General features: G+C 39.9%; 1 protein-coding gene and 1 non-coding gene across 2 annotated transcripts; both read left to right on the forward strand.

Moving 5' to 3' along the window:
- The first annotated feature begins 16,292 nt into the window (after positions 1–16,292).
- On the forward strand, positions 16,293–53,961 carry TTK (TTK protein kinase). Its single transcript, XM_028159933.2, has 22 exons — positions 16,293–16,383; positions 17,496–17,642; positions 20,468–20,690; positions 21,044–21,150; positions 24,576–24,719; positions 25,697–25,811; positions 25,978–26,050; positions 26,145–26,239; positions 28,279–28,366; positions 30,427–30,547; positions 33,857–34,005; positions 36,421–36,554; positions 37,857–37,983; positions 39,829–39,921; positions 43,897–44,054; positions 44,184–44,335; positions 45,372–45,496; positions 46,848–46,928; positions 50,155–50,331; positions 51,087–51,171; positions 51,675–51,766; positions 53,597–53,961. Exons 2-22 carry the CDS (start codon positions 17,498–17,500, stop codon positions 53,681–53,683), a joined length of 2,571 nt encoding a protein of 856 aa, XP_028015734.2. The 5' UTR covers positions 16,293–16,383; positions 17,496–17,497; the 3' UTR covers positions 53,684–53,961.
- LOC129150664 (U6 spliceosomal RNA) lies at positions 24,796–24,902 on the forward strand. Its single transcript, XR_008557376.1, has one exon. It is a non-coding gene; the product is annotated as a U6 spliceosomal RNA (small nuclear RNA).
- Positions 53,962–72,089: the final 18,128 nt, after the last annotated feature.

A 72,089-nucleotide genomic window follows, 5' to 3' on the forward strand; every position in this document is an offset into this window, starting at 1 on the left:
TTTTGATCCAGAATAATACAAAAGATTTCCAAACAAAGGATGACATGAATTAGTGTTGGGCACAAAATTGTGAGATAATTTGACTGTAAATTTCTGGTGGTATGTATGTGTGAATGATCTAGGATAAATAAGAATAAGATTGAAGAAAAGCAACATATTTTTAACACATTTTATTAGATATTAACTAGCAGAATACTTATTTTACTGATAGGATTTTCCTTTGGCATTTTTTCTGCAACAGATAGTAGATTTTAAGAACAACTAGGAAGACAGTATGTTATAATGGAAAGCATTCCAGACCAGGAATGGGGAGGCCTCAGTTCTGTTTTTATCTCTGGCCCTAAACTGTGTGGGCATGGGCAAGTCATTAGTGTCTTTATGGCTCTCTTTATCTGATAAATGAAGATAATTCATTCTCTATCTACTTAACATAATTGTTGTGTGGGTCAAATGAGTCAATGGATATTAAAGTATATTTAAAGAATGGCATTTTTACCACTGAAATTGTTCACTACCAATACATTTATTCAAAGAGAGTAAGTTTTTCATTGGAAATTAAAAATAATTTTTAAGACTGTCGGGCCTCAGAGGGAGGGTAGGGGAGGGTGGGGATATAGGGGAGAGATCAACCAAAGGACTTGTGTGCATGCATTTGAGCCTAACCAGTGGTTAAGGACAACAGGGGGGTGGGGGCATGCGTGGGGAGGGGTGTGGGATGGGAATGGGGGGATGAGGACAAATATGTGATACCTTAATCAATAAAGAAATTAAAAAATAAAATTAAAAAAATAAAATAAAATAAAATTCATCTGAAAAAAAAAAAAAAAATAAAAGGGATGGCAAAGGCCAGGCAGTAGTAGTCCTCCCCCTAGAGGTGGACTCCCGCCTGGCCCCCCACTTACCCCCCCCCCAAAAAAAAATAATTTTTAAAGTTATTCTGATATATCTCTCATCATTAATAATTGAATTAAGTAACCATATGTAATATTCTAAATTTTACTTAGTATGTACAAAAAGGAAATAACCATTGCTAACTATTTCTTTCCATGGGGAAAAATTATAGTACTTTAGGTAGTCTATTGTTTATTCTCATGTTGAAAAAAGCCTCCCCTAACACCAAGATAAGTTAAAAGGATTGTACAGATTTAGCCACTACAAATGTAATTTAGATAACTTAGAATTTTTAATTGTTTTTATTATTCTTAAAAAGAATAATGAGCTATATTCTCTGATCTTTTAGATATTGCATTAACATTATACTGGGAAAGGAGAATATACATTTTTAAAAATATATTTTTATTTGTGCTTCAAATTTTAAGCCCAAGACACTGACTTAAGAATTCCACTCTAAGAAATGTTTTTCTAGGCTGAGCACCTGTTTCCCACAAAAGAGCATATACAGTACATGTTAATTACTTTCCATTTACCATCACTACAGTCCCACCAATACATAAGTGATACCCAGATCACCTAAAGCTGTGGTATTCTGAATGCTCTTAGTTATGCTCTAATTTCACTAAGTGCCTAAGATTTTCTAGGATAAACTCGTTTTCACTAGAATTATTTGGCTACTTTTGAAGATGAAGTCTATAAACTCTGAAATAATTTTCCTTTGGGGGGAATACTTGATCGGCATTAGCAATCAGCAACAGAGACTGTGCTGACCCTGGCTGGCACCACTGGGAGATCATAACAGGAGAGGAATCGTTTCACTTGCTTCGGGCAAAGCAGCTCAGTTCTGTGTCTCACACTGCAGACATTGCTGCTTAGTGTCTTCTTCTGGAGGGTTCATTTCAGCCTCAGAAGCCAAGGCTGTGACTGTCCCATTTATAGAAATTTCATCTCTAAGATCCTTACACTCAACATCTGAAGATGATGGTTTTCATGTGACTTTTTTCAAAGTCCACAGCCAAGACCTTTAATTCATTTCAGGGCTCCATTTGTTACTTTTAAGCTTCAACCTGCAGATCTTCTTTTATTTCTGCAGATGCTAAAGACAGGCAATTGCCAAAGGCCTGAGGCTGCTAGCCAAGCTGGACCTGGACAGAAGGCGCCATGTCTTCCAGCCATGTGGCTGGCCTCAGAAAGCTATAAATTTTCTTTAGAATTTTTATCTGTCCCCTCATGACAAATACTTCTCCCTGTATCATATTTCCAGTTAGTCATTTTATAGCAGGTAAGAGAAATATACAGTTCATGTAACAAGTGGGCAAAAGTTTCCATGGGGCTCTATGGCCAATTCAAACATCTCTGTTCTCACGAAGGCCGAGAGTCAGTGCCCTGCTTCAAGTGCTCATCCTTCACATCTACCATCAAGAGCTCACTGATGATGTCCTTGCCAGTGCCTTTGAAAAAGACACCTTTCAACCAAGACGTATATCCTAGGCCAGAACTTCTTCAGTTTTAATGTGCACAGAAGTCCCTGGGGATTTTGTTAAATTACAGATTCCAATTCCATCTGGCATGGGACCTAAGATTTTGCATTTCTAACAAGTTCCTGGTAATGCTGATGTTATTGGTGTGCAGACCACACTATGCATAGTAGGGTCCTACATATCCCGCTTCTCCCTCCACAAAGTGATTACCAGTAATTACAACACAAACCTGATTTAGCCAACCTATCAATTGGCACTAAATTAAAATCATTCTAACTAGTTTATTTTGTTCATTAGATTTCACATGTAAGTGAAATCATATGGTACTTGTCTTTCTCTGACTGGCTTCTTTAACTTACCCTAATATTCTCCAGGTCTATACATACTGTAACAAAAGGTAAGATTTCCTTCTTTTTTACAGTTGAGTAGTATTCCATTGTGTTAATGGAAGCTTTGTTATCCACTCATCTACTGATGGGCACTTGGGTTGCTTCCAAATCTTGACTATTGTAAATAGTGTTGCAATGAACATAGGGATGCATATATTCTTTCAAATTAGTATTTGGATTTCTTTGGATATATTCCCAGAAGTCTGAGGAGAGGTAGAAGGAGATAAAGAGAAAATAAATGGTGATGGAAGAAGACTTGACTTGGGATGGTGAACACACAATACAGTATACAGATGATGTATTATAGAGTTGTATACATGAAAACTGTCTAATTTTATTAACCAATGTCACCCAGATAAATTCAATAAATAAATAAATTGATTGATTAAAAATAAAAAATAAATCATTCTGGCTAAAAGACTCGATTCAGGTTTTTTAAATAGTATTTTAACTGTAACACTATATTGAACAGATTTTGTGCTTATCACTAATGAATACGCATATAATTGTATAACAGTCTGCAGTATGGCTGATCCTTTTCCTGAATTAAATTGAGGATTTCATTTTAAAAATGGCAGATGGTGGAAAACATTAACATACTAACTCTCTTAAAAACTGTCTGGACCACTTAGCATGAAGCAAAAATTAGGCTTGTTATGCTAAAATATTAATTTTGAGCCATAGTTTGCAAGCTGATAGCTCTTGAGCACAATTAAGTCTATTGATGTATTTTGTGTGGTATATACAGTTGGAGTTTTGTTGTTGTTTTGTTTTATAACATAGTATTTTAAAATTAGGATTCACCCATAAAACTAGTTTTAAAATATCAACCTCCCCCTGATTCTTGAGGACTCTCTGCACTTCCTGGACCTGAAAGTCTTGTGCTCTTGGCTCCCCTACAGTCACCCACATGGCATATCCACTAATTTCTATGATGTATTATAGAATTGTATACACAACAGACTAATAGACTACTGGACTGCAGCTAGCCACACAATAGACTAATGGACTGCAGCTAACCTGATGCTGTACCAGACGCTACTCCACCATGGAAAGGAAACTTTGGATGCTGGTTTTGTTTCTAGCTCTACTAAATCCCCAGCTTCACGTCTTCCAGGACCAGATAAAGGGAAATGGGACATTGGAAACAGAGATGTACGTAATTATGTGCAAATATAAAGCACTCACTCTCCCATGGGAGTATCAGAAAATTCTTTATCTCGAGATATTGATATCATAAGGACCCCACCCCCAGCATTCAGTGGGGGAAAGGGATACCCCACTTCCACCGGTAATACTCTGACTGGAAATAGGACCTACTACCCTTCCCACTTGTTACATGCAAAGGACAATGCTCCAACCAACTGAGCCACACCAGCCAGGGCTTAAAATAATTTTAATAATATATTTTATTTAATCCAATAGATTAAAACATTATTCTAACATGTAATTGAAAAACAATAATTCATGAGATCTTTTAAATTCTTTTTTTCATACTAAGTCTTTACAATTCAGTATGTACCTATACTTAGAGCCCTTTTCAGCTGGAGTAGCTACAATTCATGTGCCCAATAACTACATGTAGCTAAGGCTACCATATTAGACAGTGAGTATTCCTTGGTTGCCATGTAGACTGTTATAAATATCACATTAATTGGTGAGGGCCTTCAGAAACACAAGTAGAAACACAAAGAGAAGTAAGAAAGTGGGTGCTCCACACTACTGGGGATGATACCCAGGTCCCATCCCCAGTCAGGGTACATATGAAATGCAACCAATAAACTTTTCCCTCTCACATTGATGTTTCTCTCTCCTTCTCCCTCCTTCTCTCTCTAAAATCAATAAAAACATCCTTGGGTGAGGATTAAAAAATATTTTAACAATTTTTAAAGTATTTATTTTTTATTTTTTTAATGTAGAAAAACTTTTCAGGCAAAAAAGTTAAAAGTTATGTATGTGGCTTGCACTATTTCTATTAGGCAGTGCTAATCTAGACATAATATATATAAAGTGTGATACTATTCTTCATATTAGCAAAATTCAATGCTAAAATTGTGAATAGTTTTATTTTCATGAAAATGTCTAATATGATTTGGTTTTAAATTTAAATTCAAAGCCCAAATGGGCATGGCTCAGTGGATGAGCATTGACCTAATAACCAGGAGGTTTCAGTTAAATTCCTGTTCAGGGCACATGCCCAGGTTGCAAGCTTGATCCCCAGAGAGGGCCATGCAGGAGGCAGCCAATCAATGTTTCTCTCTCTCTCTCCCTCTCCCTTCCTCTCTGAAATCAATAAAAATATATATATTTTAAATTTTATATGCATTAATTAGAATTTGTTTTATGACTTAACTAGAGGCCCAGTGCACAAATTTCTGCACCAGTGGGGTCCCTCAGCTTGGCCTGCAGAATTGGGCCAAAACCAGCTCTCTGACATCCCCCGAGGGGTTCCAGATTGTGAGAGGGTGCAGGCCAGGCCGAGGGACCTCACCGGTGCAGAATCGGGGCCGGGGAGGGATGCAGGAAGTTGGTCAGCCTGTGAGGGGTTGTGGGAGGGTTCCAGAGCGTGTCTGGCCTGTATCACTCAGTCCCAATTGGCCAGACCCCAGCAGCAAGCTAACCTACCAGTCGGAGCATCTTTCCCCTGGTGGTCAGTGCCCGTCATAGTGACTGGTCGACTGGTCAACTGTCTGCCCCCTGGTGGTCAGTGCACATCATAGCAAGTGGTTGAGTGACCTTAGCATATCATTAGCATATTACACTTTGATTGGTTGAATGGACGACTGGACACTTAACATATTAGGCTTTTATTAAATAGTATTTTAATGTGTAATTTTGAATATTTTAAAAGAAAATACTTTTTGTAAAATTATATGTAAAATAATTTTAATTTTTATATTTATCTTAATTTTTATGAAAATATATTCAGATTTTGTACTCTTTGAATACAGTTGCAATTAATTTTTAGTTCTTTAGCTCTTTACAGTAGAGCACAAACTGTGTAGAAATCTTAATTAGAGCAATATAATAAGTGATCTTTTTCTAATAAAAGTAAGAAAAATAAATTCATGGAATGAATCAATTTATAAGAATATAAATTATATACTTTATATTATTACTCATCCAAACATTGTTGACCTATCAACAAAAATGCCTAAAATGTAGAGTAATAATTAAATTCACATGCCTTTTATATTTGCCAACTCTCAGTAACAAACAGCCTTAACTTTGTTATTATGGGAAAAGAAGACATTTTATTTTACACCTTGTTAGCCTGACCTATGACCTTTAAATATTTAGACCTATGGTATGTGGGCCTCTATTTATACTTTTGCTCTGGAGCTAACAAATGTTAGAGGTGGATATTTTCTGACTATGAAGGGCACCCAGAGTAATCAGAAAGTTCCAATGAAGCAGAGTTTTCTCCGTAGAACAGCATTACAGGTGGAACTTTCATGGCTTCTGGGGATCCCTCAAAGCTGATAACATTTATATCTCCTTCTCAAGGTCTATGCGACCCACTAGAGTCTCCAGACTAAACCATCTGCACATTTACTCCTGAACCTTCATGGAAAGGGATGGATCTAGGAATTGGGTAGGGAAGAGAATGAATCTGATAATGTCCTTGCATATATGTCTTTTTACTTCTGCCCTCTTCAGAGTTAAATAGCCCGGCTGAAAATTGCTGAGAAAGGTTTAAGCAAACTCAAAGCTTTTGCAATATATGCAATATAATAGCTGTGGTGCTAACTTCTGGTTGAAATTGGGTCAAAGGGTGGAGTAGGTGGAAGTGATGATTTCAAATGGTGCACTCAGGCATCTGCCAACTAAATTCTGATGGAGGACTAAGGCTCTTGGAGAACCCAAAGGAAAGTTGTTTATTAAGGTTGGTTCATATATTATTTTAACAGCACATAAAAAGGAACAAACACAAAAGCTATCAACCCAATATGGATAAATACTGCAAATTATACCTATTCATGAACAAGCTTTACTCAACCCCAGAAATCAATGGCTATTTTTGGTGACAGAAACTATAGAACTGTGAATGATCATTCTGTCAAAAATAAAAATCAACTGGAAAACAAAAGCCCAGAGTTCTGGTCTTGGTGTTGCTGTTTCTCAGACATATGACCCAATGCAAGTCACTAAACTGGTCTAACCTTTGCCTACAAAATGATGGGGAAAAGAAAGTTGCCAATTATTTCATAAACTGATATGAGGATCAAATGAGATCATTTAAGTGAAAGCACTTTAAAAATTGTAAAGTTACTGACAAATATAAAATGTTCTCATTTTTTTTTTACCCTTGATATTCTCTCAGGAAATTAGAGCTGATTGCTATTATTACTATTAATATGTTGATATTTGATGTGATTATATAGTAAGATATACAGGTGTGGACAAAAGTAGGGTTATAGTTGTAATAGAATAAATACAATAGTAATAATTCAGCGATAGAATCTATTTTGTGCACTCACAACTATAAACCTACTTTTGCCCATTCCCAGTCTTTTCCAAGTGATTACAATTCAGAATTTGAAGTCACCGACTAATAAATATTAACGTACTATACCAGAGAAACTGTTTTAACCTAATTAATTTCACTCACTAATATGAATGCTATATTTACCCCTTGAATTCCTATTTCTCTTTCACTCTCTTTTCATTTAAAAAAATCTGATGACTTATTTTCTATAGGACACCTATTATTGTCAAATTAACATTGCCATTTTACCAATGCCTGCTTTTCTTCCATCTGTCTCTCCTTCCTGCACTTATCTACAGTTTTTTCCTGTTGACTGTTTTTAGAGGAAAGGGATCTTGCTGCTCTTCTTCACCCATGAGGCATCTATGGGTTCCATTCTGACAGGACTAGTCTGGCTGCTGGACACTCCCTGTGCAACCTTGCTCTATCAGATGAAGCAGGGAGTGAATCTCTGACAGGTGCCACAGTCACTACCCTGGATGTCCATGGTGCAAGGGGAACTCTAACCAGACCTGTGTGCACAGGTGGTTGTGCAAGAGGCTGTGGGAGAGTGACTTTATGCCCAGATGAACACCTCACCCACATCTATGTGCTCTGAGTGAGTGAAACTTTAAGAAGCTTTAACATAAAGAACGATATGAAAATGTTAGGACATTGTTCCTATCACTAAAAGATGCACATTTAATACTATAAGAAGGAAATTTCATAACCTAAAATAATATACTAAAATATTGTTTTTAATTTTTTTTCTTAACTGAAGAAAGGTCTTGACTACTCTATATATTCACATAACAAGTTAATTCAGACCCCTCATGGGAGACATCATTAAAAGATCATTTCAGGTAAGATAGGTAGGTGAGTAGACAGATGATAGATAGAGACTTGAACCATTACATATCTTATATTTAATCTGCAGAAATTATTTCAGAATTTCTGAAAACTGCTTACTATGTTTATTATCACAGCTCTGTTACCAAGTTAACTGGTTTGTGTTTTAATTGTTATAAATGTTCACCACAAGTAAATGTTGATGGCTTTAAAAAAAAACTTATGTACTCTATGCAGGTGGCTAGACCCTTAGTATAGTATTTCCTTGCCTCAGAAACAAAAAAACAGCAAGACCCCTAAAGGAGCTGGCTTCTTTCTGGGGGCACTCAGAAGGCTGCACCTTCAGCACCGACGCTATCAGCCTTCCCGATGGTTCCAGGAGCCTGTCTGTGGAAGAAAGCAGGAGATTCCCTGGAAATACCCTGGCGATTCGGCAGTAACTAGTGTGAGTAAATGATTGATGACTGAGCCCTCCAAAGTCTTAGTGATACACAAGACACAAGGTACAGCCTTGAGTAGGCAGAATCCCAATTATTACTGAATTTCCCACACTCTCTAAGAATGGGGCATGGAGTTGGGTTTCAAGTGATTTATCCTATATAATAAAAGCCTAATATGCAAATCGACTGAACGGCAGAACGATTGGTCACTATGACGTGCACTGACCATCAGGGGGCAGGCCCTCAACGCAGGAGCTGCCCCCAGCCTGCAGGCCCCGACCCTCAGCAGGGGCCAGAGAACAGGTGGCACTAGGCCAGCCAAGTGGGGATGCCAGCAGTGGCCCTCTGACTGCCTCACCAGTCACCCGACAGATTAGCCCTGATCACTGGCCAGGCCTAGGGACCCTACTCATGCTCGAATTGCATGTACTGGGCCTCTAGTAGATTATAAGCAAATATGATGGTTCTTTTAATTTGTGAACTAAGCTTCTGCTATTCCTGTGTTATGGCTTTTAACATATACACTCACAAACTAAACAAGAAATTAGATAGAATTAATGATTACCCTAATTCTTGGTTTGAGCAAGAGTTGTTGCTGTGCTGATGATCTTAGAATAGTTAGGCTCACAGATGTATATAATAGCAACCTTCACTTTTTTCCTTGTCTTTTCATTGGGAAAATGGAGTAAGAAAATATAAAAACTAAACTTTATTTAGAAAAAGCACTACAATTCCATTATCTAAAATAGTATCTATTTTAATGCTATTTTTACCCTTCCAGTCTATGTATCTATATATTAACAAGTAATACCTTGGCCAGTGTTGCTCAGTTGGCTGAGCATGATCCCATGCACTGAGAGGTTGCTGGATTCCTGGTCAGGGCTCATACCTGGGCTGCAGGCTTGATTTCCAGTAGGGATTGTGCAGGAAGCAGCCGATCAATGATTCACTCTCCCTCTCCCTCTCCCTCTCCCTCTCCCTCTCCCTCTCCCTCTCCCTCTCCCTCTCCCTCTCCCTCTCCCTCTCCCTCCTTCTCTCTTTAAAATCAATAAAAACATGTTTTTAAAAACATGTAACTTGTGTCCCCAGTTTGAAGAATATTATGGAAGAATTTCAGCAGAAATATTGAAAGCCCAAATTCCTTCCTGCCCTTGGCAGAATGTCCTGTATGGTGATTGGCTTTTGTGTTCCCTGGGTGGCCTTTCCATTGTTTTTGTTTCCACCTTACGTCCTCTGTTACTACTGGCTGCCTTTATTGCTAGGGGTGTGGAGTGGCTTTGTGTGAGTTAGAGGTTTGTCATAGCTGAGTTCATTTGAAGATTTTGTTGTGCATCAGGATAGCAAAGTTTCAGCTTGAATCTGGGTTGCAATTCCTGCAGGTTCAGACCTGTCTAAGCATGTCTGGGAATTTGTGAAGCCAGCCTAATTTCCTGGGGCCTGAAGAACCTTGGGAAGGTACATGAGCTTTGTTTCCTGCTTGGGTTACTGGGCAATTGAGGTAAATTATGAGATACTCTGACAGAAGTCAAGCTGAAAGCGGGCTATAAAATCCCCTGAGAGAGAATTCATTTTAAGGGTGGAAGGAGGAAGATGCAATGAGCTCCCCAGTAACAAATCCTTAGTCATTAGAGAAGGAAAGAGGTTCTGAGTATAGCATTGTTCCCAGCCCAGTCCATACATCATTATCTACGTCCTAGGCCACGTGAGGCTATGAGCAAAAACTGAAAGAGCATTCACTGCACACTCCATAGAACATTAAGGCACAGACACATACTGCATTGCTTTTGACTTCTTAGATTGGAAGTTATAAAGGAGAGAGAGGTAAACTCAATTTGCCACAGACCACCAAGGTCTACAACTGTGAACTTTTAAGAACCATGCAGAGTGTGGTAAAGTTGTTTGTGCTTAGCAAAGGGTTTGTGGAAGAATGAGATGCTCGGAGAAACAGTGTCTGGGAGAGCAGTGGGGATCCTTGGAGGAGAAATGCGGTATCCACTGAGGCTAGACTTGTTTTTGATCACAAGTAAGAAACCCCCTGTAATTCTCAGAAAACTCCAAAGGGAAAACTCAGGCTAAGGGTCAGCATTATGCAGATGGAGATATCTTAGTAGTCTTTAGGTGACTGAATGCACCTATAGGCTGATGAGGTCTTGGGAAAACTTGCATACAGCTAGCATTTTCCTGGGCCCTTCAGGACTAGGTATAAGTTTATGTACTCACAGATGGGGGCAGTGCTGCTCTCCATGGTTTCATTTTCTGCAGTTTCAGTTACCTGCAGTCAACCAAGGCCCCAAAATATTAAATTTCCCTAATCATCTACCATTGACAAGCTCAACCATGGACACCATCTGCTCCTGACATTCAACCATTGACATCATCATGATTTAATAATCCAGGGTCACCCCAAGAAGATGATCCTCTTTATAATATACTGTCAGGGCAATAGTATCCTAAATCTAAGTCACAGTGCCTATGTCATCTCCTCACTTCTCATTACATAGGCATTATATCATCTTAAATCATTACAAGAAGAAAAAAGATGAGTACATTACAATAAGATATTTTGAGAGAGACCACATTCACATAACTTTTTATTACAATACTAGTGGCGCGGTGCACGAAATTCTTGCATGGGTGGTGGGGGGATGTCCGACTGCCAGCAGTCGGACATCCCTCTTGCAATCCGGGACTGCTGGCTCCTAATCGCTCAACTGCCTGCCTGCTTGATTTCCCCTAACCACTCTGCCTGCTGGCCTGATCAACCCCAACTGCCCTGCCTTTCCAGCCTGATCACCCTTAACTGCCCACCCCTGTTATATTTTATTTGTTATTGTTAATCTCTTAATGTGCCTAATTTGTAAATTAAACTATCATAGGTTTGTATGTATAGACAAAAATGTTGTGTATATATAGAATATAATATTATCCATGGATTCAGACAACCCATGGGGGTCTTGGAACTCTCTAGCCTGTTTTCATAGATTTTGTGTTCTATTCATTGCTATGTTATGTGTCAAAACTTCTCTTGATCATCAGAAAGAAACTGCCTATTTTCACAGCTCTCTCAGTACCTGTGATTTAGAATCTGGGACTGGACTTTAAAGCATTTGATCTAGATTTCCAGCAGATGCACTTAACTTCTGACAAATTTTCAATCTGGATCCATGTCTGAGGATACATTAAAAAAATATCCTACATCAGAGATGAAAGATCACTTACCTAGATGATCAAAAACTCTTAAGTCTGTTTTCATTGACCTCTGCCAAGTTAGGTCTTCCTTGTTCTGTATTTATTAGTGTTAGCATGGCATATCTTTTTACATTCTTTTACTTTTATCTTATTTGTCTTCATACTTAAAGTGGGTTTATTGCAGGCAGAAGATAGTTGATACTTGGGATTTTTTATCCTATCTAATAAAAGGGTAATATGCAAATTAACCATCACTCTGTCACAAAGATGGTGGTGCCCATAGGCACAAGATGGCGGCGACCAGTCCTCTCAGCCCCACCGGAGTCCCCAGTCCCTGGGGGGTGGCCACTGAGAACGGACAGTGTGAGTGGACTGGCCCAATGCTTGCTTCGTCGGCGTGGCGACGAGGCAAGTGTTCCGCGCCCGGCCGCAGATGGGCCTCTGGGCCACAGAGAGCCTCTGGGCAGCAGGTGCGAAGTGGCCAGGCCCCACAGAGAGCTACTGGTGCACGGATTCATGCACAGGGCTACTAATTAAATATAAAAATCTCTATCCTTTTAGGAGGTGTTTTTTGATCTTGTACAATTTATGTGATTATTTATATAGTTGGATTTAAATATATCATTTTCTATGTTTTCTGCTTTTCTCATCTGTTCTTTTTTCCTTGTTTGTGATTTTCTGCTTCATTTTGGAGTTATTGAACATTTTAATTTTTCCTATTTTCAATGATTAGCTATAACTTTTTTTGTTTTTTTTTGTTTTTGTTTTGTTTTTGGATTTTAGTGGCTGCTTTATTTTCTAGCCACATCATCCAAGATATAAAATGTGAGCCACGTATATAATTTGTAACTTTTCATATATATATATATATGTATATATATATGTATATATGTTTTTTTTTTATTGATTTCAGAGAGGGAGGCAGAAGGAGAGAGAGATAGAAACATCAATGATAAGAGAGAATCATTGATCAGCTGCAACTCGCACATGTGCCCTTGACTGGAATTGAACTGGGACCGTTCAGTCCACTGAGCCAAACCAGCTAGGGCATAACTTTTCTTATAGTCACATTAAAAAGAAGTTAAAAGGAGCAGGTGAAATTAATTTTGATATATTTTTTATTTAATCCAATATACCTGAATTATTATTTTAACCTGTAACAGTATTAAAATAATAAATTCTATGTTATTTTTCACATTGTCTTTGAAATCTGATGTGTATTTTACACCTACAGCACATTTCCTTTTAGACTAGTAATATTTCCAATGCTCAAGATCTACTTACAGCTATTAGCTATAATAACAAACAGTGTGTGTGTGTGTGTGTGTGTGTGTGTGTGTGTGTGTGTGTGGCGGGGGTAAAAGAATGTATTTTTAACTTAACACAAGTAATATACCACTTCCCATACAGTTGAAAAACCTTAAACAATAAACTTGCAATTTGATCCTCCAGGCTTCAGTGCCATTATTGTTATACTAGAGGCGTTCTGCACCCGGCTGGAATGACCTGACAGCTCAGTGGCAGAGGCAGCGTTCGGCCTGGGGACTGGCGAACAGGCAGAAGATGGCCCTGATCGCAGGAGGCTAGGCCCTAGGGATCCTACCCACATGCGGGTGCCGCTGCTGCTGCCACCGGGGCTTGAGGTGCTGACGGAAGCTGTGGGGTGTGCCTGCGACCGACCTACCCACCCCGGCATGAGCAGCCCGGAGCGGGCAGCGCATTCCATCAGCGGCCAGCCCAGTGCACATGCATGGAGGTGAAGTTGCCGGTGCCCGCTTTCCCACAGGCCTGAGCTCCTGAGCAGTGAGGGATGAGCTGGTGATCCCAACGGCCTGACAGCCAGCCTGGTCCTCCTGCCACCCACCCCAATTCCCCCATTCACCATTGCTGATCCATCGGAGCCTGCGGGCCAGGGGCAGGGACCAAGAGGTCAGCCGTTCAGCCCACTCACCAGTCCCCAGTTCTGCCCCGCCCCACTCACAGGCGGGGGTGGGGGAATGGGGGTTGGGGGGGTGGGGTGGGATGGTGACCTGTCATTTGCTCATCATGGACACTGGCTTTTTATATATATAGATGCTTTACTCCTGTATATGTTATAAATCTGACAATATACTGTTATTACTGTTTTTACTTTAGTTATATTTTAATGAGATTTTTTAAAATAAGAAAAATGTCTATTTTCCATTTCAGTGTTCTGTACTCTTTACGTAGGTTCAGAATTTTTCTGCCTGAAGAACTTGCCTTAATGTTTCTTGTAGTGCAAGTCTATTAGTAATTTTTTAAGTTTTTTGTATGTCTGAAAACATTCTTATTTTTCTTTCATAATGAAAGATATTTTCATAGGGTATTCAAGTCTAGGTTGATACATTTTTTCTTTCAGTATATAAAGCTATTTCTGCAAGGTCTCTGGGCTTACATTATTATTTTGTTATCCTTATCATGGTTCCTTTTTATGTAATGTGCCTTTTTTTCTCTGAGTGCTTTTAAAGATTTTCTCTTTATTACCAGTTTTGAGTAATTTAATTATGCACCTAGGTATAACTTTTATAAAGTTTCTTGTGTTTGGGATTTGTTGTATTTCTTCAATCTGTTGACCTATAGTTTTCACCAAAATAGGCCTCTTTTTTTTCTACAAATATATATTTCAGGTTTCCTTTCTTTCCTTTGAAAACTCTAATTACATACATTAATCAACTTTAAGTTTTCATATAGCTCATAGATATTTTGTTTATTTTAAAAATATGTATATACACTGAGTGGCCAGATTATTATGATCTCTGAATGCATAATAAACTGGCCACTCAGTGTATATCCTATATAATAAAAGGCTAATATGCAAATTGTCCCCTTGACCAGGAGTTTGACCAGCAGGCAGGCAGGCCGGCCAACTGCCCATGTCCCCTCCTCCTGGCCAGGCTGGCCGGACCCCACCCATGCACGAATTCATGCACCGGGCCTCTAAAATACACACACACACACACACACACACACACACACACACTGAGTGGCCAGATTATTATGCATTCAGAGATCATAATAATCTGGCCACTCAGTGTATTTTTATTGATTTCAGAGAGGAAAGGAGAGGGAGAGATAGAAACATCAATGATGAAAGAGCATCATTGATCTACTGCCTCCTGCATGTCCCCTGGGGATCAAGCCATCAAGGAGGCATGTGCCCTGACCAGGAATCTAACCCTGATCTCCTGGTTCATAGGTCGATGCTCAACCACTGAGCAACACTTGTTTACTTTTTGTGTGTCTTTTTACTTTGTGTTTCTTTTTGCACAGTTTTTATTGCTGTTTTCAAGTTTTTGATCTTTTATTCTCCATTGTCTAATCTGCTGTTAATCTTATCCAGCCTTTTTCAATGCAGGCATTGCCCTTTTTATCTCTACTTGTTAATTTTGGATCTTCTCATATACCCCACATCTATGAGCTATAGGAAAATTTAAAGTAGATTAATGTATGTAATTGGAATTTTCAAAGGAAAAGAAGGAGACCTAAAGAATATATTTGTAGAAAAAAGAATTGGTGGAACAGTAAATGCATTCTTACTAAAGGCAGTGTTATATGCAATGGTGCAAAGGTGGTGATTAACCAATCATTTTGCTCTGCTCAGGTAAAACTACATAGCCAGCAGGTATGTAAACATTCACTAAGTCAGGGAGGGCTTTCACGGTGGCTAGCCAGAGCTGGGAAGGCGATGATTTCTAATAGCTTTGGAGTTATCGAGGGACAGCTGCAGGTGGTTTCCAACACACACACAAAATAAAACAACTGCCCTACCAGAGCGCGTGTCATGATGCTGGTACAACAGACTTCTCGTTGCCTTAGGTGGCAAAGCCACTTAGCAGAGCCCCGCACAGGGGTACATTACTCGAAAAGTGACCTTCCTCTGATGATTCTTGAGCCCTTACGTGAGACAGGCTCGGAGGATGAGGGACTGATGAGCCATCGTGAAGGGCGAGTTCTGCGCACAATTCTGACCAAGGACAGGCCTTGGCTTGGAGGCAAGCATGGGATCACTTAAGGGCAGTGGGAGGGCACAAGAGGGAGCTCTGACACAAGGCACTGCGATTCTTGAGCTGGCAGCAGGACCGAAGGCAGCGCAGTGAACCATCCTTCCTAGCCGCATCCCCCCGAAGCCCGCAGGGAGGAGCGTTGAGGACAAAGGATGGGGTGGCGGTCAGGGAGACGGACTTACTCTCTGGGCACCTTTCAGGTCCATAGGCTGGGAGCAGGGTCCCCGCCCCAGTTTTCCTCTCCCCGGGGTAACTCCGCCCAGGAGTGGCTCCCGCCGGGACAAAAAAATTGGCTGGTTAAACTGGAAGGTGCAGGAAAGCCGGCCACCTGGCGTCTGCGCACAACCAGCAACCAAGAACCCCGCGCAGCCCCGGAGGAGTCCCCGCAAGGACCCTCCCTGGCCGGGACGCAAGGCTCGTAGAGGAAGGGGCGGTGCCGACGCACACGAACCAATCACGACAGACGCTTCCACGTGACCCCCATCGACCAATAGGCGGTTGTGGCATTAGCAGCGGGGAAATTCAAAAGTGTTTTTTTCGGAGTGGGATTCGGATTCCTTCTTTTCTCCCGGCCACGGCTTTCGGGCGGTGAGTTCGGCCTCGCGAATGCATCGGGGAGCGGCGGCGGCCTGTGCATAGGGCGGGTCGGTAAGTGCTGGGGCCGAGGCGGAGGCGGCCGAGCGGGGGAGACCGCGTAGGGCGCGGCTGGAGGAGCTGGAGGGGGACGGGAGGCCTTGCTGCCTCTGCCAGTCCGCCGGGTGTTGCCGGAGAATTTGTTGAGGATCCCGGAAGCCAGAGGTGGGTGTGGACCACGCTGGGGAGAGGGCCTGGCGGGGCGCTTGGGGAGAGTTTGGACACCCGAGATCGTCTCCCAAAAGACACCTCCTCTCTCGTGTTGTGTTTTAGCACGGGGAGAGGAGATGGTGGCCGTGTTCTAACAGTTACCTTTCGAACCGGACTTCAAGAGGTGATATCTAGGTGCCCAGTTAGTCGCCCCTTTTCCCTGTTAAACTCGAGGTCACTGGCGGCATTGATATCAATGGCCCTGGGTTAGTGGGTTGATGTTTGAGAATTACGAAGATGAGATCGACAGGAAGACAGCAGACACTTTGTTGACCAAACATGCAGATGAGCAAGTGCTCAGTATTGTATGAATACAGTAGACTCTTGATATGAGAGTAGTTAAATTAGCAAATCAGGATCCTGCCAGCAATGCACAAGAACAAGCCTGCTGATATCCCGTTTATCAATAAAGGGCTGTGATGTTAGAGTCCTTGCAGTGTACAGGTTTGCTCACATAAAGCAGGTGACTTAAAGAATGGTTATTCACATTACCAAAAGGATTCTTCGCATGTCTGTACGTCGCTACCAAAATCCAAACAAACAGTCCATCACATTTTCTTAAATGACAGAATTTGCAAATGGCCCAGAGAAAATAATTCTGGAAAAAGACTGAAAGGAAGGCATTCAGTATATAGAAGAAAAAATGTAACTTTTGTAAGGAGGGGCAGCAATTTCTGTTTTGTGCAGTGGAAGTTCTGTTAGGAAGAAAACAGTAACTAGCCTATAGGTAACCTTGCTGACAAATGTCAACTATATGCATTTTTATGCACATAGCTTCACAAATACTACCTCCATTGGTGTTAACATGTGTTCACGTAGTAATACTTTAGTCTTCTAGGTTCTAAAAGGCTAGTTGCAGTGTTTTCTTTAATGCTAGTTAATATAGGAATTATGACTAGTTCAATATTTTTCCTTAGAAATGGAGGCCGAGGATTTAAGTGGCAGAGAATTGACAATTGATTCAATAATCAACAAAGTGAGAGATTTTAAAAATAAATTTAAAAATGAAGACCTTACTGATGAGCTAAGCTTGAATAAAATCTCTTCCTCTTCCGATACCACAGGTGAGTTTATTTTTTTGAGTGCCCTTTAAGGTAAAGGAATAAAAAGTTACTACTGTATGTTCACATAATGTACTTTTCTCAGTAATTGATACTTACCAAATAGAGTACTGTACACACACTCTATATTTTATCCCTTTTGTCTGGAAATAGTCCCACAATATTCAAAAGAAAACAAAACTTATCCTTTTTTATAGTGTACCTAGAGGTAGTTTTCTTAACTCTCCAATTATTGTCAGCTGTTATTTCTGCTGATATACTTGCTATCAATTGATGTACTATTCTTGTTTTCATTCTTTTTTTGCTGAAAACAGGAAGTCTCACTGATCTTATGAAAATTATGTATAATTTAAAATCTAACACCCAGTTTTTGATTTGGAGAGTCTTCCTATTACTCCCTTGACCGTTTTTCCCCCCCTTTCTCCTGGCTTCCCTGCTATCTCTCCCATATGCAGGACCAGCTCTTTCTCTTACCCTCTGCCATAAATGAACACCACTCCCCAGATATCTGCTTATTCTTAACTCCTTTAGGTCTTTGTTCAAATGTCAACTCACCCGTTTAAAATAGTAACCTGCAGGGGTGGGAATCTGTCCTCTTTCTCTCATTCCTGTTATTATTTTTCTTCCTAGCACTCATCACCTTATATCTGACTTACTCATGTGTTTATTGTGTATCTCCACTAGAGTGTGAGCTCCCTGAGGACATGGTTTTTATCTGTTTTGTTATGTTTACACAGCTTAGAATGGTGCCTGGCACATAGTAGGCACTTAAATATTTACTGAATGATGAATGAGTGAAAGTGCCCAGATTTTAATACCCAAACTTTATGAAGCCTAATTTACTACATTCAGATTGTTGAGGTCATTTGAAAACTGACCTTTAGATAAGTTTGTCGTATCTATTCCAAATGTTATATGGATGAAGGATTGAAAATAAGAGGAAGTATCTGTAATTTCTTCATGATAGCAGATCATATTTACTTGAAACAACCTCAAAACCAATCGTTTTGATGGTAAGCAAATTCTTAGTAGAATACCACCATATTTTATTATGTGTATTTAAAAAGCGCTATCAGAGCTTGTACACCAAGTTAGATGAGTCCTTATTTAAAACCCTCAGCTTACTCAAACTTGTAAATACTTGACATATATTGGTAATTGGGATGTACAACATTAGATTAAGGATTGAGGAAGACTCAAAGATGCTTAAAACCATGGTTTCTAGATGAGAAGAACTTATTAAAGCACTATGCTGTATGTAATGTTTTTCGGCAGCAAATAAATACTAGCACAATAAATACAATGCTTCAAGTGTTGAATGAAGGTAGAATAGGATACTCAGAGGCATGAGGACTACATCTGCAAAGACACTGTTTTTTAGACATTTGTGCAAACTAATTTGTTAGGAAAGCAATGGGAGTCAAAACTGGAAAATGAAGTTAAGAGCAGACTATATTAAATTAAATATAAGCAAAATTATGAATGTGCTATGTTTTAATAGAAAGCAGAAAGTAATTTTGTTAGCAAAAGTAAAGATTTAGCCCTTGTCAAAGGTAACTGAAACCGATGGAAGGAAAGATAGTTTCCTAGAATTTAATCATGTTCACTAGTGATTAAAGTATCGTAAACGGGAGACTGACATTAATCCAAATTGTCTTTTTATTTATTTATTTTTTATAATTTATTGTTGAGAGTATTACATATGCCCCCCTATTTTTCCCCATTGACCCCCCTCCAATCAGCCCCCTTTCCCCCCCTCAGGCCTTCAACACCCTATTGTCTGTGTCCATGGGTTATACATATATGCATATAAGGTCTTTGGTTGATGACCTTCCACTTCTCACCTTCCCTCTGAGATTCCGTACTCTGTTCCATGCTTTCGTGTCTCTGGAGATAATGTTGGATTAAAACAGGTTACAATAGAAATGGGTTAATACAGTAGTCGGCAAACTCATTAGTCAACAGAGCCAAATATCAACAGTACAACGATTGAAATTTCTTTTGAGAGCCAAAATTTTTAAACTTCTTCTAACGCCACTTCTTTTTTTTTTTTTTTCATCTGTTGGAATTTTTTCTTTTCAATTTTTTTTATTAAGGTATTATATGTGGACATATCTTACCATTGCCAACCCCCACCCCACTCCCATATATGCCCTCACCCCCCCCCCCCCCAGAGTTTTGCATCCCTTGGTTATGCTTATATGCATGCATACAAGTCCTTTGATTGATCTCTTATCTCCCCCACCTCTCCCTAACTTTCCCCCTGTACTAACGCCACTTCTTCAAAATAGACTTGCCCAGGCTGTGGTATTTTGTGGAAGAGCCACATTCAAGGGACCAAAGAGCCGCATGTGGCTCTCGAGCCGCAGTTTGCCAACCACGGGGTTAATAAGTTTCTAAGTTTTTAATGAATAAGTCAGTAATGAATTTTCTAAGCAATTTGATACAGGTGGTGGTGAGAGAGCATTAGGTTATCTTTGAATAGTTAGGATATTAAAGTAGAATTATGCTATTACAGCATAAAATTTTCTTGGATTACATATGGTTTTTTTTTTTTAAAGCTACTGTACTTATAAATAATATTTATTTCCAATTTTTTCCCTTCAAAATTCCTAACTTTTTAGAGTACGGTATAACCTCATTAAAGATATCCATGCAGTAAATAAGTTGCTGATATTTACACAAATTGTTAAGGTTTTAAAAAGAATTTTAAGGAGTTTATGTACATTGATATTGAGAGTATAACTATGATTTGAAGGAAAAGTGCAATTTGGCATTTGTTTTTATATCTTTCTTTTGTTATGGCATATTTTGTTTCTGTTATTCAGATAATTCAGGAACTGTTAACCAAATTATGATGATGGCGAATAACCCAGAGGACTGGTTGAATTTGTTGCTCAAACTAGAGAAAAACAGTTGCCCCCTAAATGATGTCCTTTTAAATAAATTAATTGGTCGTTACAGTCAAGCAATTGAAGCACTTCCTCCAGATAAATATGGCCAAAATGAGAGTTTTGCTCGAATTCAAGTGAGATTTGCTGAATTGAAAGCGTAAGTATTAATATTTTAACTACATTTAGCCAACTACATTACACAGCTATATTACAAAAAAGTAAGATGAAAGCACGTCAGGATTACTTGTAAGAAAATTAATATTTTTGACTAGATTTTTTTGCTTATAATTAGCAAGTGAATAATGTAAACTGTCTTTACTATGTACATATGTCAACAAGTTTCCTATTCTTAACTGCCTAAAAAGATTTTTAAAAATAACCTACTAGTATTTAATTTTACACACAGGAAAAATAATACTCCATGGCTTTTGGAAAATAGAATGAAGAATCATCAAACTTAGGTAGCTGTGTCCTTTCTCTTAAAATTTTACTCTGAAATCTTTATTACAGTATTCAAGAGCCGGATGATGCACGTGACTACTTTCAGATGGCCAGAGCAAACTGCAAGAAATTTGCTTTTGTGCATATATCTTTTGCACAATATGAACTAGCACAAGGTAATTTGAAATATCTAGTCCAAATTTTAAGTAAAAGATAACTTCCTTTGTAACTCATCCTAATATTACATCCTATATATGAAGTAGGAATTTGAGGCAAAAGGTATGCAAGTTGGTCAGATGAGATTATGGGGGAAGAATCTCACCAAAATGGAAATGCAGAGAATATTTGTTACACTAGCTCTTCCACTTATAAGGAGTAATCCAGGGTAATAAGCATGAGCATTATCTTTGTGTTTATGTAGATTCAGGAAAAGTCTAAAGGAAAGTGGCTTCTTCACTGAGTATTTGTGGGATGAAGGATATAAGATACTTAAGCTAGAGCTTGGATAAGCTTTTCTTATGTTATGGTTTCATAGCACTGAAATATACCTCAAACTATAATTGCTGCATTAATTGGTAGTTCCCCTTTAGAAAAAAGAAATTGTAAACAGCTGTGGAAGCTTTTATTTTTTGCTCACCTGCTTCTTCACATTAATAGGACCAGGCCAATCTCTTCCTCAGACATTTTTAGCCTGGCCATTCAGTCTTCTTTCTTTCTCATTTTCTGGGGCCTCTGGATCTACCCTCAGTCTATCCTTTTAGCCACATGTTTCTATTTTCCCTCAGCCTTGTTTCTGCTCCATCCCTGATCCCATTTATTGCCAGATACACACATTATCACTATTTGTTTGGCTCAGCCAGAATCCCCATGATAGTGCACAAAGCAGAGCTCAATAACTGGAGAGTATTCTCTAGGGTTGAGGTTGGAGAAAAGCATTGTGCAAACTCCATGCTTGTTAAAGAAAGTTTGGTCAGGCCTTTAAAACCTGTATCTTTTCTTCATGCTACCTAAACAATTTTTGAGATATTATGGCCTGTCAATAGCAACTATAAATTTTACATCTTCAGAACACATTCTATGTAATAAAAGGCTAATATGCAAATCGACCGAACGGCAGCACGACTGGTCACTATGACACACACTGACCACCAGGAGCTGCCCCCTGGTGGTCAGTGTGCTCCCGCAGGGGGAGCGCCACTCAGCCAGAAGCTGGGCTCACAGCTGGCGAGCACAGTGGCGGTGGTGGGAGCCTTGCCCGCCTCCTCGGCAGTGCTAAGGACCCCTCGGAAGAACGTCCTACTGCCGACTTAGGCCCACTCCGGGCCTCTAGTAAATATTGAAAATCTCAGATTCTGATCCGTAAAAAAGAAATACACTTTACCTATACCACTGCAATATAGTAATAACCTCAAGGTCAAAATTGTGATTATTTTGAACAGGCTTGATGAATAGGCTTTCTGGAAATATACAACATCTCTGAAATCTTATGTGTAGTTTGGTGTGTATGTGTATGTTCATAGGAGTGGAGGACATTCTATAGTTTTTATCAGATTGTCATAGGGGTCTGTAAGCTCTCTATTTACCAATTATCTAAGCCTTTTTTGTTTCCTATCCTAAAATGTTCAGTATCTCAATGTGCCCATACATGAAATTCTGTCACTATCAATAAATGTAGACTTAACCACTATGAAATCTTACCTAATAATAGACAAACATGTAAATTGACCATACCTCCGCTACGCCCACAGCCAATCAGAGTGAGCATGCAAATTAACCCAACAAAAATGGCAGTTAATTTGCATACGTATCTGGGTCCCCGGAACATCCTCAGCACCCAGGTCACTCCGAGTTGGCCATCGGAGGGGCGGGGACCCCCTCCTCAAGCCTAAAGCCTCAGGCTGAGCCAGTGATCGGACGGGCGGTTCGGGGGGGCCCTGCTCAAGCCTAAAGCCTTGGGCGGAGGCTTTAGGCTTGGGCAGGGGCTGAGCCTGCGATCAGAGGGAATGGGAAAAAATCAATGGAAACATATTCTCAGGTGAGGATAAAAAAAGAAAGAAAGAAATGTCATATCCTATGAAAGACATATCTTGAAAATGCCTAAAGAAAGTTGTCATTTTTTCATGGTGAAGGGACTGGAGTCCGTGTTGATGAAAATACCTTTGTGTCTGTGGTGACTGGCAGTTGCTGCAGCAGCGGGGTGATGGGGCTGGCGCCTTCCCCTGATCAGCCCGGTCACCTCCCACAAAGGGAGGCTAGACTGTGGCTTGGGAGCTGGCCTAAGTCGTCAGTAGGACATCCCCTGAGGGCTCCCAGTATGTGAGAGGGGGCAGGCTGGGCTGAGGGACCCCCCTCCCCAGTGCACGAATTTTGTGCAACGAGCCCCTAGTATATGTATATTCTTAAAACTTGTAAAGTGTCTGAAGCTAGAGGCAATCTCTTAATCATATTAATACCCTAAGTGCCAAATTCATAGCATAGCTCAGTGGCTCCCATAAATGTTAAAAACACCCTATATAATAAAGAGGAAATATGCAAATTGACCATCACATCATCACAAAGATGGCAGCACCCATATCCACAAGATGGTGTTGCCCAGTCCCCTTAGCCCTGCCGGAGTCCCCCAGTCCTTTCAGCCTTGCTGGAGGGGTGGCAGGTGCGCGGTGCAGCCAGACCTGTCTGCAGTCCCCCAGCCTCCCGGGACCGGCCCGAGGCGCAGGCAAGCCTCGGATGGTGGCTGCCCAGCCACCCAGGGCCGCCTGAGGCTCAGGTAACCAGGGTCGGCCAAGGCTTGTGCTGCCAGCAGTGGCAGCAGCAGGGGTGTGTGATGGGGGCGTCACCTTCCCCTGAGAGCTCCTGGACTATGAGAGGGGACAGGCCGGGCTGAGGGACCCCCCTCCAGTGCATGAATTTTCATGCACCTGGGCCTCTAGTATTCTATAAGATATATAATGTATACATTGTAGTATTTATAAACACAATAGTAGACTAAATAGATTGGGTAATTTTTCAGTTGAAAAAAATTCCTTTGTTAATTTATCTGTAGTCAGAAAGGTAATTATGGTAGTTATTTTTGCATTGTTGGGGTGGTGTAGCTAGGTCTGATAGCTAAAGATTAGCTATCATTACTTTTTTTTTCCTCACAAGAGTCTTTGATGGAGAATTCCTTTAGCAAAAGATGTTAACCTTTTCTTAATGACTGAATGTCAAGAATGATCATTATTATACTGCATTGTAACAGATGGCTGCTCTTGGGACTATTATAATCTCTAGGGCTTAGTTTTCTCTTTGCCTAAATTCCCTGAGGGTCCTAAGGTGTCTCCACTTTATAACTGCTTTGTTATACTTCTTTTACTTCTGAAAATGGACAGTGGTGATACACTAATACATAATTACACCAGTCACATATTATACAAGTTAACCATTTGACATGAAGTGTTTATCAAAATTGAGGTTGCTTTTTTGCTTATGAAATAAAGCTCAAGAGACTTGAAATGAGTGTTTTTGCCTAAAGCTTTTTAATTGTTTTCAAGGTCCTGACAAATAAGAATCTGGAGAGTGAAGATGGCTGCACTAAAATAGCAATAATTTTTTACTTTCTTAGGTAATATAAAAAAAAGTAAACAACTTCTTCATAAAGCTGTAGAATGTGGGGCAGTGCCACTACAAATGCTGGAAATTGCCATTCAGAATTTAAACCTTGGAAAAAAGCAGCTGCTTCCAGAGGAGGAAAAGAAGAGTTTATCAGGTAAATGTATTAATGTGTGCTGATACTTTTCTGTGGTTGATTACCTGTGAAAAAGGATTAAGGTTAGTATTTTATAGTGCTCGCTTTGGCAACACATATACTAAAATTGGAACGATACAGAGAAGATTAGCATGGCCCCTGTGCAAGGATGACATGCAAATTCGTGAAGCATTCTATATTTAAAAAAAAAAAATGTTAGTATTTTATAGAAAAACTAGTGGCCTGGTGCACGAAATTCATGCAAGGGGGGTGGGGTGTCCCGCAGCCCGGCCTGCACCCTCTCCAATCTGGGACATCCCTTTCGCAATCCGGGACCGCTGACTCCTAACCGCTCACCTGCCTGCCTGCCTGATTGCCCCTAACCACTCTGCCTGCCGGCCTGCTCGCCTCCAACTGCCCACCCTGCCAGCCTGCTCACCCCGAACTGCCCCCCCTGCCGGCCTGATCGCCCCCCAACTGCCCTCCCCTCCTGGCCTGATCGCCCCTAACCACCTCTGCCTCGGCCCTGCCACCATGGCTTTGTCTGGAAGGACGTCCTGGAGGTCTCCCGGTCTAATTAGCATGTTACCCTTTTATTAGTATAGATATTGATGTAGAATGGCCACAATATAAGTTTGAATTTCAGATTTAAAGGAGGTAAGGCATTTAGAAGTAATGAAGTCTTTACTATTGTGTGGGATATTTTGTTGTTGATCACACTTTCACTGGTAACACATTAAAAACAACTCAATCTAAGCAGGAGAATCACTTTTTGTGTTTGGAAATAGGGCTTGTGTCTTTACCCTGGGGAAACAATTATGTGATTATGAAACAGTTATTAAATATAGTTAGACAATTATCTTTGAGAACATCTTCATATCTGCATATCTTAGGGACAGATCTATGAATTGACTTTAAATATTCTTACTTGTGAGATTACATTTTTGTGTATTCCATATGTCTTTACAAATTTAATCACAGTTTCAAACATTTTACAGCATTACCAGTATTAAGTGCGCAAGAATCATTCCCCAATTCACTTGGACATTTACAGAATAGAGACATCAGTTGTGATTCCAGAGGACAGACTACAAAAGCCAGGTTTTTGTACGGGTGAGGAAACTGAACCAGTAAATGCTCATCATACATTTATATTATTTATATGTTTACATACATATTTTCATGTAAAAGTGATAACAGTGTTTAGTAGTTAATGAAGATACATACTTTAATGTTATTTTTTTTTTTTACAAATTGGGGGTATTTTCTTTCTGTTTAGAGAGAACGTGCCCCCTCAAGATGCAGACATAGGTCACCAAAATCCCTTAAAACAAATAAACAAAGCTAAACGGGTGAGTTAGTTTTAATTTACTTTGATTAAGCTGGTAGTGGTAAGGTCTTTGTTTATTTCCTCGTTGGTCACTTAATGTTTCAAAACATTTTTAGTCATGTCCTTTTGGAAGAATCCCAGTTAATCTTCTAAATAGCCCGGATTGTCATGAGGAGACTAATGATTCAGTTGTACCAAGATTTACAAAAAGGTATGTTTGGGTGTAAGTTTTTGCTTTGTTTTCAAGATTGATGGCAAAATGGTCTTAAAGTCTTTTACTGAATAATAGTAATTATGATTAAAATTTTATTTAGTACTAAAGGTTACCAAATCTCTAAATGTCAGGGACAAAGAAATGAGTGAAGAATATGACTATTTTGCCTTTTCACTTATTAAAATTATTCATTAACCCTGGTAGGTATGCTCAATGGTTAGAGCATTGGCCCACATACCAAAGGGTCGTGGATTTGATTCCCAGTCAAGGGCACATAACTGAGTTACAGGTTCAATCCAAGGCCTCAGTCGGGGTGCATGCGGGAGGCAACCAACCAATGTGTCTCTCACATTGATGCTTCTCTCTCTCCTTTCTTCCCTTACACTCTATAAAAATCAATGGAGAAAATATTCTCAGGTGAGGATTAACAGCAACAAAAGAATAATTTTAAAAAATAAAAATATTCATTAAAGGAACTATTAAAATATAGGAAACATAAAGGAAAAAAAGTTAAGACACCTGACGCTTAAAATACTATGCAAACATCCCAAAACTCCTGTTGTTTGAACATTTCTCACTTAAATCAGTAGCCTTTCTGGTAAGAGTTTCTTCCTAGTGTGTAGTTAGAAATCTCCATAGCAGGGGTAAAGGAAGTCTGGAAATGATTTTTTTTCCAGCCATCATTGGGAAAGAAGATGAATTCATTCATTTGCTTCAGAAACTAGGGGATCAAGAAGTGGAGCAGAGTAGGTAGAGATAAAATGTTGTTTATTACATCCAATGTATTATCCTTCTTCTGTCAGCTAGGGTGTTTATTCCCTTGAAAGAAATGAGAATCTAGTTTCTAGCTTAGCTAAGGGACTTCTGGCCTATTCCTAACTCTAATCACTATATAACATCATTTCTATTTGAAAAGTCTCTTTCGATTCCAGAGAATCATGTGGCAAGTAAACGTTAGAAACACAACTGATGGTTTTTAGTTGGTGTCTTCTAAAACTTCTATTATACTTAGGGTTCAACACATATTGATATTAAAAGAACATTTTGGTTGTCAGGTTGTCAAGCTCCAAAATGTCAGGTTAAGTTCCAGGATGTATTATCTTGTTATCTTCATTTCAAATATCTAGCTGAAGAATAGAGAGTTCCTCACACTCCCAGGAAAACAAAAACAAACCAGTTATTTTCCTGCTTGTTATGATAGACGGTATGCTAGGCACTATGGAGACCCATAGAGGGTTTATAGTCTAGTTTCTATCTTTAAGCTATTTGCCATCTGAAGTGAAGTTCTACCTATTGCTATCCCTTTCTCCTTTCCCACCCACAATCACATCATAATTTCAGTTGTTACTTATTACATAATGAAGTATGTAATTACCTGCCAATCTCTATCACTTTTTTAAAAATATTTTTTTATTGATTTCAGAGAGGGAGAGAGAAACAGCAATGATGAGAGAGAACATTGATCAGCTGCTTCCTGCATGACCCCTTCTGGTGATCAAGCCTGCAACCTGGGCATGTGCCCCAAAGGAATCGAACTGTGACCTCCTGGTTCATAGGTCAGCATTCAACCACTGAGCCACACTGGCCAGGCCATCTATCACTTTTAAAAAATATATTTTGATTGATGTTTAGAGAGAGAGGAAGGGAGAGAGAAAAAAACATCAATGTGAGAGCAGAACATTGATCAGCTACCTCCTGCCCAGCCCCCACCAGGGAATCCAGCCCACACCTCACACGTATGCCCTGACTGGTAATCATACAGGCAGAACAGGCAACCTTTGGTATATGGGACGATGCTCAACCAACTGAGCCACACAGGCCAGGGCCAATCTCTTATCAATTTTGTCATTGTTCAGCACATAACTTAATCACATTTGTGCTAGAATCATGCTATTTTTTAAAATATCTTTCCAAGAGATTTTTCCAATTAAAAAATGTGTAGTTAAAAAGCCAACTTTAAAATGGGAAAAAAATAATATATTGAAAACATTGACTTCAAATTAAATGTTAAAATTATTTTGTTTTGTGGGCAATAGACAGACCACTAGAACAGAATACCGAGAGGTGGTTGTGCCTGGATCTAAATCAAGTGAGAATGATTCCTGTGAATTAAGAAATTTAAAGGTAATTCCATTTTTGAATTTTTATATGAAGCTAGGGTTCCTGAGCCAGGGTTCACGGAGCTTTTTCTGTGGAAGGCAACTAATAGTTTATATGCTATCTTTAACAAGTGTTCCTGAAGTTCCTAGAGATGTAGTACCACTAAGGGAAAGTGGTATAGAAGTCCTATACCCAGTTTTTCTCCAAGACTGAGGTGCAGATCAACTATTTTCTGGGATAAATGAAGTAACACTTCTTATGCATGTGCTTTAGCAGACTCGGTGGCCTGTGCTTGGGAATAGCTGGGGGAAATCATTCCCCCCAGTTTTAGCTTCTTGTGTGTTTAATCATATGATCTTGCAGGACATCTTAAACAAAAAAGGAGAGAATAAATTGTGATGGGAAGGGGTGAGGTCTTAGTCTGATGTGCTGATATGGCAGAGCAACATTGTAGACTTCAGCAACGAAGTTTTAGTCTCTGGTGCACTGATTTTAGGGGTTATACTATCCTTATTGTACTTGAGTTAGGCCCCTGGCACCATAACACAGGTCTTTTCAATTGTATACTCTTTATAATTCTTCTCTTTCATGGTGTTTGCTTTAAAATAATAATTTTAACTAATCACAACTATCTTAGAGAAGAATGCAGTTTCGTTAAAATTTTACTTTCTGGATTTAGAATAACTGTCTTAGACTTACACAGATCTTAATTTTGACTAATGCTGTTATTTGTGGTGATAAAATATGACCATAGTAAAAAAAATAGTGAGTCATATTTTATGTTAGATTCAAACTTTCTAACCTCACTCTTTAAGTGAACATATTTTAGCAATTTATTAACATGCTCACTGAAAACAAATTAGCCAAAAACCCACTGCATGGGAGAACGTATTTGCCAATGTTATCTCCGATAAGGGTTTAATCTCCAAAATTTACAGGGAACTCATACAACTTAAGAAAAGAAAGATAAGCAATCCAATCAAAAAATGGGCAAAGGACCTAAATAGACACTTTTAGAAATAGGACATACAGAATGCCAAGAGATGAATAAAAACATGCTCAAAGTCACTAATCATTCGAGAGATGCAAATCAAAACAACGAGGTACCATCTCACAACTGTCAGAATGTCTACCATCAACAAACTACAAGTGCTGGAGAGGATGCGGAGAAAAAGGAACCCTCATGCACTCCTGGTGGGAATGCAGACTAGTGCAGCCACTGGAAAACAGTATGGCGTTTCCTCAAAAACTTAAAATTGGAACTGCCATTTGACCCAGTAATCCCACTTCTAGGAATATATCCCAAGAAAACAGAAACACCAATCAGAAAGGATATATGCACCCTATGTTCATAGCAGCACAATTTACAATAGCTAAAATGAGTGGATTAGAAAACTGTGGTACATCTACACAACGGAATACTATGCTGCTGTAAAAAAGAAGGAATTCTTACCATTTGCAACAGCATGGATGGAACTGGAGAGCATTATGCTAAGTGAAATAAACCAGTCAGTGAAAGAAAAATACCACATAATTTCACTCATTTGTGGAATATAAAGAACATTATAAACTGATGAACAAAAATAGAGAGGCAAAGAAGCATCGAATAGACTATCAAACTACAGTGGGAAGGCTGGGGAGGGTTGGGGGGAAGGTAAGAGATCAACCGAAGGACTTGTATGCATGCATATAACTATAACCAAGGGACGCAAGACACGAGGGGTGGGAGGTGCGGGGGGTGAGGGCATGTGCCAGGGATTAGGGGAGGCCGGGGGAAGGTCAATGGGGAAAAAAAGGAGACATATGTACTGCTATTTGTAATACTTTAAATAATAAAATAAAAATTTTTTAAAAAAGGAAAACAAATTGGCCAAATTTTTTATTATGGTCATTCCTATTGCTATAGTCAGTAGTTGAGGAAGTTCATCTTTGCTAGGAGTATGTGAGTCTACATGTGATTATAACAGATTATTTCCCTAGCAATATTTTCATATAGAATATACTTTAGTATATTGAACACTAAGACAAATTAGTACTACTAATGTTTATGAGACTTTTATTATTTATATCTTATTTCCATATAGTCTGTTCAAAATATCCATTCCAAGGAACCTCTGGTGTCAGATGAGAAGAGTTCTGAACTTATTACTGATTCCGTAACCATGAAGAATAAAACTGAATCAAGTTCTCTAGGGAAATTAGAAGGTAAGAGGATAAAATAGACTTCCTTAATTAAGTAAAGCTATACTTTGGCCCTGGCCAGTATAGCTCAGTAGGTTGGGCATCATCCTGTGCAATGAAGGGTTGCCAGTTTGATTCCCAGTCTAGGCACATGCCAGAGTTGCAGGCTCCATCCTTGGTGGGAGGCATGCAGGATGCAGCTGATTGATGTTTTCATTTCCCATCAATGTTTCTTTCCCTCTCCCTTCCTCTCTCTAAAGATCAATTAAAAGGAAAACACACACACACACACACACACACGCTAAAAAGTAAAATAAAATTTAAAAAGAAATCAAAACTACTTTGTTGTTTGTGAATGCTGACCTGCCACCTAATCCTATATAATAAAGATCCTATATAATCTAACCTAATAATAGACAAATATGCAAATTGACCATACCTCCGACACACTCACAAGCACCGCCCACAAGCCACGCCCACCATCCAATCAGAGCGAGCATGCAAATTAACCCAAACCAAGATGGCTACAGCCACAGAGAGCAAGGTTTCCTAGGTAACAGAGGAAGCCAAGCTTTCTGCCTGCCCTTGCCAGGCCTAAGCCTCCACTCAAGCTACAAAGTTTCAATTATAGAAGGTAAACAAATTCAAACAAATGGCGGCAGAATGGAGCTTGAGAGAGCAGGCCAGGGTTGCTGCCGGCAACAGGGGAAGCAAAGCTTTCTGCATACCCTGGCTGGGCCCACCCACTTAAGGCAACAAAGTTTCAATTATAACCCCAACACAAATGGCTACTGGCCTTCGGAGGGAGCCCCAGGCTTGGCTCTGTTCCAGGCTACAAAGTGTCAATTGTAGAAGGAAAATAAATTCCAGATACCAGGGCCTCCTCTTGGGTTGCCAGGGGGCGTGACCGGCCTGAAAACCACCACAGGCCCCTCGCTCAGGCCACTCCATGCCCCAAGGGAACCCCCACCTGATCCGGGATGCCCTTCAGGGCAAACCAGCTGGCCCCAACCCCTGTACCAGGCCTCTATCCTATCTAATAAAAGAGTACCATGCAGATTGATCATCACTGCAACACACAATATAGCTGCCCCCATGTGGTCAAAGATCCTGCCCCCATGTGGACACAAGATGGCCACCACAAGATGGCCAGCAGGAGAGGGCAGTTGGGAGGCACCTGGCCTGCAAGGGAGGGCAGTTGGAGGTGATCAACCCTGCAGGAGAGGGCAGTTAGGGGTGACCAGGCCGGCAGCGGAGGGAAGTTGGGGGCAAACAGGCTGGCAGCAGAGTGGTTAGGGGTGATCAGGCTGGCAGGCAGAAGCGGTTAGGGGCAATCAGGAAGGCAGGAAGGCAAGCAGTTGGGAGCCAGCAGTCCTGGATTGAGGGGTCCCATATTGGCGAGGGTACAGGCTGGGCTGAGGGACAACCCCCCCCCTCTGTGCACGAATTTCGTGCACTGGGCCTCTAGTCAAGATATAATATGCAAATAGTCATAACGACCAACAGTGTAATGACCAACGGTGTAATGACCGGATCACGGATCAGCAGGAGGGTGGGGCAGCGAGCTACAAGTGGGCAGCAGAGAGCTACAGGAGGGGTAGGGCAGCAAGCTATGAGGGAGGGGCTGGGGCAAAGGGATGGGGGGAGCTACAGGTGGGCGGGGCAGCAGGCAGAGAGCTACTGGAGGGCGGCACACGGATTCGTGCGCAGGGCTACTAGTTGTGATATAAGACCTCATATTTCAGTTGAATTATAAAGTGTATAAAAAGTATTGAATTCTGTGGCAAAGGAAATTTATTTATATAAAAGGTGCATAAAAGAAAGAGTGGAGGAAAGTACCATGGAGCTGATTTATTTTTCTCAGTTGGCCTGACAAATACTTTCTGGAAAGGACACAGAAGCTGTTTTTAAATGACAATTCTCCTTTTTTTTTTTTTTTAATTACACATTCAGTTTTCCACTATATGAGTATTATGATAAATGTTCTAAGGATATGTAAATGAATGAACCAGAGTCCCAAGGATTTCGCCATCCAATGTGGGAGATATACTGCTACATATAATGCTGGGTAGATTGTAGAGAGTGTCATGAGAACCACATATGAGAATTCAGAGGGAGGAGAAATTTGAGGATCTAATTTAGGGGAAATAAGGTAATACTTTGTGGAGGAGAAAAAACTGTTAGGGTTGAAATAGAAAGGACTAGCAGTAACTATTTTAAATGGAGGGAATAGCATAAGCAAAAGAATGAAACATCTTAGGAACAAAAGACAGTCCAGTTATGCTGAAAACTGTAATAGGTAGTATAGAGATAATGAGAGATCAGACTGAATGGCTGGCTTAAATGTTTTGTTCATTCTGATGTCAGAATGTCATTGAAGATGTTTGGACAGGGCTATGAATTGGATGATCATTGTCCAAACAAAGGTTGCTATATTGAATGCAATTTTTTCTTTTATTTGTACTGAGAAAGGGCACTGGGACAAAACTAGATTTGTCCCAGACTCTTGGTTTATCCTGGGCTTTCCTGGTTTAGCCCTGAAAGTCCCATGTCTCAGGAAAGCCCTCAATCCCTGGCAAACTCGGATGATTAGTCACCCTAGAATAGTCTCTTTGCCATTATTTTAGTTGGGAATAGATCCTTAATCTTAGTATTTGGGGGAAACTGTTATATTTTACTAGAGGCCCGATCCATAAAATTCATGCAGGAGTAGGCCTTCCTTTCCCCGGCTGCTGGCACCAGCTTCCCTCTGGTACCCGGGACCTGGGCTTCCCTCCCGGGCTTCCCTCCGGCCCCATCTTTGTCCGGAATGATGTCAGATCTAATTAGCATATTACCCTTTTATTATTATAGATACTTTGTATGGTGTCTGTTATAAACTGGTATGATTAATAATACTAACCTGACACCTAATTTAATGTTTTTAAATGAAGACTTGTGCCAATAATACATTATTATATAGTAAAACTTTTTGTTAAAGCTTCAATATTCATAGAAACATAGGTTTATTTCTTTTTTGAAAAATATATTTTATTGATCTTTTTACAGAGAGGAAGGGAGAGGGATAGAGAGTTAGAAACATCGATGAGAGAAACATCGATCAACTTCCTCGTGCACACCCCCCACTAGTTATAGGATAGCCATGTTGCAAGTTTATAAAATTGACTTGCTAAAAAGCAAATTGTCAACAACTGGCCTAAAGTTTTTAGTTTCTCTCTTTGTTTTTAAGAGCAAAATGCTAATATAGTTTGTAGCATGTTCTAGTGTTTATGTTTAATTTTGTCATTATAAAATATTCTTGCATTTTAATGATAATAACAAAAACCATTTCAGAACCTAAAGAAGATCAAGAACCAAAGGTTCCAGAAAGTAACCAAAAACAGTGGCAATCTAAGAAAAAGTCACAACATGTAAACCAGAATCCTGATGCATCTTCAAATCAATGGCAGATTCCAGAGATAACCCGAAAAGTTGATACAGAGGTAACTTTCCTTTCCCCTTGTGTAGCATGGCCATTGTTGAAAATGTGATGACCAGGTTAAATGTTTTCCTATTTTATTAACTCCTATGTACCACATTTTGTAGAATAGTTTACTTAAAGGATGTTTTTATTATTCACAAAGTAATTAGTAAGTCTTAGGTTCAGTAAAAGTATATGTCAAGATGAACTCTTCTATTTTCAGTAGTGTTTCTAGATTGCTGGTAGGCTTGTGCAGGATTAGCAAACTAGTCTATGAGTCAAAGCTGTTTCTTAGCCTGTGTGTGTAAATAATGTTTTGTTGGAACACTGCCACACCCACTCATTTACTGACTATCTATGACTACTTTGAAACTATAACAGCAGAGTTTACTACAGAGATCATCTGGTCAATAAAGCCTAAAATGTTTATGGTCTTGCCCTTTACAGAAAACAATATGTTGCTCCTTGCACTTGTGCAATGCGAAAGCACTTGACAGTTTACTGTTGTCATCCTCATGGATGAAATAGAAAATAGAGACTAGATAATGTATATGAATTTATAACAGTGGCTAGGGGCCATTTCAGAAGGAATGATGTGGAGGACTGCTTGAGAACCATGGTCACACTCACCATTACTTATCAGTTATAGTCTAACTCAGTGGTTCTCAAATATTTTGGTCTTAGGAGTCCCCTTTTACTCTCTTAATTATTGAGACACCTAGAGAGCTTTTTGTTTACATTGGTTATATTTTTAGCTGTATTGACTGTATTAGAATGTAAAACCAAGAATTTAAAAAATATTAATATATTAAAGGGCACATACCTAGGTTGCAGGTTCAATCCCTGGTCAGGATGCATGTAGGAGGCAACTAATCGATGTTTCTCTCTTTCTCCCTTCCTCTCTCTCTAAAATCAATAAATATGTCTTCAGTGAAGACTTAGAAAAACACACCAAAAAGCCAACTGAACCACATAGAGAAAAAAGAAAAAGAAAATAGGCAATTTACCTGAGAGCTACAAAGTCCTTGTTGCTATGTCCACGTCATTTCTTCTCTTGTCTTGCCCTTTTGAGGCTCTGCCTTCTGGAATATCATCCTGTTCCTTCTAATTGCTGTCATCTCTGAACATCCTGGAGATTCCCCATCATTCCTTAAACATATAAGGCTGTGGATCACTTTTATTTACTTCAAACCAACAACTGTCATCTTTTGTTTGTTTCTATAGTTTATATGTCACTAGTCCTACAGCTGGCTTTCAAATTCATAACTTCTTCCTCCTTCATGACCACTGTCTTAATTTTAATTAGCTACCCATTCCTATATCCTTAGTTCTGATCTCCAAAATCTCATATGCAAACATCCCACTCTATGACTATAATATTTACATTCTCCTTTCCAGTACCATTAGTTTCTCACTACCACCCTGACCACTAATTCAAATATATATTTTAGAAAATCTTAAATGAAATGGAAAATTTATCCAGGAAAAGAGATACAATGGCCATGCTAGCTATTTTCAAACTTAAAGGACAGAAAGTAGAAGAGATTTATGCATTGTGGCTCTCAAGAGCATAATGTGAACCAGTAGGTTAAAAATTATAATAGAGAAGCTGACTTAATCTAAACATCTTTGAAGGCTTCCTAATAACTATAACTCTGTCCCCAAATTGAAGTGAACCTCTTTAGACAGTAGTGAGTACACAGTTAATAATGTTCAAACAAAATGTGATTCTCTCTGGTTGAGATGCTATTGAACAGGGGTTGGCCAACTTCAGTTAAAGGTTAGTAGGCTTTGCAGACCAGAATGGTCACTGTTATAATTACTCAAGTCTGCCTCTACAGCATGAAAACAACCTTAGACAGTATGTAAACAAGTGGGCATACCTGTGTTCCAATAAAACTTTATTTACAAAAACAGGCAGCAGGCCAGATTCAGCCTGCAGGTTGTAATTTGCCCATCTCTGCTGTAGAGGATGATCATTTATCATTGCTTTGGGATTTATAGGAGATAAATACATGTCTCTTATGAGGGAGAAGGTAAGAGTTTGCTATTTCAGATTTTGATAAATAATTACTATTTGGCCATTTTGCCCCAAGATATAAAGTGGGGAGTGTGATTTTATTGATTAGAGAAAGAGTAGTTTTTAGGAGAATGGCAGGATACTTATTTATATTATAAAATTTCAATACTGGTTACAATACACCTGACTGTAGAGGATATTAGATCCTGTTTTGTTAAACAATACTGTGTACCTTCCCTTGACTTGTAATATCTTTGAGCAAAATGTAACAGGCTTTAGAATTTAGAGTAGAAAACACCGTATTAAGAAGTTATTGAAAGTCTGTAAAACATATGTCTACCTATTTTAGCATGCTTTTTATATGATTTTATTTTATTTTAGAAGTGTGTTTTATTTTTTTTTCTTTTGGTTTAACAGAAACAAACCACTTTTGAGCAACCTGCCTCTTTAGTTTTAAAGCAGTCACCGCCAATAGCAGTACCAAAATGGACTGACCGAAAATCTGTTTGTAAGACACCCAGTAGCAGGGCCCTGGAGGATTATATGAACTGGTAATTACTTTTGACTCTTAACTTGGTATAGTAGAAATAACATGGGCTTTGGGGTCAGATAGATCTGGAGTTGCTTTCTTACTTTAAGACTTTTAAAATTCATATTATTTTTCTCAGGATCATTTTTTTTTTCACCTGTAAAAGGGGAGGTGAAGGTGGCTATAATATATTTTTAAGGATTGTTGTGAAGGTCTCTGTCATATTGTAGTCTGTACCTGCAACCTATAACTACTCTAAGCATGCAAAACTTGATAATCATGCATTGCCACATGGATACATCTCTAATTGAGAGATATTTAAAGGCCACATTCTTAGAGTGGATAAAGGGTGGATATACTTTATAGCAAAGGAGGTGTTAATTGGAATGTGATAGTTTCTGAGAGGGGTTGGTTTTACAGGTCACATGGTTCTGGGAGTGTTCAAAGGTATAAGACTTGAGTGGATAGGAATGAGGGATGAGTAAAGAAATTGGATGGTCAGTGCTGATAGGAAACTTGGGGATATTTCAAAAGCAAATTAATGGCATTCAAAGAAAGGAAATAAAGGGATGTGACACATCATATTCTTAAATTAGTGGCTATACTAGTATTTTTAATGTCTTATTATAGGATAATTTAATGATATCTTTTGCTTTTCATGTGCATAATATCATCTTTGATGTTAATTAGAACTGGCCTTTAGAGTACTCACAACCTAGTCTCCTACCTATTTAATACAATTCTGCTATATATTACCTCATTTTATTATACTAAGCATATTTTAAAGGATGATTGCTAACTATGATAGTGATGTAGTTATTTCTTGTGAAATTAGATTATGTAGTTGTCAACAAATATTTGTAGACCTCTTTATGCCAAACACCATTCTAGGTACTGAGGATGCAATAAGACAAGCAAAGCACAAATGCCAACTGAATGGCTTTCAGCTCAAAGGCCAAACTTCTCTGATGTAACTGGCTTTCAGTTGTTTATGGCAGGCTATTGTAGAACATTAATGTTAAAAAGCACTCATAAACTCTGTGGGCTGACCTATACCTTGGCTAAATTCTTATAGAATAAACCCAGCTCCATATTTTGAATGCCATCTTCCTTATTTTGCAATTCAGAAAGAATTCCCCCAAAATAAAATTTCTCATAATGTGTCTAGGATAAATAATTCAGCTATACTATGAAAACTGACTTTGATTCTGTTTGATGTAACACACTTATATTTACATTCACCTTTAAAATCACACGCAAAACCTGAGTCTAAATCTTGTTTTTAAAATTTTAATGTTTTACATTTAAAAGCTATCTTTCTTAGTTTTAGGACTCCAGTTATAAAGAATGACTTCCCACCTGCTTGTCAGTGGTCAACACCGTATGGCCCACCTGCCTATTTCCAGCAGCCCCAGCAACAAATACCTGTTACTCCTCTTCAGAATTTACAGGTTTGATAAGCTTTGTCTATGGTGGTATATGTTAAGGTAGGATCCATTTCAAAGATTTTATTTCATTTTATTTTTTTACAGCATCTAGTAGCTAGGGAAAGTCTTAAGGGCTTGTCAAACGTGACCAAGTGAAGGGGCTGGGAGGCTTCCAAAAGAGGTCAGTTTCAGGAGGGAACTGAAAAGAGGCCAGAATGTGGCTGGAGTTCAGGAAGGAAACGGGGTGGTGGGTGATCCTTAGGGTCTTGTTGGGCCCTTGAAGTTTTACCCCATGAGGGATAGGAAGCTATTGGAACTGGTTGGAGCAGGGAAGTGAACTTATTTGCATTTTGAAACAACTACTTTGGTGACAGTGAGGAGGAAAGACTAGGGGAAATGTGGAATATCCTGTGTAGGAAACTGAACTTCACATTAGTATTGAATTAGAAATAAGTCAGAATTATTTTATTCTAAAAAACAATAACAACAAAATTAAAATGTCAGCTGTTAGGGGAAAATGAATTGAACTGCTTTCTTCCCTCTCAGAAATGTTCAGTTTACGTATGAGAGGAAGCTCCAGAGGAAAAGGGGTTTGGGGGCATAGTGAAGTATCTTTATAAAATCACAACTTAATGAAAGATGATAGATATATATTTCAAAGCCTTAATACTTTCTTACAGAAAACATAAATCATAACTCACCAGTGTCTTTCAACACTAGAGGATAAAGGAATTAGAATCCTTATCCTATATAATAAAAGGCTAATATGCAAATCGACCAAACGGAACAGCCGGTCACTATGACGTGCACTGACCACCAGGGGCAGGCGCTCAATGCAGGAGCTGCCCCCTAGTGGTCAGTGTGCTCCCACAGAGGGAGTGCTGCTCAGCCAGAAGCCCTGAGCTGGGCTCACGGCTGGCAAGCGCAGCAGGGAGCGGGCCTAAGCCATCAGTCGGATATCCCCCAGGGCTCCCAGAGGGTGCAGGCCGGGATGAGGGACACGCCTCTCTCCCCCCCCCACAAGTGCATGAATTTCGTGCACTGGGCCTCTAGTATTTTATATTAATGTAGAAGGAGGTTATATGAGAGAGATTCTACCATTTGTGATCTAAAGCAGGACTTATCAAATTGAGATTTATTTAGACCTTGTTTCAACTTGGTTAATCAGCTAATCAAGTGCTCTGTGTCTTCAGCTTCCTTGTCAGCTCAGAATAAGTCCTCTCATACCACTCCATCTGTTCAAAGCATTTATAGGCCCCCAGAGAGCTCTGGCATAAGGGAAGGGAAGAAGGGCCAATTGTAGAGTAGATCAGTTGAAAGTTTGCTGAGGAAGGTGCTGAAGTTAAAATTAAATAACTTGAACATTCTTCAGCAAAAAGGGGGCATTACTGAGATTTGCATTTGTCAGATTGACTCAGGAACTCACCTTAGCACACTGCTTCTTTACAATGTAATGCCAAATGGGAAAATTTGTGCTTTTATATGTATACGTATGCATGTAAGTAAAGATGTTTGTGTAAGAAAAAAAGAATAGAATAGGTAAGAAAGATGAAAAGTGATAGCTTATGAGTTCATGTGTTGAACATTAAGTGGTTCTCCACTCCCCGTTACCCCCTTTAAATCTTCTACTTACGTTAAGAAGTAAAGGCAAGTTAGGGTGGTAGACCTTGGAAGTTGGTATATTAATTTAGTAAGTTTATTTCTTTGACTAAAGTATGTAAATTCCCTCTTTAAAATAATCGGTACTAATAACTAATTACTTAAGAGTTAAGATCATTTCAAAATTAGAAGCATTTCACTACATTAAATGCAAGCTAGTTTCTCAGGCATATTCTTTGAATCTTCACATCTTTACGTATTTTAATTTAGATTTCAGCATCTTCTTCAACAAGCGATTGTATTTCAGTTAAAGGAAGAATGTATTCCATTTTGAAGCAGATAGGAAGTGGAGGTTCAAGTAAGGTAAGTGTCTACCCCCAGAATTTGAAAACATTTCATTGCAAAGATATATGTATCTTAAATATTTAAGAAATGAATAAAAATATTTTAAATTTTCCTTTCTTTGACTTTTTACGTTTTTGATCTCTCTGTTTCTTCACTTCTGGGGGCCCATATTACCCTTGAGCCAAAAAATTCTTCTCATCCCTGGCTCCCATTTCCTCCTCCCAACACATGACGTGTCTCTTTAGACCCATCTCTTAATTCCAATAACCTGCTCGTCCCTCCAGTGTTCTTCGCTAACTAACATTAACATTGACTGAGGGGTGGCAAACAACAGCTACGTGTTATCTCGAAAGAATATTTTTAGAAGTCAGTCAATACCCTGATATAAATGACTAATATGCGTAGGATGGTCCAGCAAGGTTTTTGACTAATAGATCCTGCTTTGTTTTGAGTTTTTCATTTTAGAAACAGAGTTTAGTTAACTAATGAATTTCTGGAATTGATAGATCGTTTCCTAAATTTATCTTAGTTCTGAATTTATATGATCCTAATTATCTGGATGGAGGGTATCTCAAAAGAGTTGTCTTTAACTTAATTTCTCTTTCTGTTCTCTTAAATTCACATAAGTCAGATTTTTACTTTTATTACTCCACCAAAATAATTATCAAAATTACCATTGAGCTCCATATTCATGCCAAATCTAATTCTTAGCTCTGATTTGGGGTTATTTGGAATAGTTGTTTTTTCTTTTTTCATTGAAACTTTTTTTATTCTTTCACGTGGCCTCTCAGTTTTCTTCCTCTCCAACTGGCTGTTCCTTTTCTGTCTTCCTCATGTCCCTGATCTCAGTGATGCAATGCCCCAGGGCTCACTCCCTTAGTGTTCTCATTCAGTCTCATGGTTTTAAATACTAGGTATATGCTGACAATTCCAAAATTTATATTTCCAACTCAGATTTCTCCCTTAAATTCTAGACTTGTATATTCAGTGACTGCTCAGCACCCCTTCGTGGGATATTTGAACATTAATATGCCCCAGAGATAATTCTTGCTTCACAGTCTTTCCTTTTCAGTAAATGGCAACTCCATTCTTCCAAGTGCTAGACCAAAAACGTGGAATCATCATTGGCTCTACTTACTCTCAAGCATACATCCAGCCAATCAGCAAATCTTGTTGGTTCTATCTCAAAGCATTCCCAGAATCTGTTTCTCACTACCTGCACTATTATCCCTTTGGTCTAAGCAACTTTAATCTTTTCACCTGGATTATTATAGTGGCCTCGAACTGGTCTCACTGATTCAGCCCTTGCTCTCCTGGTATAGTTTAACAAAAGTAAATTTTCCTCCAGATATCTCACGTCTTTGCTCAAGTGTCTTCTCACTCAGGCCTTCCTTGGTCACATCCTTTAAAACAGCAACTCCCACTTCCAATCGCTGGTGAGCTCCAACCCCCTTTCCTGCTTTATTTTCCTCTGTAGCTCATCTTCTAGCATGTTCTGTGATTTACTTGGTTTGTTATTTGTGTGTCCTCACTTGAATGTGGCTTCCATCAACATAGGGATGTTTGATTTATGCAGTGCCTAGAACATAATAGGACGGAAGTATTTGTTGAGTGAATGAACTGTCCCTTCTCAGCTGTTTTGCTAGTGTAAGTTGTTAAAGATGATATATGAAGCAAAGCCTGGGTTTAACTTAACTTTTTCTGTAATTTTCTAAAATGACTAATAATAATTAGATGTGGTTAAGACTGTCTGTGTACCTTACCATAAGTAGCAATTGTTCAGGAATATTTGTTTCTCTTCTGTATGCATTGTCTTTGTTCTTTCCCTTGCCTCAAATTTCAGGCATGGGAGTAAGGGATAATGGATTTTTATCAATATACTAGTATTTGAATTACCTGATTTAGTTGCTTTAATAGAAATTTTTTGGTTAATATTTATTACTTATTAAGCTATATTTTAAGAGTGTCAAGGTGAAGTATGTATTTAGTGGTATGTTTTTAGAAGACATAGAATAATCTTAATAGTGTTTAAACAGTTTTTCCTTGGAGTTTAATGAAGATGTAAGTTTTGGTAAGTCAAGGACCAAGTGATAAGCCATGACTGGCCCATATTTTCTTAGTGCAATTAAATATTGTTATTTACTTATATTGAGTTGGCAAAATCAACATGCCTCAGGAAAAAAGACATGCTTTATGAAACTAATACTGTTTATGCTATTTTTATTCTAGAGTTTAGACAGTGACCAACTTATTAAGAGCATTTAGAAAAGTTATGGAGCTAATAAGAATGGTCAAGACACTGACCTTTCTAGTTCTTTCATTAACTTTCCTTAAAACTGACAAGTTATAACTCAGACACTATGAAATGGAAATAAGGGCTATCTAATCCAGCTCATCAGTTATGGCAAGAGTTTTGCCAGAGCAGGGAAAATAGAGGGAGTAAAAGCACATACATGCAAAAAATTGTTTTAAAAGTTTTCATTTGCTCAAAATTTTTGAGATCTTACTATGCAGTTTTAATATCCTGCAAATCTTTTTTCTGATATACTTGATAACTTTAATGTTTTAAAATGTCCATTTTATTCTGTCCCAATTATCTTTAATGGTGGTTGCTAACATTTGCTAAATTCCAAACACATCATCTCAGTCATCCTTCGAACCCTGTGTGGTAGGAACTACTAAAAACATATTCATTGTGTTAAAACAGAATAGTAGATGCCCAGCTGGCGTGGCTCAGTGGGTGAGCATCGACTTATGAACCAGGAGATCACGATTCGATTCCCGGTCAGGGCACATACCCGGGTTGTGGGCTCGATCCTCAAAGTGGGGCGTGCAAGAGGCAACCCATCAATGTTTCTCAAAATCAATAAAAATATTTTAAAAAACCACAAAGAAAACCCAGAATAGTAGATAACTCAATTTTCTGAGATTTGTAAGGGTGTTCACGTTATACAAAATGGCTTTATGCTATTTTAAAATTCCTTTTATCTTTTTTCTTGCTATTTTCTGTTGCCTCTGGCCCTATCACTGTTTATGCCCTCTCCCTATGAACTGCTGTGTGTGCAAGTAAACCCAGTAATACTTTGTAAGTAACTGAGCTGTACCGGACAGCCACTTCCTTGCCAGTGTCTACTGGAAAATCAAGGTTAAATGACTTTTAAATAGTGATGTTTATTTATTGTGTCAAAAGGGGCAAATTAATATAATTTTTTCTTGCTTACACTGGCACTTCGTATTTGAGTTATTGAGTTTTTTGAGTTATTGAGACATTCCTGTTGCATGTCTGCTGCAGGTTAGACACATGAGTAGTGTTTGTACTTTTTGAAATGTATTACCTGCCTTATCAATATTGCTTAGAAATTGACTGTCATAGCGGGAGCACCTAGACCTCAGAAATCCTGACAACATGTTTACAGGATTTTGTTTCTGTAAACTTGATGAAAATTAGACCTAATTTACTTTTAACAACTGAATATACTGATAGCTAACAATTAGTTCCATAAGTAGCAATTGTTCAATAATAATAGTTTCTTTTTCTCTATGTATTTCCTTTGTTTTCATATTTTTAGATATTCTCTACCTCATGAATGAAATTGTCAATTCCAGGCATAATGGAAAAAACAACATATGTGAAATGACTTGACTCTTTATTATAACCCTTAGTCTTCCTAAACATTTCTGAATATCTTCTTTCTTAGGTTGTTCCCCTAGTTTAAGGCATTCAACAGAGTGTTATGACATATGAAATTTAAATTACTTTTCTTATATGTTGTTCTAGAAACTGTTTAGGGTTTATGCCTTTGACTTACTGAATGCCCGTTGTTATAAGTAGTTGAGAATGAACTATTACTCTCCTAACATGTTTTTTGTGTTTTTCTTCTATACTTAGAATTAGGCCAAATACTTAATTATTCATATCAGTATTCCTTAACCTGTCTAATAAGTTTAGGATTGTGCTAGTACATTCTAAATTTTCCCCTTTGTTCTATTTAGGTATTTCAGGTGTTGAGTGAAAAGAAACAGATACATGCTATAAAGTATGTTAACTTAGAAGATGCAGATCATCAAACAGTTGAAAGTTACCGGAATGAAATCGCTTATTTGAATAAATTACAACAACACAGTGATAAGATTATTCGACTTTATGATTAGTAAGAATATTTTTTATTTAAAAAGAAAACTTTTTTTTGCTATACTTCTTGAGATCAGTACCTAGTAGATCTTAATAGTATAACCTAAGCATTTATTGTTTTGTTGTTTTTATTTGTTTTTAATGACAGTGAAATCACGGATCAGTACATCTACATGGTAATGGAGTGTGGAAATATTGATCTTAATAGTTGGCTTAAAAAGAAAAAATGCATTGATCCATGGGAACGCAAGAGTTACTGGAAAAATATGTTGGAGGCAGTTAACACAATTCATCAACATGGTATTTTAAAATCTTTTACTATGTAAAGTTAAAATATCCATTAATAATGTCTTCTATACTCCTTTAATTTTAAATTATTGTTATTGGCAGCTTTAGACTAGATAAACTGAAGATTTTGGAAGTTTATTTAAAGATGAAGGAACAAAACCATTTCTCTAAAACACTGTCAACCAAATAATATAGGACATGAACTCAAGTCCCACATCCGTAATGCATCAATAAATACTAAATGTATCTTTATCAGTATCAACATAGTCATAACCCTAGGTCTCCAAATACTTGGATTGTAGCAGATCTGCGACTTTGGGTTCAGGCATCCTAAAAATCTGAGATGTTTCTTTCACTCATTCTAGTCATTTAGTGTTGTGTGCCTTGTGTGGAAGTTAGTTTGTTGTTGTTTTGGTTTTTAACTCTTAGCCCTTCCTTCTGGTTGGTTTTTACTTTACTTGGACTTGGTTCTTGTTAGGGCTTCTCTGCCTTTACTGTATCCTTTAAAGAACAATAACAACTGTTAACCCAGATAATTATAATTTGTCTCTTCGAGTCTTCCTTTCTGTAAGTTAAAGATAATTCACCAGTGATCAAGATCAAGCTGTAGGGATGGAGGCATCAGTAGCATTAGGGTCTCACGATCTGGCAGCGTAATTTGCAATGCTTCCCAGTGGGCGGTGAATTACAGTGGTTAAGCATAAACTCTGAAGCAGACTACCTGGGCTCAACTCATGGCACTGTCACTTAGGCTCTGTGACATCAAACAAATCACTTAAACTCTTTTGCCTTAGTTTCCTCACCTAAAAATAGGGTTAATAATAATAGTTAACCTCAGCATGGATGTATTAAATGATTCCATACAAGCAATAAACTAATAATAGTGCCTGGCACATAGCAGGTGCTTTATGTTGGTAAAATATATTAAAAATGAATATTTATTTTGATTGAGTAAGTAAAGGAATCAACACAGCCAGTAGATTTGAATTTTTTATACTTAGTATGTTTTACATTGTCTAATATTACAAAAGGATTTTTTATTTTGAAGGCATTGTTCACAGTGATCTGAAACCTGCTAACTTTCTGATAGTTGATGGAATGCTAAAGCTAATTGATTTTGGGATTGCAAACCAAATGCAACCAGATACAACAAGTATTGTTAAAGACTCTCAGGTAAGACTTAATAAATGGTTGGTTATCACCCAGTAGAGTCCAATTCCTTTTCACTTGTGAAGTATTTGCTAATGGGGATTTTATTTTTACCTACCTCATTCTTCAAAGGATTTGAAACCTTTTTATAAGAATAGACACTATTACTATAAAAACAAATCAAAGCCATGACTAATACAATTTTATATAGAAAGTCAAAATCTGGTAGAAGTATATCCATCAATTTTGGGTGGTTTTTCTACAGTCAATCTAGAAAGGCAGTAATACCTGTCTTGGAAATCATCTTGGTCATGATCTAAAATTCACCTGGAACTTGGTCTCGGAATTTCCTGGTAGCAACCAAAGAAGGATTGCAGTTACATGTTTTTTATTGTCCATGAAGTAAAATAATTTTATTTAAGCTTTTCTTATCACTTTCACTTGAAAAAGAAGAGAATTCTTAAGGGGGCCTTTATTTTGGAAACACCACAGTAAGTATTGTTCTCAAATACATTTTTATAATAGGATATGCAATAGCAAACTTAAAAAAAGTGTCATAAAAACTAAAGTGAAGAATAACTAAAAACAATCCTGCTTGGAGCCAAGACGCTGTGCTCTATGTAGTGTACAGATTTCTGATGTGGATCTGCTTTAATTCTGGAAGTAAAACTAGACTTTTATAGTTTAGTAGGAAGAGTAGATGAGCAGCGTGCCCTTCAAACATTTTATGGAACAATCATTTCTCATTATATTAAAATTATGACCGAATATTTAGTTGTAAATTGCTTTGAAGATATCTTCTATGCCAATGCCCTAAAAATACAGTATTCCATGTTTGAAAGCAGAATCGTTTATTTTAGAATAAAATGAATGCTGTGTAAGGTTGGCATAATCCAACTGTGAAAAATCTTACATGATTTAGATACCCATCCAATCTCAGTTTGGACATGGGCCCAGGGAGTACTTGGAGAAAAGCTACATTGTTAGTGGTTGGTTTATTTTAAAAAATACAAAAAAACACAAAACATAAACATTCTCAGTCTATTTCAGCACAGAAATGTGTGATTGATCAATTCCATCTAAGTTTATGGCCGTTAATATAATTTTAGCTTGGACAGGATTATGGTAGTTGCCCCCCATAATCATAGAAAAAGCTCAGCATTCTGAAAGGAGTCAATCTGCTGATTATGAACCCCATTTATTTTGCTGGAGTTGAGAAGAAATTTATGTCTTATTGTTGTTGGTTGTTTAAGCTTTTCAGATATTACTGATAGCTAATTACCTGTTTCTAAGAATTTGGCATTCATGTTTTTAAAAATCGAAAACAGAATGTAGTATTATCATTGATTTGTGTTTTCTATGATTTGGCAAATAGGTTGGTACAGTTAATTATATGCCCCCAGAAGCCATCAAAGATATGTCTTCCTCAAGAGAGAATGGGAAATCCAAATCAAAGGTACAATAAACATTATCTGTCATTTGTCTAACATTAATAGGTAATGGTCTGTTCTCTGAATAAACTTAACAGATAACTGAAAGTTATTTCTTTAAGTTCTAAAACTTTTTAGGCCATTGCAGAGACCTTGCCTTCTTAAGTAGATTGTTATGGTATTTAATTTCACCCTTCTTTTTTGATTTGAGATTGTTCTTTAATATTGTGCTTTTAATATGGTGATGCCACATATTGTGCTCCTACAAGAAATGCACCTAGGGTATTTTTAAGTTTTAAAATTAAAGAAAAAAATAAAGACTAAATCAGCACTGGTTTGGACACCTTGAATAACATTGAATTGATAACCTTTGAAATCTTTTTGTTTCCTCTTTGATTCTTACACTTTATTTCTTAACCAGTTATTTATTTGTGAATTCTACATTTTCAAATACAACTCTAGTATTTAATTTTCCCTGGCCTGCCACTGCCTACTTTCCCGCTTACCTTATTTGACCGCCTCAGTGAGCTTTGTGCTAGCTCGTTAGTGCCCTTTGTTGGCCCATTTGGCCGGCCACGATGCCTCTGCTGCCAAGCCAATCTGTTCTCTGTGACAGCGTAACAACTGGATGGAAGCACACATTGTTGTCCAGGGATTTGTGTTCAAGTCATAGATCTGCCTCTTCATTAACTGTCTTTGCGACTCAATTTGCCTTGTTTCTTCATCTGTAACTTACGCTTACAAACAGTACCTGTTTTAAAAATAATTGAGAATTAAATGAGAAAGAATATAAAACACTTAGTACATTATCCAGTTCAAAATAATTGGTGAATAAATGTGCTTTTATTTACTAAACTGTATTTTCCTTCCCCCAAAAAATTGTGGCTTCTAAATATCTTTAAAGAAACAGGTCTTGATTTCATTTATTAATACTATTCTCATGTACTCTCTAATTTCTACTTTTATCTTTATTTGTATCCCTTTAGGTTTATTTTTTTTTCTAGCTTCTGGATTTAAATAATTGCTCATTTAATCTTAATATTCTTGCTTATAATTAAAATATTAAAACTGAATTTCACTGTGTTTTACTTTTGCTTCTATTTATAGGTTTTACTCTGGTGTTTCTTGTTTTCATTAATTCCTAAAATTTGTAATTTTAGTTTTAAAATTATTTTATTCTTTTTTACTTTAGAATAAAATTTATTTTGAATTACATTCAAAATTCAGAATTTTTCAGTTGTCAACCCAGTGCTTTAATATACACTGAGTGGCCAGATTATTATGATCTCTGAACGAATAATGATCTGGCCACTCAGTGTATATCCTATATAATAAAAGGCTAATATGAAAATTGTCCCCTCGACCAGGAGGTCGACCAGCAGGCAGGCCGGCCAACCGCCCATGTCCCCTCCCCCTGGTCAGGCTGGCCCACCCATGCATGAATTCATGCACCTGGCCTCTAATATATATACTGAGTGGCCAGATTATTACGCGTTCAGAGATCATAATAATCTGGCCACTCAGTGTATATTGTTAAATCTCAGTTCAGTTGAATCACTTGCTGTTTTCCAATGGCCTTAGTGATTCTGTAAAGAAGATACATTTTATCTGAACATGTGAGTTTATTCCTGCTATTGAAGAGCTCAAAACTCCTCCCAATCTAGCTCTGTCTCACATTGCTTTCCAGTGAACATCTGTTGGCTATATGGAGGCTTCTGTTTTGAGATCTCAGGTATATTGATTACTTGCCACTGTTATGCAGGACTTGTGGCTGTTGGTGGTTAGTCTCCATTCACTTATATTCTGGCTTTCCTGGGTATAGTTTTTCACCTGGTTTTGTTATAAATAGTTTCTATGTTTATGGTTTTGCTGTTACTCTGTCCACCTTATCTGGGGATTTGGAGAGACTGAAAAACTATGCTGCCACTGCCATTTTTTCCATTATCTGATATCCTTTTTAATCTATAATTAAATTAGAAATTGGCTTAATTTCCAGGTGGTTAGAGGAAAAGGAGGTTATTTTTTAATTAATACTCAGTTTTCTGAATGTTTATTCAGATAATGTGGTCTGTTTTATCTGTCATCTTCTGAAAAATATATTAAAATCTCTACCTCTCCCAAAAATAATTTTATAGTTTCTGCTTAATTTGGTTCTATTAAATGTGGTTTCACTGCATAGAAGTTCATAACTATCATATCTTTTTAGTTGATTGTGCCTTTTATGACTATAGAAAGTGTTTCTTCTGTTAAAGACACTTTGCCATGTTCTCTTGTTCTAATATTAACATTGCTGTTTGCTTTCTTCTGTTTTTGTTTTTCACCTGTTTTTGCGTTTGGTTATATACGTCAATTTTTTCGACATTTTCCCTTTAATCTTTCTGTGTCATTTGGTTTAGATCAATCTTTTTGTGGAGAGCATTTGGTTATATTTTGTTTTAATATATATTTGAGTATATATCTTTAAAAGGGGAATTTATCCATTCTCATTTATTATACCCATTGCTATGTTATTTATATTTTTATTAAATGTTATAATATTACATTATTTCTAATGAGATATTTAATATAAAGAACATTTAATAAGTAATATTTATACTTATTCATATTTCATAGTTGTATTGTTTACTGCCCAACAGGGTACTTTTATTATTTCTATATTAGAAGTGAGAAGAAACAGAGATGCATAGAATTACCAGCTAGTGATTCAAGCCCAGCTCAGTGTGGCCCTATAGTTTGTCTTGAGTTTAAGATAGCTCAACTTAAATAACCTTTTAAAAATCTATACATATTATAAATTTACATAAAAATGTATTATAAATAATTTATTACAACTCAATAACTTTGGGGAAAACAAGTAAATTTAAATTTTGCAGTTAAATTTTTTAGTTTTGTATTTTCATAAACTGACAAGATTGTAGTATTTTGTTTTAGTTGAAATATTTTAATTATGAGTTTGTTGAAAGATTTAAAGTGAAGCTCATCTCTTGGTAAAATAACCAATTATAATTAAAACTAGAAAAACCTGTTTTGTCATGTAAACAAAATATAGTACTTAAACTTTAATTTAGGTTTAGTTATGATTTTGAGTATTAGAATACATATGTGTGAGTATAATATACTCAATTTATACTGTCATCTAACATCTAATTATTTATTATCCTGTCAGCAACATTACATTTGATTTTATATTAAAACAATGGCAACTTATTTCTGTTGTTTTCTTTGGTTTTGTTTGTTTGTTTCTTTACTTAGATAAGCCCCAAAAGTGATGTTTGGTCTTTGGGATGCATTTTGTATTATATGACTTATGGGAAAACACCATTTCAGCATATAATTAACCAGATTTCTAAATTACATGCCATAATTGACCCTAATCATGAAATCGAATTTCCTGATATTCCAGAGAAAGATCTTCAAGATGTGTTAAAGGTAACATTAATAGTATATGGATATAGAAGAACAATATATTATATATAGTTAACCTTAAACAACCTGGAGGTTAGGAGTACCCATCCCCCTAGTTGAAAATTGCATATAAGTTTTGACTTCCCAAAAACGTAACAAGTAATAGCTTACTGTTGACCAGCAGCTTTAATGATAACATAAAGAGTTGGTTAACATGTTTTGTATGTTATATGTATTATATGCTGTATTCTTAAAGTAAGCTAGAGGAAAGAAAATGTTATTAATAAAATCAAGGAATAAAATACATTTATAGTTTTTATTGAAAAAGTGGAGCACACAGTTGAAACCCATGCTGTTCAATGGTCAACTGGACTTAATTGTTTACTAAAATTATTGGAATTATTAAGTGACTTAGCTATAACTGGTCCATTGAAAGAAATTGCTGACTGAATTTTTTTTTTTCCATTTTTTTATTAAGGTATTATATGTGTACATATCTTACCATTGCCCCCCCCCACCCCCACCCCACTCCCATACATGCCCTCACCCCCCAGTGTTTTGCGCCCATTGGAAGGCATGTTATGTTCATTTTGAGGGTGTTAGTTTTAAAATGAATACTTGGGGATTTTGCAAAATATGATGTGAAATAATCTCATTTCTGAGTAGGCTTTCTAGAAAGCAACCTCTGCAATACGATTCAATCTGAAAAAAATACTTTATCAATATTATGTAAGAGAACTTGCTTTGTTTAAAAAAGTAATAATAATCTATTTTTATAGTGTTGTTTAATAAGGGACCCTAAAAAGAGGATATCCATTGCTGAGCTTCTGGCGCATCCATATGTTCATATTCAAACTCATCCAGGTACTTCTTTAAAAAATCAATGTATTTCCTGATTCTTTTTTTTATTTTCTTTCTAATCCTCACTCAAGGATATGTTTTTATTGATTTTAGACAGAGGAAGGGAGAGGGAGGGAGAGAGAGAGGAAAAAACATCAATATGAGAGAGAAACATCGATCAGTTACCTCCTCATGCCCCAAATGGGGTTTGAACCCATAGGCTGGGTATGTGCCCTGACCAGGAATCAAACCCACAATCTTTCTGTGTACTGAATCACACTCCAACCAACTGAGCCAGACTGGCCAGGGCAAGAAAGCTTCTTTTTTTAAGCTAAATACTAAAGTAAATGAAATCGCCTTTCTTTACTTGCTGGCATATATTTTTACTTATCCTATGTAAGGGGCTATGATCAGTGATAAATTACAAGAATACCAGTTATTATACTATTTAACAAAATGTGTGTTTATATATGAAGTTATATTTTTCTTATTGGTACCAATGTATTATCAATTATATGTTTTTACAGGTAGCCATAAGAAAGCCTCTGAAGAAATGAAACATGTTCTGGGCCAACTTGTTGGTCTGAATTCTCCTAATTCCATTTTGAAAGCTGCTAAAGTAAATATTTCTATTTTCTATCTACATTAATGTTAATTGTTGTATATAGTTTAGTGCGTTAAACACTTAAATGGGTAATTCAAATAAGTTAATCTAATCATTAGATCAACTATGAAATAGTATCCTATCTAATAAAGCGGGAATATGCTAATTGACCGTCACACCCTCACAAAGATGGCAGCGCCCACAGCCAATAAGGAGGGAATATGCTAATAGACTGCCACGCCCTGGAAGATGGCGGCACCCAGTTCCCGCAGCCCCACTGGGGCAGCAGGTGCGCGGCACAGCCGGGCCTGCCCCCAGGCAGGTTCAGCTGCTCCGCACGCCTGCCTCCGCCATCTCTCAGTCCCCTCAGCCCCCTAGCCACCCAGGGCCAGCCCGAGGCGCAGGCAAGCCTTAGATGTCGGCTGCCCAGCCGCCTAGGGCCAGCCTGAGGCGCAGGCAAGCCTCAGATGGCGGCTGCCCAGCCGCCTAGGGCCAGCCCGAGGTGCAGGCAAGCCTCAGATGGCGGCTGCCCAGCCGCCTAGGGCCAGCCTGAGGCGCAGGCAAGCCTCTGATGGTGGCTGCCCAGCCGCCCAGGGACGTCCGAGGCTCAGGTAACCAGGGCCGGCCGAGGCTTGCGCTGCTGGCAGTGGCTGCAGCAGAGGTGTGATGGGGGTGTAACCTTCCCCTGATCGCCGGGTCGCCTCCTGCACTGGGCCTCTAGTTATATATATTTAGATACTTAATATGTGCTTTTAGCATGTATAGATTTATTTGGTTTACATTTTTATTGTGTAGATAGCATAACTGAAAGTGGGTTGTCATATAAAGTACATTCAAATGATTGCTGTCAAGTCTTAACTGGAATAAATTTAATGAGGAATTTGTCTTAAACCAACACACTTCTTAACAGCTTTTGAATTCATTTCCTCTACCCAATGTTTTTCTTAAATAATCTCAGAATAATCACAGTATCTGTCACATATAATGACTTATGTGAAGATATATGTAGCAGTCAGTACATTTCTCAAAAATATGTCTCAAACCTTTCAGTTTCCCAAGGCCTGTTTATATCTATACCATCATTTTTTTATCTCACTGCCATCAAACACCTGATCATTTCTAGAACCTTATGTGTACTTATTGACCAACTTGTTTAGTTACCAAGCAATTACTAATTACATATTTCAATTATAACATTATTATACAATTATGGGAGCTTTTTGCTCTCGGGTATGGTAAAGCCAATCAAAGATGTTAAGAAGTTGGACACATTACTGGAGGAATTAACTATTTACTTACTACCTTGCATTTGTATGATATAAGGTAAATTTTTTCTTAAATTTTCTCAAGTGCTGATGGCTTAATCAGTGGCTTTAGGAATTAAAATTAGACGAAGTTTGTTTTGTAATTTTGCTCTATATTTCATATCTCCATATTAAATTTCTACCATTGTGTTGTTTAAAGCCTTCTATAAATGAAATTGAGGTGGATTAGTTACCTTTATCAAAAAGGTTATGTGTTCCTTGATGGTAAAGATACCATCTTCATAAATTAGATGTTGGCTTAGCCTTAAACCCTTTTTAAAAATAATAGATTTTAATATAGCTAATTATACTTAAGATAATTTATATGATCTTTTTATGTCTTCTGTTCATTAGTTTAAATATCATTGGAAAGCATATTTCCTGTTGGGTGTATTTTACAGTATAGGAATTTATCTAAGAATGTCTTTATTTGAGAAAAAGTAAGAAATTTATTACATATTAAAAATATGTAGTTATCTCTATTAATCTGATAATATGTTGACTTTTAAGTTATAAAACAAATTTGTGTTTTTAATTTCAGACTTTGTATGAGCACTATAGTAGTGATCAAAGTCATGATTCCTCTTCGTCATCCAAGACTTTTGAAAAAAAGGGGGAAAAGAAATGATTTGCAGCTACTCAGAAACTGTCAAATATCACCTGTACAATACATTGGACTGTCATATTTTTGATTCTGTGTAAATCTGCTCTTGAAGACAGCTTCACTCTGAAATGTTATTGGCAGAAAAATTCAGTGGATTTTCAAAAGAAAACTAAAGATAATAACCACTAATGGCACTATATATTTAATTATAGAATTGTTTTCTCTGTTATGCTTTTCTATAAATCTAACCTAATTGATATCATTTCACACTTGGAAGAATGGTTGGACAACTGAAATATATTCTGAAGAACTATGTAAATAAAGCTTTGTAGTATAAAATGACACTAAAATATTAAAGTTGTCAAATTATTTTCTTCAAGCAAATATATTGGTCTGGTACAAAATTCTTAATAAAAATTGGATTAAGGGAGACAGAGGGGTAGAATTTAGTAAATTCTGTTGGATTTTGTACATAAATAATTATGTCATCTACATACAAGAGTTTTATTTCTTCTTTCCCAGACTCCAGCCATAGTAACAAGCAAGCCTAAAAGATATCTAAAACTTTAAACAACCAAATTCTATTTCTCACTAATGTCTGTGGGGAGGGAGACGTACAGCTGCTCTGGGTTGCCCTCACTCTTGAATCCGGGCTACCTGGTACCCCACTATCTGGTTGTCCTGGCAGACAGAAGCGGGGGAGCATGATAAATTATACAGTCACTTAAAATTACTGTTTGAGAGGAACACTCTACTTCTCACAATTCATTGGTTAAATAAGGTACATGGTTTTTATGTAATACTAGAGGCCCGGTGCACGAAATTCGTGCACTGGGGGGGTGGGGGGGGTGCCCCTCAGCCCAATCTGCACCCTCTTCAATCTGGGACCCCTCAGGGGATGTCCAACTTCCAGCAGTAGGACATCCCTCTCACAATCCGGAACCGCTGGCTCCTAACCACTCATCTGCCTGCCTGCCTGATTGTCCCTACCCCCACTGTCTGCCTGCCTGCTTGCCCCTACCTTGATCTCCTGCCAGCCTGATTGCCCCTACCTTGCCCTCCCCTATCAGCCTGATCACCCCAAACTGCCTGTGCCTTGGCCCCCCGTCTGGCCTCCCTCTGGAGGCACCACCCCCATAACCCCAATGCTGCTGCCACTGCAGCTGTTTATGGCTGCCTGAGCCTTGGCCTTTGTAGCCACTGCGGCTTTGTCTGGAAAGATGTCCGGAAGACAACCACTCTAATTAGCATATTACCCTTTTATTAGTATAGATTTGGGGACCATTACAACCACGCAGAACTTGAAGAAAACACATGGCCCTGGTCAGTTTGGCTTAATGGAGAGAGCATCGGCCTGTGGACTGAAGAGTCCAGGTTTGATTCTGATCAGGGGCACTGGGTTTCGGGCTCAATCCCCAGTAGGGGGCCTGTGGGCGGCAGCTGATCAGTGATTCTTTTTTTTTTTTTTTTAATATATTTTATTGATTTTTCACAGAGAGGAAGGGAGAGGGATAGAGAGCTAGAAACATTGATGAGAGAGAAACATCGACCAGCTGCTTCCTGCACACCCCCCACCGGGATATGTGCCAGCAACCAATGTACATGCCCTTAACCGGAATCGAACCTGGGACCTTCCAGTCCGCAGACCGACGCTCTATCCACTGAGCCAAACCGGTTTCGGCTGATCAGTGATTCTTATCATTGATGTTTCTATCTCTCTCTCTCCCTCTCCCTTTCTGAAATTTTAAAAATATATATTTTTTAAAGAAAACACATGATCTTCACTTTGGGCTTTGTCATCTTACAATATCCTTTGTGCAGTGTTTTAACTTCCCTCAACTTTCCTTTACCCACCTTTAAAGTGCAATCTATTTTGGGGAAGATGATCAGGAAAGTGATTCCAATGGGTAGAAGTTTTTTTTGGAGGGGATGGGTCATGAAGATATTTAAAAATTGAGCATGGTGATGGTTGTACCACTCTGAATTTACTTTAAAAAACCGGTTCATTGTACACTTTAGGTGACATGTACAGTATATGGGTTATATCTCAACAAAGCTGTTCTTTTATTTCTTTTTAAATAAAGACCAGTCTTATAATCAGTTGCAGATGTTTTCAGAGGCCCCTCAAGATTTGCTCACCATGTCCCAAATCACGGCTGTGATTCCCAGTTGCCTCCAGTCCTGGTGGATCTGGATGGTGTGGTTTGCAAAAGAGAAGGTGGCAAGAGGCTTATGGAATTTCGACAACCCCATTCCCCCGGTCTCCTCATAGGGCACCAGGGCCATTCCCACTGTGCCAGCTCTGCTCCCTTTAACCTGTTGGGCAAAAGAATCCTGCGTGCTCTGGCCAGAAAGTGCATTCTTTCTTAGGTGGCCCGGATGCTTTTTTTAAGGTCGTTTTATGGATTCAAAAGAATAAACAGAGATGTGGAAAGCTTTTGTCAAAAGCCTTTTACATGGTTCTTCCAGTCTCATGGGAAATGAGATGTGGCTCTGAATTCATCCCAAAGTGTGTGTTTGGGCAAAAGCACCCAGAACGGCACAACTCCTGCAGAATGCCCCACACACTTTGCTGTCAGGACTCAGGGGGGCTTGAGGGTGAGCGAGGCGGCGGTGCCAGCACAGGACCTGGGAGAAGGTAGCGCTTTCTACACTGCCCAGGCCACGTGGACTACAGCAGTACCCGCCCAGGTGGGCAGGGTGTTTCTGCTGTTTTGTTTTTGGTCTGGCCTCCACCCCGTCAGCCACGGACCTGTGCCTGCACTGAGACTGAATGGTTTGATGGCCCTACTTTTTGGTGGACAGTGGATGCACTCCCAGAGACTGGCAGTTAGACTCTGGCGGCTTCTGAGTCCCTTGCGGGGAGAGCCCGGCCCTAGGTCAAGAACAGACTCAGGCGTCCTCGGCCAGGAGGCCTCCTTGGGCTAGGGGCCGCCACAGTTTGAAGACTGGCCATGACCCCAATCCTGGTAGGGGTCTCCTCTGGGGTGCTGGCAGGCCTGGGCTAGGGCTGCGGGCGGTTTAGAGGCTGGTCACGCCCCCGATCCTGGTGGGGGTCTCCTCTGGGGTGCTGGCAGGCCTGGGTTAGGGTCACTGGCGGTTTGGAGGCCGGTCACGCCCCCGATCCTGGTGGGGGTCTTCTCTGGGGTGCTGGCAGGCCTGGGCTCTGGCGCCGCAAAGGGAGAGGTTCCTGAACCTGCTTCCCACACACCTAGGCTAGGATACATCTTGTAGGAGGCGGCTTCAATGCCGGGGGTCGGTGACCAGGTCCTCCAGAGCCTCGCTTTCTGGGCTGCAGTCCCACGTCTCCCAGTGCCCCAGCCTCGGATGCGCCCACGCAGTTGCCCCCACCACCAGCCACCTCAGCGCAGGCCACAGCAGCTAAAGCCAGCCCCTTGGAAGCCAGGCCACCACACCCACCACCGCTAGTAGCTCTCTGCTGCTCGCTCTCTGTGCCCTGTCCACTGGGGTGGGGGAGTGCTCCCAGCCCAGCGGCCCTCCCTCCCTCCGCAGCCTGGCTTGGGAAGCTGGCCTCATGCTGGGGCTACTATGCCAGCATGCCCACTCGGCTACTATGGGTGCGACACGGGCCCCACGGAGGCCAACCTGGAGAACGTGGACCCCAGCTCTGCATCCGGCTGCTGCAGATGGCCTCGGTGGTCAACTACCACCTGCTCCTTCCACTGGCCCCATTGATCCCTCTCAGCACCAGCCATTTAGGCGAGGGTGGCGATCGCCAGGGACCCCGCCCCGGGAGCAGCTGGCTGGGCCCGGCCACGCCCCCCGGGTCCCTGATCTGGCCCCGGACCCCAGGGAGGCTTCTGGCTGTGCCCGGCATCGCCCCCCCGTCGCAATCGCTCCCCAGGGCCCCCGGGAGGCTTCTGGCTGTGCCCGGCCACGCGCCCCCGGGTCGCGATCGCTCCCCAGGGCCCCCCGGGAGGCTGCTGGCCGTGCCCGGCCACGCCCCCCCGGGTCGCGATCGCTCCCCAGGGCCCCCGGGAGGCTGCTGGCCGTGCCCGGCCACGCCCCCCCGGGTCGCCATCGCTCCCCAGGGCCCCCGGGAGGCTGCTGGCCGTGCCCGGCCACGCCCCCCCGGGTCGCGATCGCTCCCCAGGGCCCCCGGGAGGCTGCTGGCCGTGCCCGGCCACGCCCCCCCCGGGTCGCGATCGCTCCCCAGGACCCCCGGAGGCTGCTGGCCGTGCCCGGCCACGCCACCCCGGGTCGCGATCGCTCCCCAGGACCCCCCGGAGGCTGCTGGCCGTGCCCGGCCACGCCACCCCGGGTCGCGATCGCTCCCCAGGGCCCCCCGGAGGCTGCTGGCCGTGCCCGGCCACGCCCCCCCCCGTCGCGATCGCTCCCCAGGACCCCCCGGAGGCTGCTGGCCGTGCTCGGCCACGCCCCCCCGGGTCGCGATCGCTCCCCAGGACCCCCGGAGGCTGCTGGCCGTGCCCGGCCACGCCCCCCCGGGTCGCGATCGCTCCCCAGGGGCCCCCGGGAGGCTGCTGGCCGTGCCCGGCCACGCCCCCCCGTCGCGATCGCTCCCCAGAACCCCCGGAACTAAGAGGATTTGGCGCTGCCATCTTGGTTTTCTCAACGGCCAGATAGGCCACCCGGAGTCCCGCCCCCAGCCTCTCGCAGGCCCAATCATGGGCATAGCGGAGGTGCGGTCAATTTGCATGTTTCTCTATTATAATGTAATATTCTTGTGTCTAGAGAGGAGAGCTCAAAGTATAAGGTGAACAGCACTAATTAAAATTTGTAAGAAGATACAGCTTTCTTAACATTGCTTCAATCAAGGGTTCTAATCCTATAGTTCAGGCCCCCAGGACTACTGAGTAGAGAGAATTAAAGTACATATGCTTTTTTTTTTTTTTCCTTGCCATGCCATTTTAGTGGTTTTTGATGCTACTTTCCTAAAATAGTTAAAACCTTGGGATGCTCTCAATGGTTATTCTCCCTTCCTGTTTCTTTTCTTCCTTTTGGCTCAACTTTTCCACTTTTACCTCTACAAAGAACCTGTATTGTATTGAAGAGGAAACTGTATTAGTGATTACATTAATTAGTTGCTTAATAAAGTCATACATAATGTTTTTTGTGTTACAATGTTTGTAGAGGCATATATATACATATATATACACACACACACATGTATATACCAGTGTATGGAATTACTTTGCACGCTATATTATTAGAAATATGTTAAATTAGCATATTTGACAGAATTAGGTCAGAAAGGTCCCAGTAGGCACGGGTGAGGTAAGGAGGAGGAGATGGTAGATGGTTATTTACATTCTCACTGCAAGAATGAAGTGAGACGGGAACACAGTTGGCATTCAGTTATGTGGAACAGAGGATCCAGCTCAAACTCTGTTACAGAGTCTCCACTTAGTCTAAGGATATAATATCCTTTTTAAAAAAAGTATATAATTGTTCAAGGAGCAATGGTGGACTAGATGGCTCTACCCTGGAGAAGAATCTCAGAAGCACTTTGCTCCTGCTCAATGCCTTCCAACCGAGTCCCATCTGATGTGGAGTAAATGCTCAGGTCCCTGCCGGATGGGCCTTTCCTGCTGAATGCCGCCATCTCTGGAACACGTTAGGCACACTCTGCCTTATGGCCTTGGGCTTACCATTCCCGCTTCTAGAATCCTTTTTCCGAACACTGCAGTCCTTAGGCTTGTTTCCTCATCTTGTGTTTGTTCATATGGCATTTTCCTAATGAGGCCTTCCTTCGCATATTTAAAATCATATTCCCACTGCTCCCTGTCCTCCATACTCTTCTTTGGCTTATTTTTATAGGATTTACCCTTATAACAGTCTCTATACTACCAGTTGCCAGAATGGAAACCTTTTTATGGGTTTTGTTCACTATTCCCAGTGCCTAATATAAAGTCTAGTTTATAGTTAGCACTTGAATACATGAATAAAAAGTGCTTATTTTTTTGCTGGAAAGAAAGCATTATAAAGTATTTCTTACAGAGAAACAATATTAGCCATATTAACAAACTGTGCTAGCCCTGCAGACTGATGTAACCCATAGAGTGCTAGACAAAATGAGATGTCTGTTATGGGTATTGCCGTTTTAAGTGGCCTAGCTTACAGCACTGGGATTTTAGGAATGAAGGCTGTTCACAGAGGCGGACCTTTTCCAGACATGCTCTTGACTGACAGGGAGGGTTACATATAGAATGAGGGATTTGCCTTTGTACAGAGGCATAACATGATACAATGGTCCTAGAAGTATTTCTGTGTTCAAGTAAAGGAAGTAAATGGAAGTCCTTGCCCTCCAGGTGCTTATTTCTGTTTCCTCTCTTCCTGTGTTATGAGGGGGAAGTTTTATATTCTTGGCTCTAGCCCAGATGTCCTGGCATTGACTTTCTAGTTCTTGCTGATACCATGCATGCTAGAGCAAATACATGGAAGTGTTGACAAGACAGGAGGGACAAGCATTGCTTCTGTGCATGCCCACAGCTTTGGGAGGCCAGTGAGGGTGGGATGCAAGGAGTGCTGTCTTCCCCACTCTGTTGCTGTCTCTGCTGGCTCCTTTCTCTGGCAGGGATTTCCCAAGGGCTGACTGTTACAACCAGATATTCTCCCCACCCCAGGCTGGAGGCTCCCCCATCCACACTCTCGGGCTGGCCCAAATTCTCCAGAGGGCTGGGAGGGGCCCTCTGGTGGTAAGGGGGAGAAGTACTGAGGGTGCTGCCTATCCCAGAAGCTTGGCAGCTGCAGGCCTAGTGAGTCAAGGTTCACTGCCTCCAGCTGTGAGTAGAGTGCCAGGGACAAAACTGGTTCCAGTTTTTTTAAGCAGGAATTTCTGGTTTGGGTGTCTGTACAAATGACTGATTTGAAAAAGCTACGGGGCTCAGCCAGGGACAGGCTTACTAAATGGGTCAGGTCAGGTTGGAAGACATTGTGCATCACTACTTACCCAATCTACCTGGTGAGTGCTTAGAGCACGTTCCTCGAACTGTTGCAAATCTCTGCATTCATTTGTCCTCACCAGCTTGTTCTTACTGCTTAACTTTCTAGGACTAGGGGCAATGTGGAACAAAGCAAGAATGATTCAACTCAGGCAGCAACTCATAAGGATGAAGACTGAGATTTTCACCTTCCTATAATTAAGATGGCTCTACATGCGACATTCTCCTTTTTTTTTTTTCCCCCTTCTTGCCTCACCATAGACCTTCTGGATTGGAAAACAGGGGAGGGTCCTGAGGACCCATAGATTGAATAAATGTTTAAACATGACTCTTTTATTGCGTTTTTTTCTTTTTCAATTATAATTTACTTTCAATATTCTTTTGTATTAGTTTCATATAACCAAATGCTCTCCACAATAATCATAGTGGTTAGAGTCTAACCGTTAGACAATCATATACTTTACAAAGTGTTCTCCTAATATTTCTAGTACCCACCTGGCACCATACATAGTTATCACAGTATTATTGACTATATTCCCTATGCTGTACTTTATATCCCAAAACTATTCTGCAACTATCAATTTGTAATTCTTAATCCCTTCACCTCTTTCACTCAGTCCCTCAAACCCCCTCCCCTCTGGCAACCACCAGTTTGCTCTCTGAGTCTGAGTCCCTTTCAATCTGTTTGTTTATTTTGTTCATTGATTAAAAGAAACAAACAGGAAAGGAAGAGCCTTTGTTAGACACACGCTGTGAGCACATAAGTACTTGCTGAATGCCTGAGTCTATAGAGGAAATTGGGGAGAAACAATCAAGGAAGGTGAATGGGGATCAGACCAGGGTAGAGCCATCTAGTCCAGGCAGGATCGAGCCGAAACTGGCTCTCTGACATCCCCCAAGGGTCCAGGATTGCAAGAGGGCGCAGGCCAGGCTGAGGAACCCCACCAGTGTATGATTGGGGCTGGGGAGGGACACAGGAGGTTGGCCAGCTGGTTAGAGACTGCGGGAGGGCTCCAGTGCATGTCTGGCCCATCTAGCTCAGACCCGATCAGCTGGACCACAGAAGAAAGCTAACCTACTGGTTGGAGCATCTGCCCCCTGGTGGTCAGTGCACGTCATAGCGTCTGGTTGAGTGGCCTTAGCATATCATTAGCATATTACACCTTGATTGGTTGAAAGACCGACTGGTTGACCAGACACTTAGCATATTAGGCTTTTATTATATAGGATGTTTATTTATGAAAATACGATTTTATTGATTTTTTTTTCTTTTATAAAGAGAGGGAGGGAGAAGGAAAGAGAGAGAGAAACATTGATCGATTGCCTCCTGCACACACCCCAACCAGGGATGGAGTCCAACCTGGGCATGTGCCCTGACCGGGAATTGAACCGTCAACCTTTCAGGCATTGGACGATGCTCAACCAACTGAGCCACACTGGTCAGGACTGAACAGCCTGATTTAAATAACACCCTGCTTCTCTTTGGAGGAGTGTGCCACCCCAGTGCCAGCTGGTGAGTAGGACTCCAAGTGGGAAAGTGGACATGTGAGTAAAAATAAAAGAGAGATAATGATTAAAAACAAACAAAAGTTCCTTTTATGGTGTCTCGCTCTGTGAGCTGAGTGATTTTGACATTTGTGAACCACCAGAAGCCAAGAATTTCTTTCCCCCTGAACCATACATTCCAAGAATCCCCAAGAAGGTGATCATTTTTAGAATATCATTCAGGCCAATCTGTATCACTTTCTAGATGAAAAAACTGATTCCAGAAAGTAAACAACTTGACCAATAATGTATTGCATTTTATTTTCAGAGTGGAGACTAGGATGTAGGCCTTCTGACTCAATCATCCTAGGCCTCTTTTTAAAAATAATTGTATTGCACTGACCAGTTTGGCTCAGTGGATAGAGCATTGGCCTGTGGACTGAAGAGTCCCAGGTTTGATTCCGGTCAAGGGCATGTACCTTGGTTGCGGGCACATCCCCAGTAGGGGGTGTGCAGGAGGCAGCTGATCGATGTTTCTCTCATATCGATGTTTCTAGCTTTCTATCCCTCTCCCTTCCTCTCTGTAAAAGATCAATAAAATATATTTTAAAAAATAATTGTATCGATTTTTAAGTCACTAAGTCTCATTTTTCCTAGACAAGAATAATACCTAACTTGATCCAAAATTTTCAGAAGTGAGATCTAATCCTTAAAAAATGTTAATAACTGAGATAACTGAAATAATGATGTAAAAGCGACTGGCCTTTCATGCCTGTCTATTCTTTTAGTCTTTGAATTATAATTCAGATCCTCACCTGAAAGTTCATCAATTTCCATTGTTGCATAATTAAGTGTATTGACTTTGGAGTTATTCAGATCTGAATTTGAATCTTGGCTCTGCCATGCACTATGTGATTTTGTTCATATTGTTTAATCTCTCTAAGCCTTGGTTTCTCTACCTACAAAACGGGAATAATAATACCTTGCATGATTGTTCTGAAGAGTTAACATACTGGTGTTTGAAAGTGTTTAGCACAATGCCAGACATTTAGTAAGTCCTTAGTGAATATGTTATTTTTATTATTGATTTGCAAGAAAACTTTAGTCTGATCTGCCCCCTCTCCTAAAGATGCAGCAACGGAAAGAGAGTGGTATTTGAGCCAACTACTGGAGTTTGAATCTTGGACCCGGCACTTAACTACTTGTGTGGTCTTGGAAATGTTATTTAACTGTTCCATGCTTCAGTTCTTGCTCCCATATTATATATGAAGATGCTCTACCTGATTTGCAGGGTCATTGTGGGGAATGAATGAGTTGTTTATACATGAAAAGTGTTTGGTACAGTGCATGGCACAGCATAAATACTCAATAAATATTAGCTTAACATATTAATATAAATATTTCTGTACCTATTGGCCTTGAGATTTTTCTGATTTTGAAGAGAAGGTCCTTTTCTCTGGCTAAGGCTGAACTTTCCTTTTTGTCTATTTCTGTGTATTTTTATTGGCCTATACCTCCAAGTCTATCATTTCTTCTCTTCCTTTCTTCTTAAGGTTGGAAGAGCCCTTTGCCCAATAATCAGAAATTAACCAATTATGCATGAAAGAAATGATCAATAGTAAAGGAACAACAAGAATGCTGGCAATATGTTAGATGTTTAGAGCAAGTCTGGGAAAAAAAACTAGAGGAAATTTTAGGAGATATTAAAAAATAATGATCTAGACAAAATAGAAACTATGCTAAAATTCCTTGAAATTAGCCCAATTTTCCTGGTATAAAAAAGAAATAATAATATAGCCAATAATATATCTTTCTGTTTGCCAAAGATAAGTTCTTTTATTTGGTCCTTTCTACCTTCTGTATATTCAACAATTACTTCTAAAATTCTCAATTTGGTGTATTTACCTACTGATCCCATCCTGTTCGCGTTAGTACTCTCTCTGTGTCAAGTTTCTGGAGCGTTTCCACCTCCCTATCTTTGTGTGCACTGTAGCCACTTTAACTGCTTGCTCTGCTCACAGCCCTTCCCCAGTTCCGCCTGATGGCAGGGTTCTGGTTTTACAAAGGTGTTCACACCTCCTCCAAGGAACCCAGAAAAGAGGGGCTGCATTCCCAGCTCTGGGCGTCAATCCTGACTGGCCAAAACCCAATTGGTGTTCTCATTATCTGCCAGTGATTGGGTTAGGCCCGGGCACACATCTTAATTCTGGCAAATGAAACATGAAGGGAGCTCTGGTGGGGACCTCTAGGAAATGTATCGTTGTTCTTAAAAATAAATTCATGGGGAAAAGCAATGCCTATTCTTCTGGGTATAGTCATGTCTGCATTTAATGTCATGAACTGCAGCAGCTTTCCTGCAACCATGAGGTAAACTAGGATTAGGAGGGCAGACAGTAGAGACGATATAACCATGGGTCCTTGGTGATGCTCTAGAGCAGTGGTTCTCAACCTTTCTAATGCCACGACCCTTTAATATAGTTCCTCATGTTGTGGTGACCCCCAACCATAAAATTATTTTCGTTGCTACTTCATAACTAATTTTGCTACTGTTAATGAATTGTAATGTAAGTATCTGTGTTTTCCAATGGTCTTAGGCTCTACAGCAGCGACCCACAGGTTGAGAACCACTAGCAGGGTCACCTAAGACCATTGGAACTGTATTAAAGGGTCGCGGCATTAGAAAGGTTGAGAACCATTGCTCTAGAGCATGAGGTTAATTCTGAAGCTATCTTACCTTGGGAATTCTTGTTGTATGAGATCATGAGATTTCCTCAATACAGGGCTGGGCAAAAGTAGATTTATAGTTGTAATACAAATAAATAATATAGTAATCCTAATATATAAAAAGCCAGGGGCCGTCATGACCAAAACAACTGGACCAATGACCGAACAACAGGCTGCATGTGGCAACCAGGCCTGCAGGGGGGTTAGTGAGGGATGACCAAATGACTGAACAGCAGGCTGTGTGGGGCGACCAGGCTGGCAGGGGAGGCAGTTGGGACTGACCAGGCTGGCGGGGGGGGGGGCAGTTGGGGGCGACCAGGCTGGCGGGGGATGCAGTTGGAGGCGACCAGGCTGGCGGGGGAGGGGGGCAGTTGGGATCAACCAGGCCAGCAGAGGGGGGCAGTTGGGGGCAACCAGGCCGGGGGGGGGGGCAGTTGGGGGCGACCAGGCTGGCAGAGGAGGGAAGTTGGGGGCGACCAGGCCGGCAGGGTTGGCAGTTAGGGGCGATCAGGCCAGCAGGCAGAGGCGGTTAGGGGTGATCAGGCTGGCAGGGGGGGCAGTTAGGGGTTATCAGGCTGGCAGGCAGGTGAGCAGTTAGGAGCCAGTAGTCCCAGATTGTGAGAGGGATGTCCAACTGCCAGTTTAGGCCGGATCCCGGCAGTGATTGGGTTAGGCCTGGGCACACATCTTAATTCTGGCAAATGAAACATGAAGGGAACTCTGCTGGGGACCTCTAGGAAATGTATTATTGTTCTTAAAAATAAATTCATGGTAAAAATCAGTGCCTATTCTTCTGGGTATGGTCATGTCTGCATTTAATGTCATGAACTGCAGCAGCTTTCCTGCAACCATGAGGATCGGGGATCAGGCCTAAACTGGCAGTCGGACATGCCTCGAGGGGTCCCAGATTGGAGAGGGTGCAGGCTAGGCTGAGGGGACCCCCCCCCCCCTGACATGCACAAATTTCATGGACTGGGCCTCTAGTTAGTAAATAATAATACAAGAATAAACTCTGTGTTTCACGTGCTCAAAACTGAAAACCTACTTTTGCCCACTCCTGTATTTAAGCCAAGCTGAGTTGTATGTCATCTCATGTCTTATATGTAGTTGGAAGCATCCTAAATAATATAAAATCCCTCATTCTGCTTAGAGAAAGACATCTTTCTAGATCTCATACCTTCAAGTTCTACTACCTCTGCGAAGCTGGCCAGAAAGTCCCAACTTAGAAGAACTACTTTATTCACTTAGTTTTGGTCTCTCTCTCTCTCTCTCTCTCTCTCTCTCTCTCTCTCTCTCTCTCTCTCTCTCTCTCTCTCACTGTAAGACATTCCCAATTTATTGCACATCATCTGGAAAACACATATCACTGATATTCTCATTGTACAAGTGAGTAAACGGAAGCCTAGAAATGTTCTAAGATTCACCCAAAGTTTTACTGCTCTTTGATGCACTTTTATGAACACAAGTGAGCTTCTCACCCCAGAATGTGTGATTTCAATTATTAGGATATATCTATTCCCCTAGTTTTTTCCTTCTGCTTGCCCTGAGATTTGGATCAGGTGACAAGGAAGGTGATGTCAATATGAAATACTTTCAAGACCAACCCAAGTGAAACTGGGTAAGAGCATACCTTCCAGGGGGACCTACAAACAAGTTTCACATCATCATACTTTAGAGACACAACATGAACATTGGGAATGTAAACTATTAACCAAAGCAAAGACTAAGGGAAATGAGGAACATCTCTATTCTAATTTTGACAGTAGGGTAGATGTTATAACCTCAACAATTTGATTAACCTTATTTTCCTCATCTATAAATGGCTTTGCTCTCTAAATCATACTTTCTTCTTGTTATTTGAAAAATCACAATAAATGGAAGGGGAATTGTGGAAGCAAGAAAAATAAGTGTGAAATGCCTTGGTCACTACTAAATCTTAAATCAAACACCAGCATCCCACAGGACTCTCAACTTGCTCAAATTTATCAAACTATTGAAATTTGCTCAGAAGAGCAGTCACTGCTCTTTTTCAATCAAAGTGTAAATGGATTGCAGAGGAAGTAATGATTATATTTTAGTTGTGTTAATTTGCCTCATATTTAGCACAGTAGATGTCCCTGGATGAGGAGACTGAACATGTTCCTAAACTCTGAAATCATGACATGAACATTATGTCATGAGGCCAATCATTGCTAGAGTGGGGAAGGAAGCCCAGTAGGTCCTGGGTTCCCAGAGCAGAAGTAGGAGTCTTGGCTGTTGACGTACCTAGTTGCAAGAGAAAAGGAAAGACTGTATGAGTGAGTTGTGATACATAGTGATGTAGGTGAGCCAAGTATGATAAAATGAAACAGGGTATATACTTTAGTTAAAAAATCAATTTCAGAAGTCAACCATGGGTCTTGCCAATCTTTCATTTTCCTTACTTCCCACTATCCATACCTCAGAAATATCAAAAGAAAAATGGGTATTCCAATAATTCAGGCACTTTCCCCATACCCTTTCCTGTCTTATACACTCCAGACTCAAATCTATATTGATAATTCTTATATTATCTTCCTTTTTTAAAACTTTAAAAAAACTCAACCATTTAAATTCTTCTATAGATCTAACTTTTTAAAAACTTTTTATTGAATTTATTGGGGTGACATTGGTTACTAAAATTACCGTATATAGGTTTCAGGTGTACAATTTTAACTTTTTCTTTACTCCTTCTTCCTATCTTAGATAGCAAAGGTCATAGTTCATCTATTTTGTTACAAGGAGAATTTCTCACTTAAATTTTCCCTTGATAATTATAATTACTATTGCTAAAGAATGCCCATGGCCCACCATGCAGAGATCTCCAAAACAGTGAAGAAACAGAATAAACTCTGGAGCACAATAGCATTTATGTTGGTGACTTCTGTCCTCCATTCATTATTTAGATTACCCTTCACATTGGATCATCTGTCCTCAACTTTCTTCTCTAGCTTCATTTCCTCATTACCCCCCACTTCTCACCTGGCACCTTACATGCTAAAAGTCACAAACTCTCTGATACTCACACTGGGTCCTCTGATGGATCACCCCCCTCACTATTTCTCCTTAAAGGTCCAGTTTATGTCACCTCTCTTAAAAACTTCCCTTGATTTGGGCTCTTTGTTGGTCCCATCACTCAGTCAGCAGCTTCTTCTCAATGTTTCATAGCATTTTGAGTATGCCACCATATGATAATAATTAATGGCTTATTTATTTGTCTCTCCTGCTAGATTGTTAATTCCTTAAGTCAAGGTCTATTTCATGGTTATCTAGGCCTCCCTGTGGCCTAGAACAGTGCTTGGCACATGGCAGGTACTCAGCTTAGCTATGAAAGTCAGTGCAGCTGTTTGAAATGATGTCCAATATGTTGCCACACGCATAGGTCAACAAGACATTACACCAGGTCACAGCCACGCCTTGTTCAGGTGTGACATCTTTTGGCCTGATCCCTATTCTTTGGGCTGCCAGTTGCAACAGCTCCTTGCCTTTCTATTTGATCTGACTTTGGATCTCTTTATTCTCAATTTTCCTAACGATTAAACTTATCTGATCTCAAAGCCTAGATGCCTGCTTTAAAAGTTCATTTAATCGCCACCATTTAATAAAAAACATACCACTTTTTAATCTGGCAAAAAGATGCAAATGTCAACATATTTATCCTACTAAAATATTTAGATTTTTAAAACAAACGTATTTATAGTTTATGGAGTATGTCTGTGTGTATACATGCTCACATGTATATTCAGGTATATGTATACAGATATAAGTATACTAGTACACATGTATTATAAAATATGGTTCTATGTTCAGTTCCTAAGGGTCCAAATTGAGCTTTGAATGGACGTTGAAGTTTCACTCTCACAATCTGAAATAAATTTGAACCATTCATAAAAAACCTAAAGCTTAAAACTTTTTAAAAATAAAGTTCATGCTTGTTATTATGCATGTAGGCATCCTTCATTGTGCAAACATTTATCAAATCCAGGAGTGGGGTAAGTGCTGGAATGCAAAAATAAGTGAGACAGTGCCTGTCCCCCACACGCTGGTCGGGGCACAGAAGGCGCTGAAGCAGGAGTGGGTATAGGAAGGGCTGGACGGGCAGGACTGTGCACATCCTGCTAAGGGGCTGGTTCTTTTTTTTTTTTTTTTTTTTTGCCACCAGCTGGGAATCATGAAGGCTTTAAAGAGGATAGAGAATAAAATAAAATAAAGAGGATAGAGACACTATCCTCTCTCTCTCTTTGCTCTTTAAAATGTCTCATTCTATGAGAGAAAGGGAATAGTGGGGACACAAGCAAATAGATTATTGTTAAAGGCTAGGTGTGGGACAGTGAGGGCTTAAACTATGACAGTGGACTATGGATGCAGAGAATGGATTCAATAGCTAAGAGGTAAATCAATAAAATGGTTGCTTTCATTGGGGAAGGTGGAAAAGGAAAAGGGCAATTGTAGGTTTCTGGCTTGGACAGGGTTTAAGGGAATAAGGAACACAGATCAACATGAAATAAGAAGCCAGCTGTAAAAGTAGCTACCTCTTGGGAATAGCTATGTGTCAGAAACAGCCAGAGCACAGCTCTGAATTCTGCTCAACTATGCCAACTGTCAGGGCAGGTTTCTTCTCAAACCTTGCCCATTGCACTAACTGTCGGGTTCAAGCCCCTCTGCCAGGGACTGGACCTTCTTGAATGTGAGGTGGCGGACGGAGAAGCCATGAGAAGTTGTGGGTGTGTATAAGAAAGCTTTTATTGTAGAAACCATTGGCCATATAGCCATCAGACCAAACAATCCTTCATAGCAAAGTCCCATACAGGTAGCCACACACCGGCTGATAACCCAGTACATCTTTCCTATAAAGCAGTAGTAGTCTCTGTACCCACAGCTATTATCTGAGCAGTTGCATGCTGCCTCTGTGCTCACAGCCTCACCTGGCAGCGGCACCTGAGCTCTCTGCCTTAGTAGCTTCTCCAGCCTCTCCAGCCTCTCCTGCACACATAGTAGCCACCTCCTCTGGGCCTGCCTTTTCTCCTCAGCCTTTCCTGCACTCCTTGCTTCACATCGCAGCAGCACCAGTACACTGGCTTGTCAGTACCGGGCATTAGATGACTTAGACCCGTGGTCGGCAAACTGCGGCTCGCGAGCCACGTGCGGCTCATTGGCCCCTTGAGTGTAGGCTCTTCCACAAAATACCATGGCCTGGGCGAGTCTATTTGGAAGAAGTGGCGTTAGAAGAAGTTTAAGTTTAAAAAATTTGGCTCTCAAAAGAAATTTCAATCGTTGTACTGCTGATATTTGGCTCTGTTGACTAATGAGTTTGCCGACCACTGACTTAGACAAAAGAGGCCAGTTGCCAACAGTGACATCAATCATGTGGCTACCGAAAGGTACTTGTGCACAGTGTACCGTGAGGTTGTTGTCCTTGCACCTGCTTATGCTATCTTAGCCTTGAACATGCTGATTAAGATCCCCATGTTCGGAGCGGCCTTGGCATATTAACAGATCATCTGGCATATTAACAACAAGGCCTTTCATGCTCTGAGTTGCCTTGACTATCCGGCGACTCTGCCATGGTTCCCACACTATGTTTGAAAGTTCAAGTCAGTTTTATGATTATTTGAAGTAAAGATCCTGAAAACACTAATTCAAACTGTTCTTCTAATCAGACAGCTGGAAAATGGATCATGTTTCTATGGTCAGGCTATGATTTTCACACTTAGGCCCTTGGACACAGTTACATTGCTTGAGTCGGAAGCTGGGGCTGCCGAGCTTGGGTCCAGCCGTTCTGAAAGGCAGTGTGCTGTGCTGCTTTGGTGTCTGTGCTGGTTGCCATCAAGATAGCGACCACCTGGGACTGGTAATACACCAAACTACTGAAAACATCACTGGCCAGTTGATTTATTTCTTCAAGTTCAATGTTTTAAATCCCTAGCTCCTATTCCTAATCAACCATTTTGCAAATGTAGGTCACACAAAAAATCCAGGTTGAATCAGAGAGTGTGAATGACCAATACAAAAGATAATGTAAAACAAAAAACATAACTTCTATGGCTGAAAACCTTTTTATAAGTAAGCTTTTTTTAAAAAAAAATGTTTTTATTGATTTTAGAGAGAGAGGAAGGGAGAGAGAGAGAGTGATAGAAACATCAATGAGAGAGAAACGTCAACATTGATTGGCTGCATGCCTCCCACCAGGGCTGGCAACCTGGAGCATATGCCCTGACAGGGAATTGAACCAGCAGCCTCTTGGTGCCTGGGTCAACACTCAACCACTGAGCCACACCAGCCAGGCTGAAAACCTCTTTAAAGAAAGACTTTAGCTGAAACCGGTTTGGCTCAGTGGACAGAGCGTCGGCCTGTGGACTCAAGGGTCCCAGGTTCGATTCCGGTCAAGGCCATGTACCTTGGTTGCGGGCACATCCCCAGTAGGGGGTGTGCAGGAGGCAGCTGATCGATGTTTCTCTCTCATCGATCTTTCTAACTCTCTATCTCTCTCCCTTCTTCCCTGTAAAAAAATCAATAAAATATATTTTTAAAAAAGTAAAGACTTTATAGAAAAGGGCTAGATCCTTGGGCATGAGGTCTAAACAAGCAGCAGCAAGGCTACATGGAGCAGGCAGCATATCCACCATCCTGAAGTTGGCAAGTGCTTTTGCTAGTATACATTATGTTTTGGAGAAGAAAGATATAAGTTGTTTTGAAAGAATTTACATTGGCTACAGATAAGAAGGGTGGGAGGAGGTGAAGCGGGGGCAGTTCTCTGATAGGAGCACAGTCTGCAACGAAGAAATATTTACTACTTCTGATCGGTGAAGGGCAGCAGCCCTGCAAGGTCATACATGTACAGGCTATGGTAAGTCTAGTGGTCGGCTAATAGAAGCCTGCAGATTGATTTAAAACTGCAACATCTATTCAAGAATGTGGCAGCCTTTTGTCAATTGGTACACAGCTATTAACTAGTTAATTATTCTTGTCTTTCTCACTCTCCAGCTGCTGCAATGTAAGAATGTCTCAGAATTTTTCTCTTGTCAATAGTAATAGCTAAAATGTGTTGAGCACATTAACCATCATAACGTCTCACGGAGGTAAAAACTACTGTGTACTATGACCATTTTGCAGATAAGGAAACTGAATCACAAATTTACCTGATGCCATTTGCTAGTAAGTGGTTCCAGCTATATAGACTGAGACCAGATCCTTAACTATTATGCTCAATGTAATAAATATGACACCCTACTAAAAGTGAAAAAGCCAAAAAAAAATTCAAGAAAAGGAAAACTAAGCAT

Source organism: Eptesicus fuscus, chromosome 10 (assembly GCF_027574615.1).
Source record: "Eptesicus fuscus isolate TK198812 chromosome 10, DD_ASM_mEF_20220401, whole genome shotgun sequence".
NCBI classification, from domain to species: Eukaryota; Metazoa; Chordata; class Mammalia; order Chiroptera; family Vespertilionidae; genus Eptesicus; species Eptesicus fuscus.

Excerpts from the sequence above, each read along its gene's own strand:
- TTK (XM_028159933.2), top strand. The coding sequence starts at position 17,498 with ATGGAGGCCGAGGATTTAAGTGGCAGAGAATTGACAATTGATTCAATA. Across the intron at positions 25,812-25,977 it reads AAAGCCAGGTTTTTGTACGG|AGAGAACGTGCCCCCTCAAG; the intron begins GTGAGGAAACTG and ends CTTTCTGTTTAG. Across the intron at positions 44,336-45,371 it reads TAACACAATTCATCAACATG|GCATTGTTCACAGTGATCTG; the intron begins GTATTTTAAAAT and ends TTTATTTTGAAG.